General features: G+C 40.4%; 1 protein-coding gene and 2 pseudogenes across 1 annotated transcript; all 3 read right to left on the reverse strand.

Moving 5' to 3' along the window:
- Positions 1-14,002: 14,002 nt before the first annotated feature.
- Positions 14,003-26,843, reverse strand: LOC119004095 (major facilitator superfamily domain-containing protein 8-like; annotated as a pseudogene).
- LOC119004065 (peptidyl-prolyl cis-trans isomerase A-like) lies at positions 15,446-16,089 on the reverse strand (annotated as a pseudogene).
- Positions 26,844-56,177: 29,334 nt separating the features above from the next.
- FOXQ1 (forkhead box Q1) lies at positions 56,178-58,333 on the reverse strand. Its single transcript, XM_037069921.1, has one exon. It carries the CDS (start codon positions 57,563-57,565, stop codon positions 56,444-56,446), a length of 1,122 nt encoding a protein of 373 aa, XP_036925816.1. The 5' UTR covers positions 57,566-58,333; the 3' UTR covers positions 56,178-56,443.
- Between the last annotated feature and the right edge of the window lie 6,704 nt (positions 58,334-65,037).

Consider the following 65,037-nt stretch of genomic DNA (forward strand, 5'->3'; position numbering starts at 1 on the left):
ATTTTTAACAACAACAAAAAACCCTTTATAACGTGATAGAGAGTTTAACATGCCATCGAACATCCATATCACAGGATATTGTGAAATCTTTCAGAAGAATTAGTTAGAAGTGTGTCTCCTGACTTGGAGTGGTATGCACGGTATTTTAAATAGGATAAGCTGGAGACAGGATGAGTCCATGTTTATCTTGGTATGTAGGTATGCATTTATTCTAGTTTAAAAAAACATAACCACCGAAAGGCCCTATGAATGTGTCTGTATTTTCCTTTGAGTATGGGAACAAGTGTGTAAGGAAAATATTGAGATGTCAAGATTGACTGCAGTGAGATTTTGGAAATAAGTGGAGAGAGGATATGTGGTTTAGCTTATTAACTTTTTATTATTTTTGCATTATTTTAGAGACTGTGGTGAGCATGCGTTTACATTTTCTATTTCTAAATATATATTAAGAAATATTTATGAGAATAAAGATATTGACTACTATATAATCTTAAGGGGTCTTACATTTATAATTTTCTCTGCTTTTTATATTCAAATTAATAGCTTTCACAGTTACATCATGATTTGTATTATTCTTTTTCATGTATACCAATACACTTCATAGTTTAAAAAGCTAAATATTGTATTGACTCTCCATGTTTGTTAAGGCTGTTTTTTAAATTCAAGAAAGATGAGCTATTCAGTTGATTCCCAAATACCTGGCTGTATTTTCAGTAAAGTAGAGATGGTCTGAAAAATTGGTAGGGTCCCTTGCAGCTTTGCTGCTTGCCAGCTACTTGAAATCTTCAGGATATAAGGAAAGGAAAGGGTAGCTTTTCATGGAGGCTGGGCTCTGTATTGCAGAAGTCTTGTTGGATTCCTGCAGGACTTTGTGTTGTTCTGAGTACTCAACCCTCAAGTGACCACTCTGAAACCCTGTTACCCAAGACCTCAAAGAGATGCAATTTACTCTTGAAAGGAGGTTACAGGAGAAATCCAAAGGTTTCCCCTGCCCTACCCCTGTTTTGCTGCTTGGAGGCCACATCTGTCCTGTATGATTCTACAGGTTCCAAGAGAGTCAGAGAAGAAGAGCTGAGAGTACTGCCCCACCTAGTGCCCAGCTGGGGCCTGTCCTGTACCTGCCTGTGGTCTCTGGTAAGCCTTTGAGCAGCCTCTAATTTCCCCCGACACCCTAACTGGCTCATAGAGCCGTATCATGTCCCTACCACATTGTGTCTATGGATTCATTACTTAGCAGGAGTGTATGGGTCATAACAGACACTGTAGTAGTATTCACTGTCTCCCAAGACTACCGCGGCAACTGTGGTATGACACTGTTGTTTGAGAACTGTGTCCCATGCTGTTCCTCTGCAGCATTGCTTCTCCTGTCTCTTTTTTTGTATCTTTTCCCCCTTCTAAGTCACACTTCTTTTCTTTTGGTTACAGCAAATATACTATTTAAATGGTGCTACATTCAGGACACTTACACTGTTCATTATGTTGCCTGGATCTCATTTTCCATTGTAAACACTGTTGAGGTGTTGTGAGGGGCAAGGTGGAGGATGGGTTGCAGGCTGCAGTGGCTGTGGCATGGCTACCGACAGACTGTGAGTTAGGATCGTGTTCCAATTCACCACTTCCCTGGAGAAATTCACAGTGTCAGCTATGCGAAGTCTGCAATGCAGATGGAAATTTGCTAGGATATTGACTCAAGCCCATGTTGAACCTGGAAGACCACAAGCACATCAGAACTGCCAACTATCTATCTGAAGAAATTGGCAGGTCACTGGAGTCATAGCCAGGTTAGAAACCTTTGGGGGCAGAGTCTATGACATTTTCCCCTCTGAGTCCCAGCTGAGCTCTTGCCCTCTTTAGTTATTTCATGTGATGTTTTCTCTCATGACAGTGATCACTTTTCATAAAGTGTCTACAGGCAGACTCGGTTCCACATTCCTTATGAGCAGGGCTTCCCTCAGGATTTGAGGGATCCATGGGCAGCACAACTATATATTCAGCTTATGAGATCAGTGTCAATTTTAAACACTTTTCATGTTATTTCTATAAGTACACTTGCTTGTTGACATATGTCTTAATTCTGAAACTCAGAATATATGGTTAGTTTTATGGATAGGATTTTTCTGGACACTGTTCTCCCAAATATCTTAGCTTTTTAAATGTTTGGTTGTGTATATGGGTATGTATGTATGAGTAATGGAGGAGAGGGATGGGCTCTGGAAGGAGCTAGCCAGAATTTTACCATACATTTTACCTGACTTTGAGGTTAGGGTTATCTTTGTTTTCTTCTTTTTCATGTCTACCATTTCTTATTTTACTTGAAACATTTAGTATGTTTATTATTAGGTAAGGAGACAAATTTTCAATCAGTTTCTTCTAAACAAAATCATACATGGAAAAATCTATGCACTTTATATTTTTGTTTGAAGGAAACAATTATATTTTATTCTGAGAGCAGATCTGGTGTGGGAAAATGGAGAAGCCCTTCTGAGGCTCTTGAATGGATAGGGATGCAGAGTGAGACATGGGAGTTAAATTTGGGGAGCAATCAGGACTCTAATAAAAAGAGCATGGAACTCAGACAAAAACAAGAATTTACCTATAGTCCATCTTATTTATAAAAACATAAAACTTTACCCTCCATAGGATTCAAATTCAGCCAAAGCTTGTAGGCACACAGTCAAATACATACTTATTTAGCAACTTCCAGCAGTCATTATTATAAGGATGATTTTGAAAGCTCATCACAAAGCCCTTCTAACATAATGTTTTCAGTATTTTATTATTTTTATTAAGACATTGTTTTCTCTGTAGTTGAACATGGTTTGACTTTTCTTTAGTTTTCTTTTTTTTAATGTCTGGGTTCAAAATTGTTATCCATTTTTGTGGATATTGAAGTCATTCTTCTCAGGCAATGGTTTTCATAATGTGATCTTTGGACCAGCATCATCTATATCACCTTGAGCTTATTTGAAATTCAAGTTTTTGGGTCTCAAAAACCTAATGAATTATAATTTGGGGAGTGAGGCCCAGAAACATGTGTTTTCACAAGCCCTCTAAGGGCTCTGGTACAAGCCAGGGTTGAAGAACTAATGGTCTAGAAGTGGAAAGTAACAGTGTAGGTAACAGATAAATGATGTACTAACTATTCTGAATTTGTGAGATATACATACACACATATGTATATTTATCACAGAAGTCTGTCCAGAAGGCTTGCAGCCATATAACATGAAAAATAGAGACACTGGAGAAGGCACAAGATTCAAGAAGCACTGTACACAGGACAATGATGCCTCACTCCCTTTTCAAGATAGGCACCTTGGGACCTCACACAGTTCTCCCAGTTGCCATCAGTTACTCTTGTCATATTTTCCTGGATCTCATCTATGGTCTGAAATCTCCTCCCTTTCAAAGGGAATTTTAATTTAAGGAAAAGCCAGAAGTTGCAGGGTGTCACACCTGGGCTGTACAGGGGCTGAGTCATGTGGGTGATTTGATGTTTTGCCAAAAAACTTGGTACAAGACGTGAGGCATGAGTGAATGAGCTGTTGTGATGAAACTGCCAATCACCAGTTGCTCATAGCTGTAGCCTTCTCAATCATCTGAATAGTTTCTGTGGAGGAATGTTCAAGCTTAATGACAAAATTTGATGCAGATTTGTTGCTCTACTTGCTTATTCATTTTGAGTATGATGGTCACACAGTACACATGCTCACTCAATGGCATCTACCTCCCCCACTGACTAGTACAGTGAAGTCATCATTGTTCAAGCATGTGTATTCCAGTCCACTGTTTGGTTTCCAGGTTACGTCAATGTCATGCAAACTGTTTTTATTATATTATCAATGGCTGGACTTTTTCTGGACAGACCTTGTATACACACACATAGAAAAAAGAGAAATGAGGAATAGCACTGTTATTTCATAAACCTTTGGATATAATGGGTAAGCCTATCTTGGAAAAATCAGAACAGAAATGCATGAACAATAATGAGTAAATTTGTTTAGAAAAGTCACAGAATTCCAGTAGAGCTTCATCAGGGAAAAAGATCTATGACAAAAATGGATAATTGTGAAGAATAACGCAATAATAATAATATCTTTAAAAATTAATTACAAGTCTGTGGCTTTAACAAATGGGCGATTTCACATGGTGCCAATAATGTGTTTATCATGCTTAATTTCCTGCTTTGAGAATTTTATTTTAACACTTATAAAGACATCAGGGAGGCTGATGGAGTGGAGGTGCAGAAGAAAGAGAATTGGTTTGAGGAGAATAAAAGTGTGCCTATGACAGTGTGTCTACTCCTTTCTGTTTCAGAACACAAGATGAACATGCATGCTTTTCACAGCCATGGGGGGTGTTGACTGGAACTTTCATATTTCACATGAGGTTCCCATTTTGTCTGTGGGGCAGAGATGGGTCTATGCTGTCACTTACATTACATTTTCCAAACATGCTAAGTTGACAGCTTTTGCTGAAATCTCCAGCATTTCCTTTAAGGAACATCTTGGCTTCATGTCAGGGTTGGTAATTAGTAATGATTCACTCACTGGTGATAAGTACTTAAGAGAATACTTTATGAATATACAGATGATGATACAAGTCTCATCAGAGTTAGACTGTGCAGCTAGTCAGTTAGGATTAGTTAGATATTGAAAAGCAGACGTTCAGATGTGTTTTCTGGGCGGGGGTCATGTCCTAGTTATTCAGAATGTCTGAAGAATTTAGGTAGTCCCTTTCCCTGGAGCTTATCTGATTCTTGGACCTTCAGGAAACTCGCTCCTTGTTCTGGCGAGATCGGCTAATACATGAAATCACTCAAGTAATCTGTGCCAACAGCTTGCTAGGGACGCTTCATGCTGTCTAGCTGTACTAAGGTTTCACAATAGCCTGAGTCCCATGCCTGCCCTCCACTGCTATCCTAGGTAGCAGGCATGGGTTTGGGATTCAGAAAGTAAAGTTGGTTCTTGGTGCACAGGGCCTTGGAAAAATTGTTTAACTTTCCTACATACAGTTTTCTATGTGTAAAGTGGAGATAATAGCAGTACTGAGAACTACGGTTATTAAACTACAAAAAGAGATGATATATGTAAAAACTTAACACTGTGCTTAGCACATAGTAAGCTTTCAATAAATATCAGATATCATTATTTTTGGACAGAAGCCTGGGAGACAAGGTGAAGATGAATTTTCAAAAATTCAACACTATTATTAAAGGAATCAAAAGCAATATTATTGATTTTAAAAAGATTATATTTACTTATTTTAGATAGAGGGGAAGGGCGGGAGAAAGAGAGGGAAAGATACATTAATTGGTTGTCTCTTATATCTACCTGGATCTGGGACCAAACCCGCAACCCAGATATATGCTCTAACTGGGAATTGAATTGGCAGGCAACCATTTGCTTTGTGGAAAAATGTCCAAGCAACTAAGCTACACTGGTCAAATTGTGTGTTTGTTTTCTTACTGTTAAGTTTTAAGGGTTTTTTGGATTCCAGTTCCTTCTTGGATATTTGCTTTGTGTAGATTTTCCCTCAGTCTGTGGCTTTTCATTCTCTCAAGAATGTTTTTCAGAGAACAGAGTTTTTAATTTTAAATGAGTCTGACTTATCATTTATTCATGGATAATATTATTGTTGTTTGTATATAAGAAGTCATTGCTAAACCCAAGATGATTTAGATTCTCTCTTATGTTATCTTCTAGAAGTCTGAAAGTCTTGTGTTTTACATTTAGGTCTGTGATTGATTTTGAGTTAGTTATTGTGGGAAGTCTGTGTAAAGTTTTTTTTTTTTACATGTGGGTGTCCAGTTGTTCTAGTACCTTAAAAAACTTAAATTAAATCTACTGGGGTGACATTGGCTAATAACATCATATAAATTTCAGGCATACAACTTGTAATATGACATCTTTATACTCCATTGTATGCTCACCACTTGAATGAAGTCTAGTCTTCTTTCACCAACATGTGGTTGATCCCTTTAATTCTTTTTGTCCTGCCCAACACCATTTTTCCCTTCTGATAACCACCACTCTGTTGTATCTATAAGTTTGTTTTGTTTGTTTATTTGTGGCTTTTTATAGCTCAAAAATGTGTGAAATTATACTATTCTTGTACTGAACCATCTGAGTTAGTTAGCTTAGCATAATACTCTCAAGATTCATTCATGTTGTTGCAAATGGTAATATTTTGTTTTTATGGCTGTGTAGTATTCCATTGCACATATGTACTGCATCTTCTTCAATTTGCATTTCCCTTATAGCTAGTGATATTGAGCATCTTTTCATGTATCTATATGTATTTCTTTGAAAAATGTCTATTTAGCTCCTCTACCTATTTTTTTAATCTGATGGTTTGGGGGTTTTTATGTCGTTGAATTGTATGAGTTCTTTATACATTTTGGATATTAGCTCCATATCAGAGGTATCATTTGCAAATATCTTCTCCCATTTGGTTTGTTAGCCTTTTGTTTTTTTGTTTCTTGATGGTTTCTTCTGCTGTGCAGAAAGTTTGTAGTTTGACGTAGTTTCATTCATTTATTATTTGCTTTTACTTTTCTTGCCTTTGGAGTCAAATTCATAAAATTATGTCTGAGAGCAAGGTCCATAAGTTTAGTGCCTATGTGGTCATCTATTGTTTTAGGTCTTATATTTCAGTGTTTGTTCCATTTTGAGTTAATTTTTATATGTGGTGTCAAATAGCAGTCCAGTTTCATTCTTTTGCATGAGGCTTACCAATTTGCCCAGCACCCTTTATTAAAGAGACTTTCTTTCTTCCATTGTATATTTTTAGCTCCTTTGTTGAAAATTAGTTGTCCATATACATGTGGATTAATTTCTGAGCTTTCAATTTTGTTCTGTTGGTCTGTGTGTCTGTTTTCTTCCAACAACATACTGTTTTTATTATTGTAGCTTTGTAGTATAATTTGAAGTCAGGGAATGTGATACCTCTGGCTTTGTTCTTTTCCCTCAGAATTGCTTAGCTATTTGGTGTGTTTTGTGGTTCTATACAAATTTAATGACTTCTGGTTCTATTTATTTGAAAAATGTCAGTGGAATTTTGTTGCATTAAATCTGTACGCTGCTTTGGGTAATACGGCCATTTTAACTATGCTGATTTTTTCAACTCATGAACATAGAACATCTTTCTAGTTCTTTGTGTCTCCTTCAATTTTTTTCAACAGTGCTTTTCCATTTTCTTTTTTTTTCTTTTTTATTTTTAATTGTTGTTCAAGTACAGTTTTCTGTCTTTACTCCCATCCCAGCCCACACCCCCATTCCTCGCCACCTCCCTTCCATTTCCAACCCTCCCCCCCACTAGTTTTTGTCAACCTGTCCTTTATACTTGTTCCTGTAAACCCTTCCCTTTTCCTTTGAAATTCCCTCCTCTCTTTCCTCTGGTCACTGTCAGCCTGTTCTCTATTTCAGTATCTTTGGTTATATTTTGCTTGTTTGTTTGTTTTGTTGTTTAGGTCCCCGTTAAAGGTGATATCATACGGTATTTGTCTTTTAGTGCCTGGCTTATTTTGCTTAGCATAATGCTTTCCAGTTCCATCCATACTGCTGCAAAGGGTGGGAGTTCCTTCTTTCTTTCTGCTGCATAAAATTCCATTGTGTAAAAATACCATAGTTTTTTGATCCATTGATTTACTGATGGGCACCTAGGTTGCTTCCAGAACTTGACTATTATAAATTATGCTGCTATGAACATTAGGGTTGCATAGGTTCTTTTGGATTGGTGTTTCTGGGTTCTTAGGATATTACTTTGTTGTTTTCAATGTAAAGACTGTTCACATCCTTTGTCAAGTTTATTCCTAGATATTTTATCATTTTTGTTTCAGTTGTAAATGAAATTGTTTTCTTCATTTTTTCCTGATATTTTATTGTTAGTATATAGACTGTATATTGATTTTTATATACTGATGTTGTATCCTGCAACTTTACTATATTTGTTAACTATTTCTAATAGTGTTTTATGAAGTCCTTAGGGTTTTATTTTACATTATAATGATCTTTTTTACTAGAAAAATGTACATTCACAAGATAAAAAACATTAAATTACAAATAAGTCTGCAATAGTAGAAAATAGTACCCATAATATTCTCTCAAAATAACTTAATCAATTCTTGAACAGATGCTGATAAGTAATTTATCCTCTCCAAAAACACAAATTACATACAGATTTATTTTACTGTATGCAAGAGAAAAGTTTTATATGAACTAGGGTTTATTTTAAATGTAGCCGTGTTTAGCATGATAGTATGAAGGAGCGGTGTAAAGTTATAAATCCCTACATATATGATAATCATTCTTTCTTTTTAAAAAAATATTTTATTTATTTATCTTTTAGAGAGAGGAAAAGACAGGGAGAGAAACATTGACATGAGAGAGAAACATAGATTGGTTGCCTCTTGCAGACCCCCAACTGGGGACCTGGCCCATAACCCAGGCATGTGCCCTGACTGGAAATCAAACTGTCAACCTTTCAGTTTGTGGGATAACACTCAAACCACTGAGCCAAACCAGTCAGGGCAATGATCACTATATCTTAACAAGTTTGAGTTTAGGTTTTCAAAACATCTTTTCTTAAATATAAAATATAATATATATATATATATATATATATATATATATACTTTTAAGTATTTTTATTGATTATGCTATTACAGTTTTTCCAATTTTTCCCCTTTATCCCCCCTCCACCTTGCACCCCCAGTCCTCCAGCATTCCCCTCCCCCTTAGTTCATGTCCATGGGTTGTACATATGAGTTCTTTGAGTTCTCTGTTTCCTATACAATTTTTATCTCTCCCCGTCTATTTTATGCCTACTAATTATGCTTCTTTTTCCCTGTACATTTTCCCTCTATTTCTCCCTTCCCCCTTCCACTGAAATCTCTCTGTGTGATGTTTGTTTATCTGGTTCTGGTTGTTTGCTTAGTTTTTGTTTTTATTTCATTGTCTTTCTTTTCTTTTAGGTTCATTTGTTAGCAGTTGTGAGTTTATTTTCATTACTGTTCAGATTTTTAAATTCTCTTTTCCTTAGCTAAGTCCCTTTCATAGTTATATAATAAGGGCTTGGTAATGATGGACTCCTCTAACTTGACCTTATCTGGGAAGCACTTTATCTGCTCTCCCATTTTAAATGAAAGCTTTGCTGGATAGAGGAGTAATCTCGTATGGAGGTCCTCACCTTTTGTGAGTTGGAATACTTCTTTCCAGCCCCTTCTTGCCTGCAATGTTTCTTTTGAGAAATCTGCTGATAGCCTAATGGGAACACCTTTGTAGGTAACTATCTTCTTTTCTCTGGCTTCTTTTAGGATTTTCTCTTTGTCTTTAATCTTGGGTAACTTAATGATGATGTGCTTTGGTGTGTTCCTCTTTGGGTTCAACTTCTTTGGGACTCTCTGAACTTCCTGGACTTCCAGGAAGTCTATTTCCTTTGCCAAATTAGGGAAGTTTTCCTTCGTTATTTGTTCAAATAAGTTTTTGATTTCTTCCTGTTGTTCTTCTCCTTCTAGCACCCTTATAATTCTGAAATTAGGATGCTTCAGGTTGTCCCAGAGGTTTGTAAGAGTCCCTTCACTTTTTCCAATTCTTGTTCCTTCATTTTCTTCTGGATGGATTTTTTTTTCATTTTGTTCCAAATTGTTGCTTTAAGCCCTGGTTTTCTTCCTGTCACTGTTGGTTTCCTGAATATTTTGCTTTGTTCCACTTTGGGTATCCTTCATTTGTGTTTTTATTTTTTGAAATTTGGAGGAAATTTGGAGATGTTGGTTGAAGAGTAAAAATGTTCTGTTGTAAGATCAATAAGTCCTGGGAATCTAAGGTGCAGCATGGTGATTATAGCCAATAGTACTGTATTATATACTTAAAAGTTACTGGTAGAGTAGATCTTAAATGTTCTCACCACAGAAAAAAATAGTAATTATGAGATAGGATGGAGGTTCTACCTAATGCTATGGTGGTGATCATATTGCAATATATACTTGTATCAAATCAATATGTTGTAGACCTTAAACTTACACAATGTTATATGTCAATCATATCTAAATAAAGCTGGAAACAAACAATCAAAAGACACAGGGAGAAGATATCCATCTACAAGGCAAGGAAGGAGGCCTCCAAAGAAACCAACCTTGCCAACACCTTGATCTTGGACATCTAACCTCCAGAAAATATGAGAAATAAATTTCTGTTGTTCAAACACAGGAAAGTACTGCAAATTTAGTGTAAAATGCAGAATATACTGTTTAGTCCCAGATTTGAAAATATTTACCCCTTACAAAACATTTGGAAAAGTATTTTGAAATATTTTTACTTTTTAGGTAGTATTGATTACCCAAGCATAGGTATGGATGGCTTGCGTCCTCACCCAACCATATCAAAACTATACCTAAACTGTAGAACAACCTTCCCTCAGAACCATCAGAAATGGAGTTGAATGGAAGTATGACAACTATGGAATTAAAGAAACTACATCTATCCAGACTATGGGGAGACGTGGAACAGGCTGGTCCCACACCCACACATGGTGGATTAATATTTGGGAGGGATATCTTGGGATTGAGGGGTCCCATCCCCACACCAGACTCCCCAGCCCAGGGTTCCAGGGCCCAGAAGAAAAGTCCCCATAATTTCTGTTGCAAAAACCAATAGGGATTAAATCAGTGGAAGAAACTTCTAGAGTCCCAAACAATTCCTCTTAAAGAACCCACACATGGACTTATTCAGACTCACTCCCTCTGAGCTCCAGCACCAAGGTGCCAACTGAAAGGCACCAGTAGCATACAATGAAGAACTAAAGTGTTTGGCATGAAGGCAGGAGTTGGTCAACAGCTTCCTCTAAGATAGAAAGGCAGTCGAAGGCCATTGTGTCTTTTCTGATCCCTTCTCCAATAGAGCCACAGAGCTGGCACGGCATGCCATGTCTGAGTCTCCATGAAACTGGCTAACACTGTATGCCCTGCCCTGGAGATCCCCTGAGGCTATGTTCCACTTAACTTACAGCTGTTAACAGTGGCTTTTCTGTATGAATGACTGATCTTGGTTTATGCTTCACAACTTCCTAAATCTTTTTAAACAGGCAATATTTGGCCTCAGGTAGCCACCAGCCCCTGTACCTCTCGCTAAGTGGCCCCAGGCATGACACTAGTAGCAACCATCCTAGATTCACAGCTTGGCTTTGTCTGGGTATCTACAAGCCTCCCACAAGGAGCAGCCATCTCAGATTGCTTTGTAGCTCAAGCAGGGTGTCCACAGGCAAATCACAGGTGGGGGCTGACCTTGGCCTGCACCACCTGCGAAACCCCAGGGTGCACAACCAGTGGACACCTACAGACCGTGTCAAGACACGCTCCCCTGCCCCTGCACAGCTGATTCTCCATGGAGGGTGGATGTTGGTGGTCAGTGGTCACAGCCAGTGCTTGCAGCTGACAGGGCTGGCTGGATAAATACCTCCCATTGACCTGCCAGCAGCAATCAAGGCTCAACTATAAGAGGAAGGTGTACTCAGTCTACACAAAGGGCACAGCTGGAGTACCCTGCTTGGGTGATAGGGGAGGCTGTGTCCTGGACACTACCGGACACCTACTACATTGGGCCATGCTATCAGGAAAGAGAGTCACAGAAGCTCTACCTAATATATAGAAACAAACACAGGGAGCCTACCAAAATGATACAAAGAAAAGGCTCATGATCCAAATTAAAGAACAGATCAAAACTCCAGAAAAAGAACAAAACAAAATGGAGAGAAGCCATCTATCAGAGGCAGATTTCAAAACACTGGTTATAAGCATGCTCAAGGAATTTAGTGAGGACCTCAATAGCATAAAAAAGATCCAGTCAGAAATAAAGGATACACTAATTGAAATAAAGAACAATTTACAGGGAAACAACAGTAGAGTGGATGAAGCCAAGAATCAAATCAATGATTTGGGACATAAGACAGACAAAAATAAAAAATGAAAAACCAAGAAACAAACAAACAAACAAAAAACCAACGCAAAAAACAACCAGAACAACAAGAAGAAAAAAGCAATCCAAGAAGACAGGGGTAGTGTAAGGAGCCTTTGCGGTAACTTCAGGTGTTCCAATACTCACATCATAGGAGTACCAGAAGAAGATGAGAAATAGCAAGAAATTGGAAATCTATTCGAAAAAATAATGAAAGAAAACTTTCTTAATTTGGTGAAGTAAATAGATATCCAAGTTCAGGAAGCACAGAGAATCGAAAGCAAGATGGATACAAAGAGGCCCACTCTGAGACACATCATAACTAAAATGCCAACGGTTAAATATAAAGAGAGAATCTCAAAAACAGCAAGAGAAAAGCAGTTAGTTACTGCTTTTGGGGTTGACAAGAAATATTGAAAGTCATGAAAAGCAGTGATGTAAAACCAAGATCGTTTTACTCAGCAACAATATCATTTAGAATGGCAGGGCAGATAAAGAGCTTCCCAGACAAGAAAAAACTATAGGTGTATGTTAAAGGAGTATCACCAAATGATTATTATATGAAATATTAAAGGGGCTTATTTAAAAATAAGATCAAAACTATGAGCAATAAAATGGCAAAAATACATTAACTATCAACAATTGAATCCAAAAAACAAACTAAGCAAACAAGAACAGAGATAGAATCATGGATACTAAGAGCATTTGATGGTTGCCAGATGAGGGGGGCGGTGGATTTAGGGGAATGAGTGGAGAGTAAGGGGAATAAGTACAAATAGGTAGTTATAGAATAGACATGGGATATAAATTGCAGTATAAAAATGGAGTAGCCAAAGAACTTACACGTATGACCCATGAACATGAATAATGGTGTGGGGATTGCCTGAGGGAGTGGGTGTATTGGGTGGAGGCAGGCAGGGGAGAAAATTTGAGATAAATGTAATAGCATAATCAATAAGTATAGCTAAAATATTAACTATCCATATACATAGCTTTGTACTAGTTCCTTTGATCAGAATTCAACTTATGTAGATATAGAATGTATACATAGAGACGGTACACTCAAGAAAACTCAGCAAACTGATAAAGCCATTTTGCTTCAAATACATATTTACTAGTCTGTCTAGTTTAGGGGTGAATGGCCCATTCAGATGTAAAATTCTGCAGTTCTGAATAGCTATGAAGACATAGCTTGAAGACTGTTGTGTTTGCCATGCTACCACTAAGAGATGGGAAAGTAAATAAAGGGATAGGTTTTTCTCCAGAATTAAGGACGTTGAAAAATACCATCAAGTTATATATATATATAATACCACATACTTGGCTTATGTTTTTAAGGTGCATTACGTATTAGCACTTGAAAGAAAAAAGTAGTTGGTCCTACTAAAAGTAGTGAAATCCAACTTGATCTCTTAATCCTCCTTATTGCTCAGACATTACAATTATTCATACTCATCCATTAAGTAAGGGGTTACTTAGGGAGATAAGACAAAAGGTGTAGTATTAAAAATAAAGAAAGTAAGGTAGGATGGCAGGCATGGTAAGTGGAAAAATTAGGAGCCATGCTATTTATTTCATAAGGAAACTTGATAGTAATAGAAAATGCAGTTTAAATAAATAAGAAGTAGGTATTTTAAAATAAATATACCTTTGTTTAGGTAAACAATTTTCATAATTTCATTTGGTTATAGGTAATTCTTACAGAATTCTCCATATGGTTTCACTGTATATTCTCTCATTTTAAATGACTCCTCTGCAGTTTGAGTTAAAAATACAATTTCATATTTATAGACAATTCATTCATGAGCTCATGCAACTCTCCCAAAAGGTACTAAAGAAGAGTATTTTTTGAGATAAAGAAATTATAATCCAGAATGCTTTTATATTACCTTATTATTCATAATTACTCAAGGATTTCTATTATTCTATGTACATTCTTGTTATTCAGAATGTACAATATCCAAAGCCTGATTTTTGGAAAGTGACTCATAGCAATTGTTCAACTGAGCCTTAGTAAAGGAAGTCCCTTATAGCATGTACTTTCCATCTTAAGGTTAGCAAAGTTGCTTCTGAGTCCTCCCATGCCTTACAGAAAAAGCAACAAGTCTTTTGTAAACTGCTTTCCAAAGTGGGATGGTGAGCACCACTATTTCACATACAAGGCTGAGTACCCCTTGTGAGCCCAGGAATTATACACTTGACTGATGAGCACAGGTCCGAGAATCCCTCCTGCACTCCAGAAGCCCTTAACCAGCCCTTGTCCACACCCTTAGGTTTTGGTCCCAGAATTTTTAAATATAGTGTGTAGAATATAAAATTGCAGAATGGATAGCCTATTTCATTTAGCACAGCTGATGCGAAGAACTGGGCCAGGTGTTCTCTTGGAGACCTCCAAGAGTAACACTAATTTCCTCATATGTGGTATTAGGGATTCAATTAAATATGAATCTTTCCATTGTATTTAGGCAAATTGATGTCCCAAGGTAACAAGACAAAGAAGCCAATCCATACAATGATGAGTCCTCTCAGCAGAATAGCATGTTAGTATGATTGCCAATCATTTTAAAAGTGAATTAATCCCTATTAAGATAATAACTGCCTCAATTCCAAGAGCAGCAAGTGTCGGGTTGGCCAAAAAATCCATTACAGTTTTTTCATAAAATAAAAGACACATTTGTCTTGGCTGGTGTAGCTCAGTGGATTGAGTGTGGGCCTGTGAACCAAACAATCACAGTTCGATTCCCAGTCAGGGCACATGCCTGGGTTGCGGGCCAGTTCTCAGCGTGGGGGTGGGTGGGGGGGCGGTGGCATACGAGAGGCTACCATACAATGATGTTTCTCTCCTCCCCTTCCCCTCTAAAGATGAATAAATAAAGATCTTAAAAAAACCCAGAACATTAAAAAAATAAATAAAAGACACACTTTTCATTTTCACCAATAACTTTATTGATTTGGATATTTTGAGTGTGTTGGCTCTCTCCTGCTATTGGCTTCTAGTGAACAGAGGCAAGGGGTGCTGCTAAACATCTTCCAATTAAAAAAGGCCTCACAGCAAAGAATTATTTGGCCAAAATGTCAATAGTACCAAGAAACTTTGCAAACTACTTTTGACATGTTTGATCAGTCACAGCACCTTCTTTATACTCTGTATATGTTTCCTTTTGCATTTCAGTTTCATTTTAACCTTTCTTTAAGTAATAAAGCATAATACACCAAAAATGTTGCATATGTTTTTCCATCTTCAATATTAAAATGGCTGCACAAAATTCACCACTTTTGATGTTTTTAAAATTAAAATTTTTGTTGTTTAGTTTTTATTTTATAATCATAAACTTTGCAAACCAGCTAGACTTGGAAGGGGTAAGGAAGGCATGGAACCCAGTTAACTGTGTCAAGAGCATGAATTTATAGAATATTCCAAGAAGATGGGGTGAAGAGGTGCTCTCCTGAGCTACAGAAGGAATTGTCTGGTGGTTAAGATAAAACACAAGTCAAATTTATGAGAGTTGTCCACAGTCAGTAATATGATCTTCTTGCTGGTCTTACCATTCCTGGATGCATAGAGCTCCACAGCTGTCACAACATCCGTGCTGTCCTTCACCTGGCTGAAGACTACATGCTTGCCATCCAGCCACTGTCTTGGCAGTGCAGACGAAAAACTGGGAGCTGTTTGTGTTAGGTCCAGGATTTGCCATAGACAAGATGTCAGGACCAGTGTGCTTCAGGATAAAATTCTCATCATCATATTTCTACCCTTAGATGGACTTGCCACCTGTGCCATTGTGGTGTGTGAAGTCACCACACTGACACATAAATCCTGGACTAATTCTATGAAAGCATGAAACTTTATAATCAAATCCTCTCTCCCTAGTGCTCAGAGCATGAAAGTTTTCTGCTGACTTTGGAACTTTGTCTGCTAACAGCTAGAAGGAGACAGGGCCTGATGGCTCTGCCTCAGCAATGATGTCAAAGAACACCATGGGGTTGGCTGTGGCTGGGCATGGGAAGGTCTGAGGCAGCAGTGGCAAGTACAAGGCTGATAATGTTTTTAAATGTATACTGATATGACAGCTGACACAATAAAATCTAACAAAATTATTTTGAATAAAGTTAAAGACAACTAAGCACTACTAGGAGCCATCATACAAAAAAATGCAATGGGCTTTTTGGCCAACTCAATAGTATTCCATCATATAACACAGTCAAGGCATGCATATCCATTGCTAATGGAATAAGGATGGTTTCAAAGAACGGCAAAGGTAGATAGGATCATGGAAAACAAAAAATTGGTAATTGTAACAGCAACTTGATCAATATTTCCCTGGGGAACCTGAACTTCATCTGTACTTGCTTCTTCAAAATTAATATTTTTCACTATTGTCCTGAGTCATCCACATGGTATTCTGTTAGTATTAGAAGGATCAGAAAAATATTTAGAAGTCCCAGGAAAGTACTAGATAAAACTGGTGTTGTATACATGTTTATCTGCTGCTTTATAATTTCTCTGTCATGCCCTTTTTTCCAAAGAGTACAAAATAATTCTGAAAACCTGGACCTAGAAAAAAACCCAATGCTTGGCATGCATTTGTGTTTGCCAAGGAACTTGTTCTTTCCTGAAGGGAAGTAGCACCAGCAATATATAATGTTGTAATGGATTTCCTGCTCTGAACCCCACTAATTCATTAACAACCAAGAGGTAGCATTTATTTATTTTTTAAAGAAATTATGCTTTTAAAAATTATTTTATTGTTCAATTACAGTTGTCTCCATTTTCCTCTCACCACTCCCCACCCCCAGCCAAATCCACTTCCCTCCCTTGCTTCCATCCTCCCTCTTGGTTTTGTCCATGTGTCCTTTATAGTAGTTCCTCGAAACCACCCCCCACATTGTTTCCTCCCCACTCCCCTCTGGTTATTGTTACGCTGTCCTTAACATTGTCACATTGTCCCTGATTTCAATGTCTCTGTTTATATTTTGTTTGCTTTTTGTTGTTGTTGATGATATTCCAGTTAAAGGTGATATAATATGGTATGTGTCCCTCACTTGCCTGGCTTATTTCACTTAGCATAATGCTCTCCAGGTCCATCCACACTGTCCCAAAGAAAGGAAGAGCTCCTTCTTTCCTTCTGCTGCACAGTATTCCATTGTGTAAATGTAGCACAGTTTTTTGATCCACTCATTTACTGATGGACACCTAGGCTTCTTTTAGCACTTGGCTATTCTAAATTGGGCTGTTATGAACATTAGGGTACATAGGTCTTTTGGATTGGTGTTTCTGGGCTCTTAGGATATAATCCTAGCAGTGGAATTGCTGTATAAAAAGGAGTTGTGTTTTTAGTTTTCTGAGGAAATTCAATATTGTTTTCCATAGTGGCCGCACCAGTCTTCATTCCCACAAACAGTGCACTAAGGTTCCCTTTCCTCATTTTTCGATTTGTTTATGATGGCCATTCTGACCTGTGTGAAGTGGTATCTCGTTGTGGTTTTAATTTGCATCTGTCTGATGGCTAGTGATGCTGAGCATCTTTTCATGTGTCTCTGGGCTCTCTGTATGTCCTCCCTGGAGTAGTGTCTGTTCAAGTGTTTTGTCCACTTTTAAATTGGGTTGTTTGCCTCCCTTGAGTGGAGTCATATGAGTTCTTTATATATTTTTGAGATCAAACCCTTGTCCAAGGTATCATTAGCAAGTATGTTTTCCCATATGGTTGATTCTATTTTCATTTTAATGCTGTTTTCCTCAATGCCAAAGCTTTTTAATTTGATGAGATCCCATTTGTTTATTCTTTTCTTTATGTCCCTTGCTCTTGGGGACATATCAGTGAAAACATTTTTTCGTGGAATATTTGAAATTTCCTGCCTGTGTTCTCTAGAACTTTTATGTTGTCATGACTTATATTTAAATCTTTTATCCACCTTCAATTTATTTTTCCCTCAGGTTGGTGTATGGTGTAAGTTGGTGCTCAAGTTTCATTTTTTTGCAAGTAGCTAACTGTTCAAATCTCCCAACACCATTTATTGAAGAGGCTATTTTTACTCCATTTTATGCTTCTTCCCTTTTTGTTGAATATTAGTTGACCATAGAGACTTGGGTTTATTTCTGGGTTCTCTATTCTGTTCCATTGGTCTATGTGTCTGTTTTTATGCCAGTACCATACTGTTTTGATTACAGTGGCCTTGTGATGTAGTGTTATATCAGGTATTGTGATCCTTTCTTTTTCTTTCTCAAAGTTGCTATAGCTGTTCAGGGTCATTTATACTTCAATATAAATTTTTGAAATATTTGTTCCATATCTGTGAAATATGTCATTGGTATTTTTATAGGGATTGCACTGTATGTATATATTGCTTTGGGTAGTATGGACATTTTGATAATGTTAATTTTTCCAATCCATGAACACAGTATATGCTTCCATTTATTTGTCTCTTCCTTAATTTTTCTACAGTTTTGTATAGTTTTCTGAGTACAGGTCTCTCACCTCCTAGGTTATGTTTATTCCTAGGAACTTTATTATATCTGTTGCTATAGCAAATGGGATTTTCCCTGATTTCTGGTTCTGATACTTCACTCTTAGTGTATACAAATGCCTTTGATTTCTGAATATTGACTTTGAACTCTGCTGTTTTGTCAAATTCACTTATTAAATTGAGTAGTTTTTTGGTGGAGACTACAGGGTTTTCTATGTGCACTATCATGTCACGTGCAAACCATGATAGATGTAGTTCCTTCTTTCCAATTTGGATGTCTTTTATTTTATTTTTTTCTTGTCTGATCACTGTGGCTAGTACTTCTGATACTATATTGAGTAGAAGTAGTAAAAGTGGACATCCTTGTCTTGTTCCTGATCTTAATGAGAAATCTTTTAGTTTTTTTCTATTGGGTATAATGTTGGCTGTAGGTTTTTCATATATGCTCTTTATCATGTTGAGGAATGATCCTTCTATTCCTACTTTCTGCATCTATTGAAATGGCCATGTGATTTTTGTCTTTGCTTTTGTTTATATAATGTATTACGTTTACTGATTTCCAAATGCTGTACTATCTTTGCATCCCTGGGATGAATCTCACTTGATCATGGTGTATGACCTTTTTGATGTATTGCTGGGTGTGGTTTGCCAATACTTTGTTGAGGATTTTAGCATCTATGTTCATGAGTGATATTGGCCTGAAATTTTCTTTCTTTGTTGTGTCTTTATCCAGTTTTAGAATTAGGATGATGCTGGCTTCTTAAAAGGAGTTTGGGAGTCTTCCCTCTTTATGGATTTTTTGGAATAATCTGTGAGGGATAGGGGTTAGCTCATCCTCAGATGTTATGTAAAATTCTCCTGTGAAACCATTCATTCCAGGGCTTCTGTGTGACAAGAGTTTTTTTTTTTTTTATTATGGCTTTGATTTCATCAGCTGGTATTATTCTGTTCAGGCTTTCTGCTTCTTCTACATTCAGCTTTGAGATATTAGTTTTTTTCTAGAAATCTGTGCACTTTACCCTGGTTTTCAAATTTGTTGGTGTATAGTTGTTCACAGTAATTTCTTATAATGTTTTGTATTTCTGTGGTATCAGTTGTAATCTTTCTTCTTTAATTTCCGATTTTGTTTATTTGGGTCCTCTCTCTCTTTTTCTTGATGAGTCTGTTAAGGGCTTGTCAATATTGTTTATATTTTCAAAGAACCAACTCCTGGATTTATTTATCCTTTGGATTGTTGTTTTAACCTCTATGTTTTTTAATTCTGCTCTCATCTTGGTTATTTCTTTCTTTCTACTTGCTCTGGGCTTTGTTTGTTGTTGTTCCTTCTGTTCTTATAGATGTAGGATTAGGTTGTTTATTTGAAATGTTTATTTTTATTTAGGGGGACCTGCACTGCTATGAACTTCCCTCTCAGGACTGCCTTTGCTGTGTCCCATATGTATGGGCTGTTGTGAATTCATTTTCATCTGTTTCTATACAGTTTTTGCTTTCTTTTTTGATTGTGCTATTAACCCATTCTTTGTTTAATAGCATGTTATTCAATCTTCATGAATTTGAATATTTTTTAGTTTTTTTCCCTGAGGTTGGTATCTAGTTTCAGTCTCTTATGGCCCAAGAAGATCCGTGATGTGATTTCACTTTTATTGAATTTGTAAGACTGGCTTTGTGTCTTACTTTGTGGTCTACTTTTGAAATGTTCCATGTGTATTTGAAAAGAATGTAAGAATGTGTATTTTGCTTCTTTGGGACAAAAGATTATATATATATATATATATATATATATATATATATATATATATATTCCATTTGATCTAGGGCATTGTTCAGTGCCACAATATCCTTATTGACATTTTTATGGGGAATATCTATTCTTCACAGTTGGGTGTTAAAATCCCTAGTAGAGTGTATTTTGTCTATATCTTTCTTGAAGTCCTCCAAGATTTTCCTCATATATTTTGGTGCTCCTATGTTCAGTGCATATATATTTATGATGTTTATGTCTTCTTGATGTATTCTTTTCTTGGCTAGTATGAAGCGTCTTTCAGTGTCTGTTTTTATGGCTTTTGTTTTGAAGCCTATTTTGTGTGATATATGTATTTCTACTTCCCTATTTTCCATGCCCATTTTCTTGGAGTGCTTTTTTCCAACCTTTCACTTTCAGTCTGTGTAGGTCTTTTGTTCTGAGATGGACCTCTTGTAGGCAGTATATATGTTTGTCGTGTTTTTTTAATTCATTTAGTTACAGTGTCTTTTGATTGGAGCATTTAAGCCATTTTCATTTAAGGTTATTATTGATAGGTATTTAATCACGCCCCCCATACCTGTGTTCCTCTCTTTCTCACTCTTTCCTTGTTCTTCTTATTGTTATAAGAAGCATATCCCTTTATCATATCTTGCAATTCTTGTTTGGTGGAGGTGTATTTTTTCAGCCATCTTTTGTCTAGGAAACTCCTTATTTTGCCTTCCATTTTAATTGAGAGCCTCACTGGGTAGAGTAGTCTTGGTTGTAAGCCTTTGCTTTTCTTTTTTTTTTTTTTGAATACTTTTTATCATTCTCTCCTGGCCTCTGGTGTGTCTATTGAGCAATCTACTGCTAGCCTTATTGGCCCTCCATTGTTGCTTTTAAGATTCTCTTTGTCTTTAAAGCTTGGCATTTTAATTATGATGTGTTTTGGAGTAGGCCTCTTTGTGGTCCTCTTGATTGAGACCATCTGTGCTTTCTGAACTTGTGTCGTTTTTGTCTTCTCCAGGTTAGGAATGTTTTCTGTCATTATTTTTTCAAACAGGTTTTCTATTCCTTGCCCCTTTTCTTCTCCTTCTGGTACTCCCATGATTTGAATATTGTTGTGTTTCATGTTGTCTTGTATTGCTATCTTGTGTAAACTATCTTCATATTTAAAAATTTTTTTTGTGCAGTGGCTGTACCTGGGTGTTTCTACCTTGTCTTCCAGCTCACTAATTTGATCCTCTGCTTCATCCAACCTGATTGTAATTCCTTCTAGTGTTTTTTTTTCAGAAATTGTATTTTTTATTTCTCCCTGGTTCTCTCTCATAGTTTCTATTTCTTTTTTCATACTGTTGTAGTTCCCACTCAGTTCCTTGTTGTCTGTGAGTTCCTTGAGCATTCTTGTAACTACTCTTTTGAATTCAATATCTGATAGTTTGCTTGCCTCCATTTTATTTAGCTCTTTTAGTGAGGAGTCTCTCATTCCTTTTGATTGCAGGTTCTTTCTTTGTCTCCCCATTTTAAGTGACTCTTTTTGTTTGTTTCTGCATTTTCAGGTGCTCTTCTTTGCCAGCTCTCTTTGTAAGGTGAACTTCTATGATAGTAATTCTAAGAGATTCAGCGATGGGTCTCTTTGATCTCCTTGTCTGGATGTTCTAGTGTTCTCATTTCTTCTATTTGTGTGGGTTCTCTTGTTATACTTGTGTTTTACCTGTTGGTGGTTCCTTTCTTAGTGGGTTTTCTCTCCTGGCGGGTTTACTCATGTTCACAACTCCCACCTTATCTTGTAGGTGATCAGTGGCAGGGTGAAGGCAAAATAGATTAAGACAGTGGGAGAGTATTCTGTGGGATTGAAAGTACCAACATGTAGAGGATAGGAGATCCTTTGGAGAAGTACAGTGATAACCATGATATTTCACCCAACTAACCACTTTTTATAAAAGGTGAAAAAAAATAAGACTCTTATTACAGGGGAGAAAGAATGTGAGCTGAATCTAGAAAACACAGTGCTTTTGTGAGGTTAGATGTTGCAGTATACTGAGAGTATAGAATAGAAACTAGGTATATAGCATGCGAGAGAATAGAGTTAACAACAACCCTAATAAAGCTGAGGAAGATAGTTAAATGGGCCAAGACCAGGGAGGGATGCTGTGTAGTATTTGCAATAATATGGAACAGCAATTATTTACAACAATACTGGAATAACAATAATATGACAAGAAATATATGATCTGGATAAAAAGAATAGAAAGCAAAAGACCAAGAGTAGTGTGTTAATGGAATACCAGTGAAGTGAAAGAAGAAAAATTGAAGTGCAATATGAGAGAGAGAATAAGGAAAGCCAGTCAAACAATGCAATTGAGCAAACGAATAAAACAAAATAGAAAGAAGAAAACTAAACAGAAAGAAAATAAATAATACATAAATAAATATAATGATAAATAACAATAAAAGTAAAAAATAAAGTGCAAGTTCTATAGGATAGCAAAGTGAAATTTGTCGCAGTTTCTCAGTTGTTGGCATTAGCCTCGTGATCCCTCTCTGGATCTGTCTTTGGTCCTTCCAAAGCTGCAGGTCTTATTGTCTCACATTTGGGAAAACAAAAGCAAAAACAAAAAAACTAAATTACAAAACAAAACAAAAAGGCCCCCTGCTTAAAACCCACTAAGTGAGTTCTGCTGGTCTTCCTGAATTCTGCAGGCATATGGAGGCTAGGCTTTGCTATTTTCCTTTCCTGTGGTTTTTCAGGGATGGAGGCTAGGTCTAGTCTGCAATATTCACAGGTGCCCATCCTCTAGCACAGAGCCTTTTTTTGTGTGTAAATTCCTCTTGTTTGTGCCTGCTGTTCTTAACAAATGCCTGGCTTTTTGTACAGCCTAACTCTCTGACCAATCTGGAGACTATCGGAGTCAGGGTCTGTCATGGCCCAATACTTACCCTTTTCCTATGTGTCATCAGGCTCCCCAGTTTCTCTGTGCATCTCCCACTAAGTCTTTATCTTTCCCAGCAACTTTAAGCATCCAGGTCTGTGCGGGACTGCCTTCCCTGCTCTGGTAGTGGACGGAGCTGAGAAATTGCAATCGGAATGGCTGATCCAGCTCTCTTCCAAAGCTTCTATGGCAGCTGCTGGCCCCAACCAGGCTGGGGACTGCAGTAGCCTTGGTCCCGGTGCAGGTCCCCTTACTGTCTCAATGTAATTTCCGTACTGTCTGTTTTTCAACGTCCTTTACAATTTTGACTTCCAAACTTCATATAAGCTGGGATTCCATTGGTGGTTCACTCTGTTCTTCAGAAGATTGGCTAGGTGTCCCAGTTGGGTGCACGAGCCAGTGGGTTCAGCTCACACCTACCCCACCACCATTTTCAGTCTCTCATCTTTGTGTATCTTTTGATCTCTCCTTTGATTTCTTCCTTGACCCAATAGTTGTTCAGCATCATGTTGAACATATTTGTGGTTCTTCTTGCTTTCTTGCAGTTAATTTCAGTTCATACTATTGTGGTGGAAAATAGATTGGTATGATTTCAATCCACTGAAATTTACTGAGATGAGTTTTGTGCCCTGAAATAAGGTATATACTTGAGAATGTCCCATGTGCATCTGAAAAAAAATGTATATTTCCATCATTTGGGGATGGAACATTCTATAAATATTGATTATGTATGATTTAAGGTCAGTACTTGCCTATCAACTTTCTGACCTTTCCCTTGCCCTCAATGGAGTATTCATGTTCCTTACTATCGTTTGTATTTTTGTCAGTTTCTCCCTTTCGGTATGTTATTGATTTATATTTTTGGTGCTTCCAGGTTGGGTCCATATATATATATTGATGTGTTATGTCTTCTTGATGAATTTTTCTTTTATCATTATAAAATGTCCAACTTTGTCTCACTTTTTTCCCCCTGAAATTTATTTTCTCTAACATAAGTATGACTACACCCACTTTTCTCTTGATGCCATTTGCTTCAAGAGAAAGTGTCAGCTTCTACCCCTTCACTATGAGCCTCTGTTTGGTTTTGTAGCTGAGATGGGTCTCCTGAAAGCAACATATAGTAGGGTCTTTGTTTCAATCCATCCTGCTACTCTGTGCCTTTTGGTTGGTGAGTTAAGTCCATTTACACTTAAGGTAATTACTGATATATAAAGGCTTACCACAGTCATTTTATCTTTTGTTTTCTGGTTTCTTTGAATCTCCATTGTTCCTTTTCCCATGTGTTTCTCTATGCTATTCTAGTTGGGTGATTTTCTTTGATTTTTCTTTTTTATGTTATGTGTCTCAGCTGTAAATTTTTTTATGATCATCCTAGTTTTATATAAAAAATGTTTCATACATATAATAGTCAGTTTTCTTCTGATTGTATCTTATCCTTACTCACCTGCGCAAGTTCAGTCTTTTTCCTCCTCTGTGGGGGCGACTTTTCCCACAAGTCCCCGCATCCGCCATGGATGAAAGTAAACACTACCAAGACATGATCTGCTTGGGGAAGAGAGGTGGCCGATCCCTCAGAAGGGAAGCGATGAGCAGTGGCCAGTTTCTCAGGGGAAAAAGGCCTCAAGCCCCTTCCTCCAAGGGCTTTTATTGGGTTGTAATACACAGGAATACAGGGTGGCAAGTATCAAACAGTAGATAATATTTCAAAGAAATCTGAGGGCTTAGTCTGAGTCGGAGTCTGTCAGGAAGGGAGTTTTGCAGAAACTTTTAGGGTTTCCTGCTCGAACCCTTAACATATGAATGAAAGCATTCTTAGCAGGGCAGGTTTCACAGTTTTTGAGGAATTCTTTGTGATGCCAGATTTTTCCCCCAGGGTCCACTCTTGCAAGGCAAGGAGCTGCACCCCTCCCCATCAGGTATTCAGACTTAAGGGGATTAGAGCCAGGAAGCACTTCTCCCAGAGGACATGGGGACTTGGGCTATGTCACATAGCAGGGGTGGGACACGGGTCTATTGCTTGCTCTTTGTTGCAGCCCCCTGATTCCTTCCATGATGGCCTCCCAGTGATCATGTCTAGCTTAGGTTGCTCCCCGTTGTGAGGAGACTTACCTGTCAACTAAATAGACCATACTTTGGGGGCAGGGAGGGGAAACTGAGGCAGCATTTGCTAGCAAAGACAAGCCTTGTCTCCTGTGGCTCGCATTCTGGAGGCCACTCACTCATCCTTAGCCATGGGAGGTAGTTACAATTCCTGAAACTAGGCAGAGTGGTCCACAACACTCCTCCTGTTTTATGTAAAAAAATATCCATTTTTATGCTGTGTAGTCATTGCCCAATTGTAGAAGTTAGTCTTTTAAAATGCTTTCCCCCTTTAACCTTTTTATGTTGGCATTATTTAATATCATATTCTGAAATAGAGTTGCAATTTTCTGCTCCTATATTCTTCTGCTTCCTTGTGTCATCTTACTCAAAGTTTTGTATATGTGTGTCTTGTAGTTATAGGTAGCAGATCTCATTTTTACACTTCTTGTAATGCAGATGGTAAATTTCCTCAGTTTTTGTTGGTGTGGGAAAGCCTGTATTACTCCTTCATATCTAAAGATAACTTTCCTGGATATATTTTTTGTGCCTGGTGATTTTAGTCTTCCAATACTTTAAATATTTTATTCCACTTTCTCCTGACTTGTAAGACTTCTCCTGAAAAGTCTGATGACCCATTGGAGTTTCCTTTGTAGGTTACAGTCTTTTTTCCTCTGGCTAGAATTCATTCTTTGCCATTAATTTTTGACAGTTTTAATATGTGTTCTTGAAAACACCTTTTAGCATTAAGATAATTTGGCATTCTGCTAGCTTCTCGAACTTGAGAGTCCAGCTCTTTCCATAGGTTTGAGAAGTTATCATTAATTATTTGTTTGAATAAATTCTTTCCTGGTATAGCCATTATTTTTATGTTGCTCTTTCGAATGGATTTCAGGAAGTTCTCACAGAGTTCTATTATTTTTTAACTCTCAGTTCTTTCTCTTCTTCCATTTAAGTGATTTCTAGATTTTGATTTTTGAGCTTGCTAATCCTCCCTTCCATCTAGCCTGCTTTATTACCAATGCTCTCTAAGGCATTCTTCATCTTGTTTTTTTTATTTCTCAGCTTCCAAAATTTATTTTTTGCTCCTTTTTTATACTTTCAATCTCTTTGGTAAAGTACTCCTTTTGTTCAGTGGTTTTTTTTGAGTCTATTGAACAGCCTTTTTGAGTTTTTTTGCCTCTTGAGTTTTTTCAGAAGTGCTGTTGTGTGTTGTTTGTCACTTAAAATTATAGTTTTCCATGCATTGGGGTTTGGTTTCTGAAGACTTTATTCTCTTTATGAAATATCTTGTTACCTTGTTTATTCATGATACTTGATGAATTGTTTCTCTGCCTGGGAATTTGAGGTTGCAAACTCATTTTTTCAAAGCACTGTTTGTTCTTAACAACTCAGCAGGTTGGTAAATAGAGGGCCTTTCTTCTGTTTTCCAGTAGATGGTGCTATGGTGCAAGTTTTTGTTTACTTTTACCAACATTACTGGTACCTCTGGGATCTCAGTAGGACAGTGTCACCTTGGCCGTGAAGTATGCCCTGTGTCTCTCAAGGTGGTGGACATCCTCTCTGTGTCTATGTTGCCTTGGTCTCAGGTCCTACTCCTATGGTGAAATGTGGTATGTGATGGGGCATACACAGATCTTCAAATGTCCTGCCTTACCTCTTTGTAACCAGATACTGAAGGCTGCTCTGAGACATCTCCACTGCCTCTACCAGGTTCTGCCTTGAAGGTTAGGCAACAAGGGTGTGTGTGGGTGGGTGGGGAGGCTGGTTCTTGAGTCTGTGGCTTTTCCTTCTTGTCAACAATGCCTGCTGCTGGTTCATGGCAGCCATACCACTGTGCTGTATGTTGTCTGTCACCAGTTTTACCTGCAATGGCCTTCATCTATTCAGGCCAGAATGTTTGTCCTGCTTTTCCTACCCTCAGTTGCCATGTGAGGGCTGCAGCCCAACTCCTACACTGCTACTATGTCAGCTCGGGCAGCTGTGGGCACTGGACTGTGTTTGCGGACTTCACATTTGTTTTTTCCATCCTGCCTCTTCTACTCATTCTGATATGCTGAGTTGCACATGTCTGGATGCATGATCTCTCTGATGTGTCTGTGTGTTGATCAGGGGATCCTTGTGGAATTATACTTGTCTGAGTTGTGATTTGAAGGGCAGAAATGAAGTGGTCTTCTCACTCTGCCAAAATGCTGATTTCACCCCCCCCCCCACCATTTGTTAAAAGGACGCTACTCTCTTCATTTGATTTTCTTTGTGTCTTTTTCAAACTTGACTATATTTGTAGTGGTCTATTTCTGGACTCTCTATTATGGTCCATTGTTCTATCTGTCTATTCTTTCACCAATACTATACTGTCTTGATTACTAGTGTAGCTTAATAATAAGTCTTTAAGTTGAGTACTGTCAGTCCTCTTACTTTGTTCTTTTCTTTCAACATTGTGTTGGTTATTTGGGGTCTTAAGCTTTTTCAAATAAACTTTAAAATCAATTTGTTGAGCCCTGGCTGGTGTAGCTCAGTGGATTGAGCACAGGCCTGCGAACCAGTGGATCGCAGTTCAATTCCCAGTCAGGGCACATACCTGGGTTGTAGGCCGGTTCCCTGCAGGCCAACTCCCAGCAGGGGACGCACGAAAGGCAACCATACATTGATGTTTCTCTCCCTCTCTCCTTCCCCTCTAAAGAGATATAAATAAATAAAATCTTTTTAAAAAAGAAATAAAAAAATAAAATCAATTTGTTGATACCTCAAAATAACTTGTTCTGATATTGATTGAGATTGCATTGACTCTATAGATCAAGTTGAGAAGAACTGATATTTTAATAATATTGAGTATTCCTATCACTACACATGGAATTTCTCTTCATTTAGATCTTCTTTGATTTCTTTCTCAGAGTTTTGTAGTTTTCCTCATAGAAAATTTGGATATATTTGTTGGATTTGTAACTATTTTATTCTTTTTTGCACTGATATAACTGATGTTTTAATATGAAGTTCCAATCATTTGTCATTGGTGTGTAGGAAATAAGTTGACAATTTTGTGCATTAACCATGTATTCTATAACCTTATAAACTGTTTATTAGTTGTAGGATTTTTTTGGTTGATTCTTTGGGATTTTCTACACAGACACTTATATCACCTTAAAAATAGGTCTCTTCCCTATGAGTATACTTTTAATTTCCTTCTCTTGTTTTATTGCATAGCTAAGACACTGCAATATTCAAAAGAAGTCATAAGAGTACATCTTGCTTGTTACTGAATTTAGGAGGAAAACACAGTTTCTCATCATTAAGTGTATGGTTACCAGTAGGTCTATGTAGATGGTTTTTACCAAGTTGTAGTTTTAGTCAAGAGTGATGTTGGATTTCATCAAATGTTTTTTCTGTATGTGTTGAATGATAATGTGACCCTAGGCCTCCCACTGTCTTTCCATTACTGATTTTCAGTTTAATTCCATTGTGGTTGGAGAGTATACTTGGTATGATTTCTATTCTTTTAATGTCTTGTGATATACTATAGCTCATAATGTGAGCTATCTTAGTATATGGTCTATGTTAGCTTGTCAGTATGCCTGCTGCTAGTTCATGGCAGCCACAACACTGATATTGAGCTTGAGAAGAATATGTATCCTGCCACTGTTAGCATAGTCTGTAGGTGCCAATTAGACCCTGTATAACTGATGGTGTGGTTCAGTCGGACTATGCTTTTCTGCCTTTCTACCTGAAGGATTTGTCAATTAGTGATAGAGAGCTATTCAAGCTTCCAGCTATGATAGTGGGTTTGTCTAACTCTCCTCACAGTTTTATTTTTGCCTCATATATTTGACACTCTGTTTCTAGGTACATATACAGTAGTTATATGTTCTTATAGAATTAACCCTTAATCATTCTGTAATGCCCCTCTACCTCTTATAATTTTTCTTGCTCTGAAATCTGCTTTCTTGGAAAATAATATAGCCACTCCAAGTTTTAAAAAACTATTATTAGTTATTACCATTGTATATCTTTCCCCATACCTTCACTCTCAATCTGTCTGTATCTTTATATTTAAAGTGGTCTTCTTGTATACAATATATAGCTCAGCCTTGTATTTTTGGCAACTCTGACAATCTCTCTCTCTTTTGATTGGTATAATTAGAACATTCACATTTACAATGATTAGTGATATAAATGGATTGGTGTTTATTATGTTTATTACTGTTTTTTATTCTTGACCTTGCTTTTTCTGTTGTTCTTTCATTGTTTTTCTGCCTTCCTTTGTTTTAATTGACCATTTGATATGGTTCATGTTTTTTTCTCTTTCAGCATATTAGTTGTATTTAAAAATTTTTTCATGGTGGTACTTCAGGTTGCAACATACATGTACTACTACTCAAATTCCTTTTTAAATAGCACTGTACTACTTTCTATGTAGTACAAGTACTTTATAACAGCATGGTCCCCTTATCCCTCCCATCTTATGTAACATTGCTGTCATTCATTTCAATTGCCCAATAGCTATAGTCAATAAACACTTTTTTGATGTTATTATTTTAAACAAACTGTTATTTGTTAAATGAATTAAGAATAAGAAAAATGAAACTTTTATTTTACCTTCATTGATTCCATCTTTAATGTTCGTTCTTTCTTCATATAAATCTGAATTTCTAACCTATATCCTTTTCCTTTACTTTGAAAATTTTCTTTTAACATTTCTTTCAGGACAGTGCTACTGGAGACAAATTCCTTAAATTTTAATTTGTCAGGGGAAGGCTTTATATCCCCTGCACTTTTGAAGAACAATTTTGCTGCATACACAATGCTAGTTTGGTGAGGGAATTTTTCTATTAACACTTTAAATATTTCACTTCACTCTCTTGACTAGATGATTTTTGAAATTCTGATCTAATTCTTCCTCCTTTGTAGGTAAGATATTTTCTTCCCCTTTGGCTTTTACCAAGATTTTTCTCTTTGCTTTTGATTTTCTGCAGTTTGAATATGAAATGCGGAATTGTGAAGCTATTTGTCGTGCTTGGTGTTCTCTAGGCTTCCTTGCTTTGTGGATTGGTGTATGGCATTAATTTAGGATTCTTTTTCTATCATTATTGCTTCAAGTATTTCTTTCTTACTCCTTTCTCCCTTTCTTTCCCTTCCCCCCTCTCTCTTCCTTCTGTTATTTACATCATGTGTATGTTACAATCTTTTGTAATTGTACCCTATTCTAAGATATTCTGTTCTATCATTTTCATGATTTTCATCTTTGCATTTCAGTTTTGGAACTTTCTATTGACATTTCTTTAAGCTTAGTGAATTCTTTTCCTTCGCTGTGTCTAGTTTACTTATGAGCTCTTCAAAGGCATTTTTCATTGAAGTTACAGTATCTTTTATAATATTTTTATTGTTTTTTAGTCTTAAAGTTTCCTTCTTTTTGCTTGCATTGCCCATCTTTTTTTCTTTTATAATTGTTTTTTCAAGTACAGTTTTCTGCCTTTTCCCCTCACCTCTCCCCACCACCCAGCACTCCCCTCCTCCCTCCCCTGCCCTGCCTTGTTGTCCATGTGTGCTTTATAATTGTTCCTGTAAACACTTCCCCCTTTTCCCCCTTTATCACCTCCACTCTCCTTTCTGATTGCCATCAGCCTGTTTTCAATTTCAATGTCTTTGGCTATACTTTGCTTGCTTGTTCATTTTGTTGATCTTTTTTTGAGGTTGCCCACATTTTCCATATAAATCATAGGTTTTTTAAATGTTTTACACAATTTAAAATTATTTTATTTATTTATTTTTAGAGAGGAGAAGGGATGGATAAAGAGAAGGACAGAAACACAGTGTGTAGTTGATTCCCACACCCTCCTACTGGGGACCTGGCCTGCAACCTGGGCATGTGACCCAGACTGGGAATCGAATGGCAATGCTTTGGTTCACAGGCGGCACTCAATCCACTAAGACACACCAGCCAGGGCAAATCATAGTTGTTTTAAATTCCCAGGCCAGTAATTTCAACATCTCTAACAAATCTGAGCCTGGTTGTGGTACTTTCTCTACCTTTTTGAACTGTGCTTTCTATTTTTCTTATGTGCCTTGTCATTTTTTTGGTCAAAATCTGACATGGTGTACTGGGAAAAAGAGAAACTGGTGTTAGCTTTAGTGCTCTGTTTTTGCTCTTGATTTCTGCTCCGGTGAGCTGTGAGTGTCTGTATCTGCTTGTCTGTCTCTCCAATTTCAGGGTCAGTGGTTTTTCTTGTGATTGGAATTGTCTTCTAGGTCTAGGACAAGTTATTCATTTTCATTTCAGTTCTTTTTTCTGCTTTGTTTTGTTTTGAGGACAAGAGTAATGGCTTCCAAACTCCATGCCAGACCAGAAACTGGAAGTCCCTCACCTATTGCTGAGATTTTAACAGGATGAATAAACAAAACTTGTCAAAAGACACCTTTTTGTATCTGAATTGGTACTTGGAACATTCTCTTGAATTCTTCTATCATTTCCTGGTACAAGGTCTTCTCACTGGAACAGAAGAAAGTGGCAGGGAGAGACAATGCATAGAAATGTGTCGTTTACAGACAACAATGGCTTGAGATGTATTAAGAGATTTCAAAGTAAAGATTACTCCCTTTAAAATGGAGCATTTGATCCCAGAGACTACAGCTTCCTTGACCTTCTTTTGATTTTGAGGAAGACAGGGAGTATCTTTATTACTTAAACAGCAAATATAATTTTTGAATGTATGGAATTTAGATTGAACCTGTAGAAACAGATGAAGAAGCTTTCGCTACTACAAGAAGTGAAGGATAATCACTTCTTTAGTATTGGCATTGAATATTGTTTAAATAAGGTATAAAATTATGTTTTAAATAAGGTAGAAAAGTATTTCATTTTAATTGTAGTTTAAATTTAAGTTTTGACTAGATGATGCCTAATATGGTGTCAAATTCAAAAAGAACAAAAGCACTGATGAATGTCTCTTTGCCACCTCTGTTCCCCATCATTGGGTCCCTGTAGTCATCCTCACACACCTATGTGTATAACGGATTTATGCTTCATTGTTATGAAAATGGTAGAATACAGACACTCTTCAACATCTTGCTTTTCCACTTAAGAATAAATGTTGGAGGTAAGTATAGCTCCTCAGAAAGAAAGGAAACACTGCACAATAACTATCTACATGACAATCTCAGATTAAAATTTTATAGAAAGAAGTGTTTGATGAGGGCATGCCTTATATAACAAAGATGGATTGAAAACCCTCAGTTGGGTTTTATACTAAAGCTATGCATATCCACAGGTCCAAAAAATTCCTGATCGAACATGTTTGTACCTTCTGATATTTTATAAACTCGTGATTTGACAACTCCTTTGTTCTATTTCATAGAATGAATATTAATCTTTTCATAGTTAAGTGTAACAGATCTTGATTATTTATGAAGTGAGGCAGAAAGATTTTTACAATTTTTTTCTTGGGATGGTCTGTTTTCCAGAGTGGGGACTTTTTGATTACTGGGCTACTGATCTTGTAGGACACTGCCAAATTAATGAGACCACTCAGATCCATGGCAACCCCTGAGCAATGTGGCCCTCATTCCTCTGGCCAGTGACTATAAGGCATGAATAAAATCTCACGTAAACTCCACATTGCACAATGCTGGTGTATGTGTTTTGCTTATGGCTCTTAAATGCTGATAAGGTAAAAGTCACAAGCTGCAGTCTTTGCTGACATTGGGCATGTAGTGGAGAAGGAAGACGTGGTGAGAATGACCAGGTGACTGAAGGAGAAGAAAGTCAACTTAGATATTTTGTATTATTAATTCTGGGAAGAGGAGATGAGCAGCATAAGCTGATAGCTCCTTGATGGGTGGGTTCCCACTCTAACATCTTTGCTGCTTGGTGCCTTCATCAGTTTCCTAATTCTGGCAGGTGAAGGGAGTGCCATGCTGAGGCTCAGTAACCTTTTCTTTGGATAGAATACTTGGGTTAGTTTGAGATTAACCTTGCCTGTTGTGTATCCTTGGAGAAGAATGTGCAGCTGAAGCTGGGCGTGTGTCAATTGGGCTGGACATTTAGACAGTGGCAACTGAAAATTAACCACCAGCCAACATGGCTTGGCAGGAGCAGACATCTTGACCTGAGCAGTCTGACTGAACGTAAGCAAATTATCAGTATTTGCACCCACATATATCTCTGTGGTAGGCAGAGCTTGGCAAAACAAAATCAGTTGACATTTGTGTCAGTTTAGCCTTGGACACTTTTGAGCTAATCAAGGAAGAGGATATTATAAAATCCAGTGTTTCTGCCTAGGTCAGTGTGGTTCAATTGGTTGTAGTGTCATTCTGTAGGCCAAAAGGTCCTAGGTTCAGTTTCTGGTCAGGACACATGCCTGGGTTGTAGGTTTGGTTCCAGTTGGAGTACTTTTAAGAAGCAGCCAATAGATATTTTTCACACCAGTGTTTCTCTCCCTCTCTTCCCCTCTCTTTAAAAATCAATGAGCATGTCCTCAGATGAGGATTGAAAAAAATTCAGTGTCTGTGACAGTATCCTAGAGAGTCTTTTTGTTATAGACGCAGGGCCATTGGAGTGCTAAGGGCTCCTTGGCCACTAGAACAAGAAGGTGGACAGACTATAAGAAGGGAGGTTGCAAGGTTAGGGTGACCAGGTCCTCCTCGGGGTGTGGATACATTCAGGCAGGCTGGGTAACATGTACTCCCTAAAATAGCACTTCTTGAAAGTAAATGTGCATAGAAATCATCTGGAAACCTTAAAAAATGCAGATTCTGTTTCAGTATGTCTGGGATTGGACCTGCTACTCTGTATTTGTAACAAGCTGTCAGATGCTGCTTAAGTTAATGGTCAAAGATTACGCTTAATAGTAAGGCTCTAAATTAAATCTAAACAAAAATTGACATTTATTTCCTTTTTTCTTAAATCATTTTCTCTGTTTCCCCTACTTATGTTCCTGCTTTAGAGCCTGCTCCAGGTTGGTATATTAAAAGTGTCTCCATTTTTATTTGAAGACTATTTTGTGTTCTATGACTAGAGTTTCATTTATTTAGCCAGTTTTCTGTTGATGGACATTGAGGTGGTTTCTCATCTTTGCCTTTATTAACCAGGCTGTGAATATTGTTCACATAGGTGTTGCAGGTATGTGTGAAAAGATGAAGAAATTACATGGGCACACTTGTATACTGAAAAGTATAATTATTTTAATTAGTGATGTCACAGAAGGTCACACTTTTTTGACAGGCTATTTTTATTTTTGACTCAGATTGAGTTGGCAGTCACCCGAAACCCTGTCAGTTTTGCATGTGCTATTATTTAACCACATTATCTTTCCCATCTTGTTCTTGTGCAATTGTTTTTCTGAAATCTAAGTGTGGGATTGATTTACACAGCCTGTTAAATTCCATTTGCAAGCTCCAGACTATTATTCCCACCTGTCAAGATAATTTCGGTTGTTGACTTTGTCATCTAATATTTTCCACAACTCTCCTGGGTTTATGTTATCTTCATATTAGATAATCATCCCATATCCATCCATCCATCCATCCACCCATCCAACCATTCATCAACTATATATTGAATATCCTACAATAGGCTAGGCACTTTTCTAAGCTTTGGGGATACAGTAGAGAATAAAACAGAAAAAAATCTCCATTCTTCTGGAGCTTTCATTTAAGTAGGGAAGACAGACACTAGCAAAGATAAATAAGTTACATGTATGGTAATGATAATGACAAGTACCAAGGAGAATAATTAAAAAGGGAAGAGAGATAGGAAGAGAGGTAGGGATGTTTTGCAGTTTAGATAGGGTAGCCAAAGAAAGAGATTTTCCTATAACTTGACATTAATCCATTAACTGGCTTCTTTGGGGTACAATGAACTAATCCATTGAAACTCTCTGTCACTTAGGTGTCTAGCCTGCATTTCTCTATACCATGCTCAAAGATACTTTGAGATGTACTAAAACCTGGGTGTTCGGTATCTGTGCCCTTTCCCTAGGCTAGTTCCTAGGTTAGTCAAACTCTTACATAAATGAAAAAAGCTTGATGTGAAAGATTATTTTCCCTTGTTAACTTGAAATAGCTCTTAGTGATTAGCAAGTACCATGTCTGAGTAGTGATGGCTGCTATGGGCTGTGGTCATGGGCCACCGTGTACACTTATGGACCTTGGCCTCATCTGTAAAGCACAGGTGAAAAGGCTAAATTCTCTTGACGATATTGTGGGAAATTAAACTTTTTTCCTCAGTAAGCTTTGGCAAATATAATTCTCAAGAGCAAGCCATGCCCTTGGCTCTATCATTTCAGTCTAAACCCAAAGTTTGCCTCTTAGATGTCATCTCTCTCTCCACCCCATTTCTTTAGGCACACCTTTATTTTTGCAGGGGTTGAGGCTGTGAGGAGATGGAGGCCCTTGTGCTCTCAGGTAGCTCTATACAGGTGTACTGCTGTTATATTCAAATTTACCTGCAGGCTGCAGTGTTGCTATGATTATCTCCTAGTCATACACAAGGCTGTTTTCCAGGTGTACAAACAGGTTGGGTGAAAGTTTCAAGTCGACACTGAATTCATACAGGAGACAAAGAAAGTATGTGAGGTTAGCTATGTGCTCCATGAATAAAGGTAAACTCAAGTGCCTTCATTAGGGCCCCACAATGTGGGGCTCTCTCCTTCTCTGGTCTCAGTTTCTATGTTTGTACATCAGTTGACTAGACTACATTATTTCTAAATCTAGTTCTCTAGCCCTAAAATCCAAGTTCTGTGTATTTATTTAATTAAGTGACCAGGGCAATAATAACTTAGAACCCTGATTTCTTAAATATTCAGTCTGATGAAAAATAAAATGTGTGGCATATGAGGACAGCTATTTTGCTAAGAAGGAGAAGTGTGGGATAGGACTAGAAACCAAGGAAGCTTAAAGGGAGGTACAATCCCAATTGGTGAGCTGAAGCCAATGTGGCCAAATGGCATGCCTGTGACTCAGTGGGAGATTAAACACAGCGGCAACAAGAAGAAATGCAGCAGCAGGAATAGAAAATCCCCACAAAATTTGTGTTGTGCAGCAAACTCTTTTCTCCCCACAACTGCAACTTTCCTTCCTAACCCCATTTACACTCTTACAGGAGAGAATGTGCAAGAACTGTGTCCTTTCTGGAAAACAAATACAGACAATATTAGAGTGCCTCTGTGGTCAGAATGTCCCTTTGTTCTGCTTCTTAATGACTAATTATCATGCTATGAAAGGAGTTATGCAACCCTGGTAGAGCTGAGCCCTCATGCCAGAGTGGCTGGAAGTGTGTAATTTTCAGAACGCTATGACTGCGGCCTTGGAGTTGCGTAAGAAGTCATTACTGAATCCAGCCGAGGCTTGCTCTTTATTACAGGCTCCAGGCTTTTACCCCCAGTAGCTTTACATGCTCGTTAATATTTAAACTGTTGAGTAGTAGTAGAATATTTTGTAAGCTTCAGTCATGTTTGCAGAGTTCAATGTGGGGCTAAGAGCAGAACAGGCAGGGCAGGAGCAGGGCATAAGGGAGGAGGTCTTATTTGTTTATCTTAGAGGATTTTGTCCTTCTGCTGGCCCTTGGGTAGGTGTAAAATTTTCTCCTTTTTCATAAGAAAGTTAAAAAAGACCTCTTCAAGTCAATTTAAAAAAACAGTTCTTGAAAAAAAATCCCTGCAGAACTACTGTAAAGGACACATAGACAAAACCAAGGGGATGGTGGAAGCAAGGGAGGAAGGTGGGTTTGGCTGGGGTGGGGGGAATGGTGGGGAGAAAATGCAGACAACTGTAATTAAACAACAAAGAAGTAATTTATGAAAAAATCTCTGCAATAACCTATTATTTTTTAAAAATAGACCTCAAATACAACTTTAATTTTTAAAAATAATTGAAAAAAAAAGTGTAGCCTCTGGTTAGCTACCAGAATCTTAAGGGTAAGAACAAAGGTCTTTTATCTGGTAGAACCTCATTCATACTAGTGACAAAAACTGACAGGCTAATGTGCCCCAGACTCAGTCTAGAGAAGCTCTTCCTGAAAACCCTGATGGGCTCCTTCCCTTTAGAAAAAATGCTTCTTGACCTCTACATATCTGTCTCCTCTCTGCAAAATCGGGGCAAGTTCTCTGTCTGCCTATGTATGTCTGTGGCGCTTATCACTGTGGTATCCAGGCACAGAGACAAAAACATCAGGCAAAATACAAACTTGTGTATTATGGGAGGAAATGCTGTCTGACTTCCTGGAGTCCCACTTGGCTTACACTGCCCAAGGACTTGATCTCAAGGTGGTTTGCAAAGACTCAAAAAAAGTGTAGACAAATCCAGCAGTATGGTACTTCCTTGTTTTCATTTATGAGAGAAGTAACAAGGTGGTGTTTGTGAAAGTACAGTAAAATTACTAAAGTTTTAAAATGTGCTAATATGTCTCCTCTCCATTAAAACAGCTAAAGGGGCTCCTATGCTTAAAGGAATGAGAAAGTGATTTTTCTTTCTTCCTTCCCCGCCCCACCCATCCTCATTACCTTATGCCTTCTCTCTCTGCTGTTTCTATTTCTTTTTATCTTTTATTTTCTCTTCCTTTTAGTAAAATATTCTTGTTTAAATGGTAAGGTAATGCACATTAATGGTAAAAATATTTCTTCCAAATAAAATAAAAATATGTAAGGCTAAAGAATAAAATATTTTCTCTAGACTCCTGATCTTTTTAGTCCTATCAGTTACCTACGAGGTAACTCTGCAATTTAAGCATTTCTTAAAATCTTTCTGAAAGTTCCCTCCACATGAACTAGCATTCATACATAAAGATATTTAGGGACTTCTGGCCAAGATGGAGGTGTAGGTGGAAACACTGTGCCTCCTCGCACAACTAAGTTTAAAGACAACAAAGTTTTAATAACAAAAACACAGCCAAAACACAGAAAATTGAACTTTATGAAAGTCCGACAACAGTGAATCATTCAGGCAGACTGGTAAGAGGGGTGGAGTCAGGAGCAGGGTCAGCAGGAAAGATTGGCCAGACCCACCCAGGAACGCAAGTAGTGGTTGGCAGATCCCAGGTGTGGGGTGGGAAAGGGTGGACCCAATGAGGGTACAGGGCAGCTGGCTGACCACAGTCACACATTTGAGTGCAGATAAAGCAAGCGAAGGAGCGAACAGTGAGACAGACCACTCAGGCTAGTGCCCCAGCGATGGTACTTAGAGCCTGAAAGCACCAATTGGAAATACTTTCTGGGTCAAGGTGCTGGGAGAGTTCATTGGAGAGATCCAAAGGGTCCTGGACGGAACACAAGCCCACACACCTCGGAACCAGTACCAGAAGGGCCCAATTTGCTTGTGGGAAGTGGCAGAGGGGACTGAAATCCGAGAGAGATTGGAACAAACGCCATTGCCCCTTTCTGACCCCGCCCCCACATACAGCACCACAACCCAGCAACGAGGTCTGCCTGCACTGGTGAACACATAAGGCTGTGCCCCTCATACATAACAGGTGCAAACAGACCAAAACATTATGGCACAAGAACAGCTCAAAGCCCCAGAGCCTATAATTCTAAGCAACCAAGAGATAGCCAAACTTTCAGATGCACAGTTCAAAATACTGGTGATCAGGATGTTCACAGAACTGGTTGATTTTAGTCACAAATTAGAGGACCAAATGAAGGCTAAATTAATTTAAATGAAGGGAAATGCACAGGAAACCAATAGTGATGGAAAATAAACTGGGATTCAAATCAATGGAGTAGACCAGAAGGAAGAAAAAAATGACCAAACAGAAAACAATGAAGAAACAAGAATTCAAAAAAATGAGGAGAGGCTTAGGAACCTTCAGGACATCTTTAAACATTCCAACATCCGAATTATAGGGGTACCAGAAGGGGGAAAGAAACAGCCATGAGTGGAAAACGTATTTGAACAAATAATAAAGGAGAACTTCCCCAGTCTGGCAAAGGAAATAGACTTCCAGGAAATCCAGGAAGCTCAGAGAGTCCCAAAGAAGTTGGACCCAAGAAGGAACACACCCAGGCACATCATAATTACATTAACCAAGATTAAAATGAAGGAGAGAATCCTAGAAGCAGCAAGAGATAAGGGGACAGTCACCTACAAAGGAGTTTCCATCAGACTGTCAGCTGATTTCTCAAAAGAGACCTTACAGGCATGAAGGGGCTGGAAAGAAGTATTCCAAGTCATGAAATCTAAAGACCTACATCCAAGATTGTTCTATCCAGCAAAGCTCTCATTTAGAATGGAAGGGGCAGATAAAGTGCTTCTCAGATAAGGTCAAATTCAAGGAGTTCATCTTCACCAAGCCCTTATTATATGAAATGTTAAAGGAACTCATCTAATAAAAAGAAGATAAAAATATGAACAGTGAATGGACAGCAAACTCACAGTTATTAACAACCACACCTAAAACAAAAGCAAACTAAAAGGGCAGCTAGAACAGGAGCAGAACCATAGAAATGGAGATCACATGGAGGGTTAGCAACAGGGGAGTTGGAGAAGGAGAAGGGGGGAGAAGGTACAGAGAATAAGTAGCATAGATGGTAGTAGGTAGAAAATAGGTGGAGGGCAAGAATAGTATGGGAAATATAGACTCTAAAGAACTTGTGACAGATGGACATAAAGGAAAGGGGGGAATGGTGGGGGAGGGGTGTACAGGATGGAGAGGAATGAAGGAGGGGGATAGGACAACTGTAATGGCATAATCAATAAAATATATTTAAAAAATAAAATAAAGTAAAATAAAACAAAAAAAGATATTTAATGTGAATGGGGCCCATAGTCTGTGCACTGTTCTGCAGCTCGTTCCCTCCTCTGCCTCCCAACATAACAGATAGCTTCCTATTATAGGAGAGACCCACCTATTCACTTTATAACTGCTTAGTAGTCCATTATGTGGTTGTAGTCTAATCAATTTCACCAATGCTTTAAATTGGTACTAAGTTTATTCCAGTTTGGGGGATTACAAACAGCAATGCTGTTACACACATTCTAGTACACAAGCACATTTTGCATAGTTGAAAGAGCATACCATTAGGATAAATTCTTAGCAATAGAATTGCTGGGTCAAAGGATATGTGCATTTTACACTTTAATAAATATTGCCAAATTGCCCTGTAAAATGGTTGCACTCATTTACAACTCCATTAACAGAGTATGAAGAGCCTGTTTCTTCAAAACTTCATAAACTTCATGTTCTATCAAACTTAAATTTTTGCCAATAGGCAACAAATGACAAGTCATTATTGTTTTTATTGATATTTTAATTATGAAAGATTGAATATTTTTATTTGTTTATGAGCTATATGTATTTCTTTTTGTGGAAACTGTCTGGTCTTGACTGCTATTCATTTCTACTTCATTTTTAGTAATTAAAAATAGATTCATAAAAGGTGTGTTTTTTGCTATTAGCTTTTATTTTTCAAATAGATAGGTCACAAATACATTCCATGTTTGTCCATTTTTTAAACAGAAGTTTACAATATTTATGGAGTCATATTTACTTGCCTGTTCTTGGATAGAATATAGGTTTTGCACCATGTTTAGATGAACCCTGAATATGCAAAGACTAAAGCTATTGCATGCTTTCTGCTAGCACTCACATAGTTTGCTTTATGCAAGTAAATCTTTGCTATTTCATACAATTATTTTGGTGTATGGAGTGAGGTAGGAATTCCATCTGAGACAATTCTATGGGTTCTATGTAGTTTTGCAAATCAGCCTCTCAGTATAGTGACATGTTGCCAAGTGAAAGTTTTGTGCTCCCTTGGAAACAAGAAAATTCAGTCAGGCTTTTTGTAGAGTCCACACAAGAACTTGGCAAAGTACTCGGCTATACTCTGAAGGAGGCCTTAGTGCAAAAGAGAAGATGGCAAGAAGATCGAGAGAAAAGTGGAAAACTGATGGATTCTGGTGGTAAGAGAAAAACACAATCTTAAAATGAGAATAATCATCCATGTGCATCAACCATGGGGCTAATAAGGCCTGTTTCTACTTGAACAGTATGAGCAACGAAGAGAGAGAATTACTGAGCTGTAGAAACAATGGAGCAAATGAATTTTGTTTACCTTTCTTCCATTTAGCTCTGCTCAAGAAGAAAAGAAGGAATACACAATGTTTTTGTTACTCTCATTTTAACAATATTTCTGGAGTTTTCTTGGTTTAACAGATAAAATAATCTTATTTGAAGGTCAAAAGATCTCATTCACTATATCCGCTAGGTTTTCAATGTTCCTCCTATGTGTGGAGATATTTTTCTTTCAAAGACCGAGTAAGTTAATTGCACAATGAGTAACATTAGGGGTTTGTATTTCTTGGCATGAGTGATATGATATGCATATTGGCAAAGATCTACGTGACTTCTATTTGCAACATAAATAGTATCCTATAGTTCAAATTTTGGCTAATTTTGTTAAAAGGTACTGAAGAACTCTTTACTGCCCCCTGCCCCCCCAGGTGACTACCACAAGTTAAATTGTGTAATTTGTATAATAATTGTAAGTCAATTGATAAAGATTTGATTTCATCATTAAAGGCTAAGGTGTGCTACCACTACTATTAATACTGATTAACATTGGTGTCATATACTATATACATATGGTATGCAACAAGTAGATGTGTGTGTGTTCTAATTTAATCCTAATGCCCCCTAGGAGGCCTACAATACCAATTCCATTATGTCTACTCTACAAATGAAGAAACAGAGGCTCAAGTAGACTAAGAACCTAGTGTAAGATCACAAAACCAGTGAGTACAGAGTTGAGACCTAACCCAGGGTTTCACAATATCCCTCACCTCAAGGAGAGGTGCAGATACAGTGAGAGGTAGGGCAATTTCCAGTGGAACTTTAATTCCACATGAGCTTAAAAAAATCAAAATTGATCATGCACTTTCTTTTCCCCGCTCTCCCCCTACCCCATCAGATAACCATCTCCTTGTTGCTGCGGAATCCTTACTTCTAAGTCCAAAGAGCCTCCATCTGAGTCTCCACTGATATTCCTACTGATATTCCATCTGATATTTCAACTATCCCAAGATAGACCACATGAAGACTTGGGCAGGGCAGGGAGCCTCTCCCAGCCTGACCACATTTAGCTTCAGCAGACTTGCACAAGGATAAGGGGATGGGGTGGAAGGGGTCTGGTAGTGACTCTTAGATCTCTACCCACTGGCCAGGCATCCATGATTAGCCCCTGTCTTGATTATAAGTGTCCCTCAATCTAGCCCTTGCTACTACTTTTTGACCATCTGTAACCTCTTCTCTAACCTGATTCTTCCCTAGTAACACTAGGAATGTTCAGTATTTGTTTTTCTTAAAAAGGAAGAGTAAGCTTCTCTAGACAGTCTTTTTCTTCCAGTGTTTCTCTAATCTGTCAGTGCTCCTGAGATGAATTGTCACAGTCACTGGTCCCATCCCTAGCCCATCCCCATCTGGCTCCCAGCCCCACCCAATTTGTCTGCAGTAAGTCTTTCTAAGGTCACTGTTGGTCTTGTAGGGAAGTTAAACCCAATTATCATATTAGATACATCCTCTTTTCATAAAATGTAATTTTTCCTAGTTTTTATGATTCCATTCTCATGTGGTTCCCTCCTTTTCAGTTTCCTTTACTGGTGTATTTAATATGAATATTGACCTTGACTTTTTTGCCTTCTCCCTTTGCTCCAGGACACTTTACTATTAGCTTCAGGGACTGCATTATTTCCCTTGTTCTTCCTTCACTCCCTGACCCTTCCACTTATGTATATAAGAAATATATATATGTATTCTTATGTAAGCTCAGTGTGAGATTATTATATATTTTTTCAACTGATTTCCCAAAAAGCATATTATACCCCCAATTAAGCTCAGCTCACACTTCCCTGTCTTCATGGTTGTAAAAACTATATACTGATGTTTCCCAATCTACATCTTCAGCCCAGATCTTTCCTGAACTTGAGATGTGTATATTTAAATGCTTACCTGATTGCTCCACTTAAATATTCTATAGGTAACTCAACTTAGTGTCTTCAAAGTGAAACTCCAAACTGCATTCAAGGCTATGGTTAGCCTTTGAAAAAATTAGAAAAATATGCATTTCTCAAAACATTTTACTTTCATTTGGTAAATATTGTGGTAATTTATATGCAGAAGTATGACTGTGGCATGAATGTAGCCCCCTTTCTTCTTGCAGTGTATTAAGGACTGAACAACTGTCACGCTTACACTCCCCAATGTGTAAGCACAATTGGCTCCTTCTTGACACTTTTGCTGCATGGATGGCCTCACACCCACCCAGGGTGCTTTTCCTGTTCCCCCACATCTAGTCACTCTCCAAGTCCTGGCTGACCACCTCAAAGGACTTGGGAACCTGCCTATCCTTCATCCCCATTGTGGGCAGATTGACCACAGCATTTCCCCTGCACTGTTGCATCAGCCTCTTGCTTCCCTCTGGTTTCCTCCCCATTCTGTTCTTCACAGGGCAGCCAGACTTACCTTTACAGGGGACAAAGCAGTGTTTTGCTAAAAGCACTCCAATGACTCCTCATTGTCTTCAGAATGATGACCAAGGTCCTTCATGATCTGCCTTATATTTACCTCTCTTCTTTCTTCTCTTTTCTTTCTCCTCTTTTCTTCTCTTCTTTCCCACACACAGGTTCTGCAGTTCATGTATGCAGACAGTTTGCTCTTCCCCAGTTGTGTTGTGCTCTCTCTTGCTGTTTCTTTGATTTTGAAAGCTTCCCTTTCACCCCTAGCCCTTTGCCTCAGGTTTATTCATAGTTCAGGATTCAGTGGAAATACCACAGCTCACAGGAAGGCTTTTCTCAATCCCTGGTGCCTGGGGGATGATGCGCCTCTTATATGGCCATATGGCATCCAAGACTTACTTCTGGTGCAGCACTTCCACAAGCGCACAGTGGGACCTGGAGGGCAGGGGCAGTATTTGCCCCTTGTTTCATCAGTGCTAGTGACCTGGCATATAGGAAAATGCTCACAAAGTTTTGGAATTGAACAAAATCCATGGAAGAACTTCATTGTAAGCTTAGATTTCCTATTTGTATTATTTAACTGGAACCTTCTTGATTTATTGAAAGTGCTTGACAGACCAAAAAGTATAAAAGAAAAGTAAGGCATTTACTATTTAAAAATAACTTCAGCAAGAGACTGGTGCTGTGTATCCCTACCCCACAACCTCATCCAAATAGGTCTGCTTTCTAAGACTAGGGTTAAAAGGTCTGCTCCATTGCTTGTGGCATTAAATGTTTCTCTAATCAAGAGGAGCCCCTGACTCTTTTTCTCTTTCTCAGGATTAGGGTATAATTCCATCTGATGGAAATGTAGCATCTTCAAGAGGAAGAATACAGTTTCACTATGCTCTTAGGATCCTGGCTTATCAATTGCTCATTCCCATTTCTAAATAATAATAACTCTAAGTAGTGCTCACAAACTCTAACTATGTGTCAGACACTATTCTAAGCACTGTGCATATAATAACTCACTTAATCTGTACAAGAACTTTGTGAGGTAATTACTATTGTCATTATTATTCTCATTCTGTGAATGAGGAAACAGGCACAAAGATAAGTAATTTGCCTAAGGTTACAACACATAATACAAGGTACAGCTGAGAATCAGACCTGGGCAGTCTGGCTTCAGACTTCATGCTCTTAACTATTATAGAATTTTGATCTTGAAATTAAAAAATTAGTTCTAGACACAGGAGATGCCACTGGGTTGAGGATCCCATCATAGGGGTCATTGTGACCAAGAAATTCTGTGATGTGGACACTGGCCCGCAGTGTCCGAATCGTTATGGATGAAATGAGACATTCACATGGATTACCAAGTCCTGTGGAGGAAAAGGGCAGGCATGACTTTTCTCTCAAGGGGAGCAAAAGCCACAGCCCTTGCCGAGATGGCCTTTATTGGATTTCTTGGCACATTACAAGATGGTCCTCATTCACTATGCGCACGTTCACTTTAGGTGGTTCAAGGAGCCAAAGCCGCTAATCACATCACACAAGAGGGATATTTGCAAATGAAAAGGGCAAAAGTGGTTGAACCAGTTACACTGGTCCTAGCATGGTTTTTAGGAAGTTACTTTGTTACAGCAAAGTAGTGTTTGCCACAAATCCAGGTGAGGGAGTTTTTAGCAAAAAGCAGGACTCAGAGCAACCTACATACATAGCAGGCCTGATCCCCCATGGGAGAACCTATCCATGGGTGTGAGTCCTCTGCCTCTCCCAGTGGGAGCTGGGCCCACGCCATGCAGAACGGTCTTCTACAATTCTGTCCCTGGATGAGAGCAAATGATGAGGGTAAGCCCAGTGGCTCAACACCTGAGCACCAAGGCTTTGGGATACCCACTTCACTCTGTGGTGTGCTAGAATAGACTCCTACAACCTTAGGATACAACAGCCAGTTGCTAACTAGTCATGAAAGTTGTGTCCAGTGTTAGACTACTGACGGCTTGAAATCAGCCATGATAGGAGCATTTACACCATGAAAATTGGCAGACACTACAAATCAAGGGCTGCATTATCCCTGATAGGAGATCCTAGTCTTGACTAAAAGAGCCTGGTGTGGGCCCAAAGAATAATTTTTATTTTCCCAGGGTCTGGCTAAATTGAACTAGATTAATTTTTTTAACCCTGTGAGACATTTTCAGTTGCAGCATGAAGCTCTTTTTGATGGCATAAAATGTCACTCAGGCTAATAATGTCCTACAGTTCAGAAATGCCAGTGAATCAACATTTCCCTGCCTCCTCCAACCTCCAAACATCATCACCAATGACTCCCTTGTCCCTTTGGTCACTAGTGGCATCTTTTTGGGGTAGGCATTTTATGCCATTCTCAGAACTTCCACATGGTCTTAAGCTCTAGTTACTCACAGTCATAGTTGGCTTGATAACTCATCCTTTACTTGTTGCCTTCAATTTATGGGCTCAATTCCTTGTGCCCGTCCTGGTATTTCTTGCGCTTACCAAAAAAACTTGTAGCCCAGTTCATTTCTGAGAGTACTCCTGGGGGCACCCCCACTAAGAGGGGCTGAGTAGATGGGCCCTGGTTCTGGCATTCAAAGGCAGGGAGTCCTGGCCTATGAACTGTGAGGCCTAAGCCCTCCCTCCCATGCTAGGCCTGCCTCTGGGCCTCTTGTATTTCAGAGATTCAGTTCTGTGGTTTGCTGGCTCTGCTGCCCTGCTTCATTGTGTGGGCCCTGTCTGCTGGTCGTGCTACTGTGGGTGACGGTGAACTGCTGACTGCCCAGTCTGCTCCCCAAGCAAATGCCCATTTCTCCAGGGCACCTTGTAGCAACTAAAAGAGTTTTTCTCAGTGAAAGAGTGACATGAGCTCATTTTCATCCTCTGATACTACATGAGAATTGTTTCCCCCTGATTCCAAGTAGATATTGCCTGTGTCTCACTCCAGGAGGGCAGTGTGAATTTTTCTTGAGGAAGTACCAGCTCACCTGGGTGTGGTCATAGCAAACATCCCCAGCATGATGTTTGAGGAAGCAGTCTGTTTGAACTGGTCTGTTCCCTGGTCTGGCAGGGAATCGAGATTTTGAACTGATGTGTTTGATTACACTGATCCCGTTTATTCTTTAGATTGTTTTTGACTTAGAAATAAAGCCTGCCTTTGGCTACTGGAGGTGCTCAGTGCTAACAACATGTTTTCATTTGGTCGAAGGGCAAATAGGGGAAATAAGGAGTAATTGAGGAGCCAGGGACTCAGAGCTACAGCTGGCCCAGAAGCCAAGCTGGAGGGTCAAGCAGGGGTACGGCTCATTCCCAGGTCGCTGGAGTCTGATTTCTAAATGTGGGTTGTGATGTTAAGTCCTGCATTTTCTTCCTAACTTTAGTAAAAAGCAAGGATTAAAATAATCTGTGGAGGGAATTTAAAAGTAAATGTATTCAAGTACAAAATGTATTATTTCACATCCTGAGACAAAGGAAATGTGACCATCAAAAGGGAAAACTGATTGTGGCCTATGGGCAGCAGAACTTAACATCACATTGACCGCATGAATTGAAGTCACTGCTGGTTACCAGAAGTGTTTTATTTATACCTAATACCTCTGCTAATTAAGTATCAAAGATAAAAGCGTAACACTGGCACCAGGAATTTTTTTGTGTGCTATGTTTGTCGGTGGAAGTGTGTGTTTTGTGTATAAACCTTACGTACTTTAAAGCTGGCAAGTGGGTCCACTTGGACCCTGAAATTTGAATTAGCAAAGTGTGGGGAAGGGAAGTTGTGTTTGTAATGAAACAATGGTTACTTCTGTCTCCCCACCCCTTTTTCTCTTTTTCCCTTTTAGTGGAATTTAAAGCCCATCATCATTATTATTATTGTTATTATTATTTACAATGTCTTTTTTTAAAAAATATTTTATTTATTCATTTTTAGAGAGAGGGGAAGGGAGGGAGAAAGAGAGGGAGAGAAACATCAGTATGTGGTTGCCTCTTGCATGCCCCCCACTGGGGACCTGGCCCACAACCCAGGCATGTGCCCTGACTGGGAATCAAACTGGTGACCCTTTGGTCCAAAGGCCAGTGCTCAATCCACTGAGCCGTACCAGCCAGGGTACCAGACATCTCTTCTTAATAACAAATCATTCTGGGGTTACATATTGGAAAATATGGGCACAGATTTATCTGTACTAGTTCTAAATTGGCTGACATCTCTTACTGACTTCACACCCCTGTGTAAGTTTGACAAGTATTTATGAAGCAAATGCTGGAGTTTGTGTGCATGAGTGGAGAAGATTTCAGTCACAACTTTTCCCCTTCTAGAGTATAGGCAGAAGCACTGTGTGGGCTGGAGTCTGCTTCAGCCAAAATCCAAAATGATTCACATCATTTTGCACTAAACAATGGTATGGTCTTTTATTGCATTTATAAATGTCCCCAGAGGCAATTCTCAAATGGGTTCAGCTAATAAATATGAGAATTAATAATTGTCTTGTTTCAGATTGCTGACTTGTGTATCTGCTGTGAGGAGTAAAGAGTGTCCAGTTTGCTTGACATTTCTCCAGTATTCTGACACTTATGATTACAGAATGGAGGTGTAGGTAGTGGTCAGGAACCAAGGGGAATGAATTGTGTTTGCACGATCTCTTTCATTTTGGGGCAGCTTTATGAAATTTGGTGTTGTTAGGTGAGTCTGTTTGATAGGGTTGGGTAATGTCATGTAATGCTGGTAGTTTCATCTTGGGTCCCTCTTTCAGTGGCCTTTCCTTGCAGGGGTGCTGGGCATTGATCTAGGTTTTAGAGTTTGTAGTATCCCCAGGAGTTGCTTGCTCAACTAATCCAGGCTTCAGGCAGCCAGTGTGACTGTAGTAATCCTGTTTTTTCCTCCACTTGGGCTGTCAGCTCTTAGGCCTTTGTCCTTTCTCAAATATCCAGCCAGATGAAGAAAACAGCATGTCTGAATGTGGGAGGAACACTCAAAGGGTAAGTCTGGGCATGGTGTCCGTTCTGGGTGGTTGTCTCTGACACAATTCCCCTGTTGAAGTGGAGGGGCATCCATAGGCTGCATTGCACAGAGTGGGAAGGGCCAGCTGTGTGCTATGCGTGATTTAAGATACACCAGGAAATTTATTCTTCTGAAAATATTCCGCTTAACTAACACATTAGGTGAAATTCCATAAATAAAGCTTAATTTCCTTTAACTTGGGCTGTTATTGGCAAATAGCCCTGGTTGGGCAATACAGTAAGTCTTACCATTCATTCTTTATACAAAAGAGTTTATTTGTTGGGTTATGTTATATTGACATATAATCTACAAGCAACACATACTTTTTAGGTATACAGTACTGAGTTTTGATCAATGTACACAGTCATGAAAGCACTTTTATGATCAAGATGTAGATTATTTCCATCACCCTCAAAGTTGATGTGTGCCCCATAGAGTCCCCATCCCAGTCCCTGGCAGCCACTGATCTGATTTCTGTCCCGTTTGCCTTTTTCAGAGTTTTATACACATGGGTTATATGTATGTAACCTATCAGGACTGGCTCCTTTCAGTCAGTAGTTTGGGGTTTTTTAGAGTGTCCCTGTGTCACTGAGATCAGTGGTCCATGCTTTTGTTTTGCTAAGTAGCCATTCATTATGTGGGGTCCCCTTTACTTGTTGTTTGTCCCTGTAAAAGGGGAAAGAGCTAGCTGTGCTGTACTGACTGCCTGATCTCCCACTTCACATGCCCTCTATCGTCTGTGAACCCAACACCCTCTTACTGGGGGTCTGTGGGTATCCAAGGAAGGCCAACGAGAGGAAAGAGTTCACAAAGGAAAGGGAGCAAGAGCAAGAAAGCCACCTTGGCTGACTCACACTGTGCTATGGGGTGACCATACAGGATGGTAAGGAGGTCACTCAAACAAATGTGAGGCAAATGGGACTGGATTGGAGGAATTTCCTTGAAAATGAGAGGAGACAGGGGGGTTCGCTAGCAGAACCTAATGGACTATTTTATTGGGGAACCAAGAACCAGTCAACTCAACTCATGCTTGGTCCTTGAATCTGTGTGCTCCAGGTTCAGAGTCCTGGGGAGGAGAAGGCCTGCTTGGCTTGCCTTAGGCTAGGAGATGAACCTGCAGAATGACATAGTATAGGGAGAGGTGGCTCTTCCTCAGGAAGTCAAGGTGCTGGGACCAGGACAAGGGGCAGATGCTGGGCTAGCAGATAAAAATATTGACTCCCCCAGAAAAAAATAGCAGCTCCACCAAAGGAAGGTGGGTCTATCTGCAGGGATCAGGTAACCCTTATAATTTATGCCTTATTTATACTTGAGAATGTATCTGGAATATACTTCACTATTTTCAGGGCTTTTCTCTAGCTTCCAGATTTGCCCTCATTTAGTGTTCCCACATTTATTTTAATTTAGTATTTAACGTTAGTATTTTTATGTTATATTTGTATACACATATGTATACATTGTTTTCCATGCCTTGAGTCCCTTGGTACTAGCTGCATTTTTAGGTTGTATTGACTCTGCTACCCTGAAAATGGCCTTTAGCATCTTTCTATTTTGTTTTTAAATAAACAAATGAAGGGCTGATTTGATCCTGTCATTCCAGGATTTGAGGCCTGGCCGGGGGCTGTTGCTGGAGCCAGGAAAGTTCCCCGGATGCCTTGCTTATGATGAAACCTACTGAAAATAGCACAACCTCTCTCAGCCTTAACTTTCTATCTATGAAATAAGCATATGTTTTACACCTAATTCTGAAAGCTAGGATTCTGCAAAATTTAAGTTGTTGGGAGAAAATGTTATTGGAAATTCATGGTATGATCCATTAGAATGACAAGTTGCACATGTCCATTGTGCCCTAATGGTCTTAAATATATTTTATGGTGTATATGAGTATTTTATTTATGTTGAATAATTCTCTAATGAAAGTTGTTTCTGAAATACACATTTGATCCCATTTGATTGAGTGTAAGGGAAAAAATAGCATCCATTTGTCTGACATCTTGGACACTCTATGCAAGTTTCATGGCTGTGAACTCTGAGTGGAGTTGTGTGCCCACGTTCTATGTCAAAAACCTTATTCATACTGAGGCTTAGAGGGGTGACCCTCTCCCCTAGTCACCCAGCTGTGAAAGCCAGAGCCATAATTTGGACTTGGGACTCCTTGGAGTTTTCATTTGGCATTCTTTCTTGAATGGACCACTTCTGTGACTTTGAGTGTTACTAGACATTTAACTATAATAAGCATAGTCGACCAAAGGTGGCAAAGCTTTTCTGCCTTTTCCCTTAATGGTTAGCAATTGGTGATCAGAAAAAACAAATATGTGTCAGTGATGTTGAATGCATGTATTATTTTGAGCTTCAGATTTGATAAAAATGATTAGTTATGGCAAGAGTTCTAAATTAAACTTTTCCTGGGAAGAGCAGCAAAGAGGGCCCCAGAGTGGTAAGGGAAATGATGTATTCTATTAATGTTTATATTTGGCTGTAGCTCACCAAAAATCAAGGTTAATACAGACAGTTTTCTCTTCCAGTCTGTGTGTAGTTGGCAAATGACAGGAACAACATTTGTTTCTAATCACCCATCCATCTTAATAATGCCAAACAGATACAGTACAGAAACTATTGCATGACAACCAGCATTTCATGACATCAAAATCTTTGCCAGTTTGAAAGAGTACCTCGAATCTGGGAAAAGTTACATTTTTATGCTTTTGGGCATGATCTTAGAAGACACTTATTAGGTCCATTGGCTGACAAGATTAGGCATTAAAATGATATATTTTTAAAATATTTATTTATTTATTTATTTTTAGAGAGAGGGGACGGGAAGGAGAAAGAGTGGGAGAGAAACACCAATGTGTGGTTGCCTCTCATGTGTCCCCTACTGGGGACCTGGCCTGCAACCCAGGCATGTGCCTGACTGTGAATTGAACCAGCAACCCTTTGCTTCACAGGCCCGTACTCAATCCACTGAGCTATACCAGCCAGGGCTAAAATTATATTGTTAAACTGTAAACATTTAATGGTTTCACTAGAGAACTATACTGTAATGTTTGAAAGCAGAGAATATCTACTGAAGGACTTTTTGGGATCATATTTCTAGAACCAAGGCAAAGTTCAGCTATTTTGGTCTAAAGAATTAGAAAAAATATTGCAACAAAGGAGCAATATCTTTGTATGCATGGTACCAATGAAGTTCCTTAATATGTAAGACATTTGGCAGTCATGTGAAGGCTTTGAGTTGGCTTTTTTTTTTTTTTAAGCTAGGGGAAGGCAAATTATCATAAGAAGTTTTAGTCTCTTTCCAATGTGGAAAAGGGGCCATTTTTGTTTTGGGCTTGGCGTGGGAGAATAGGAGAGGTGGGTGTCAGGGAATGCCCTTTGCTTAGTGCTTGTCACCAGAGAGCAGGGACTGCTGAGTCACACCCAGTCCTCTAGCAGGCTCTCCTTTCTCAGCACAGACTTCTTGCTGCCCTTGGCAGGGCATGTATTTGGTGCTCTGCAGAAATGAAAGAAAGCAGTACTAAATTCCACTGTGGTAGCATGAGCACTCCCTAATACCCTGAGGCTAAAAGGTGTGAGACACCCCACATGCAGATCTCTCAGAAGAGGGTGGGCAGTGGCCTCTTCTAGAAAAGGACAATTAAGGGGGTGGGGAGAACAGTTCTTACCAGCTTGAAAGATCTGCCTACCATTGTAATACAAGTGAATTGAGACTGTTATCTGAACAAGTCAACTAAGTTCTCACAAAATATGATTTGGTCTGAATTATCCATATAATTGTGTTACAGCAGAAAAAATTGTGAACTGTTAGTTGGATCTTGGTTTCCACCTGGGTCTGCCACAAAGATATGTTTGCGCCACTCTATGGGCCTCTGTTTTTCATCTATAAGGTTACGGTCTATCCAAGACAGTGAATTTGACTTTGTATTTTGTGTGTGAACGCACATTTCCTGATGCAGCAAAAATGTCAGTTTTGTGAAATTGTGCACTTACGAAACCAGAGTGGTCATAGGTAATTTTCTTTAGGCATGCTTTCAGCACAACAAGGTGAACCCTGGAAAGCCCCTCCAGTAAGCCATCTTTACCTGCTGGGAATGAACCTTTCTCTGATATCTCTCTTCCCCCTCCTCTCTTCCTTCCTCCTCTTTTTCTCTTCTTCCTCTTCTCTTCTTTCCTACTTCCCTCTCTTCTTTAGAATCTGATTCATAATCTAAAAGGAACCTTAGTTAGGTTGATTATCCATAAGCTAAGGAACTTGAAGTCAGCCAGCCAGAATGGTGGTTGAAGTTGTTCACTGCCCTTGCTTACACACAGGCGCCAGAGGTGGGGCCCGGAATCAGGGCACATCTACAAACCAACCATATGCTACCATATTTACCGAAATTGTCTTCTACATAGAAAAGGGAGGTTGAGACTGATCAGAGTGTTGGGTGTCGATAACCAGAGAAGTTTTCAGCGCCCCACTTCTCCCCCTGAAGACAGCAGCCTTGATTCCTGGTCGTGGGAAGGGTCTGACAGGGAGACTGGAGTAGGTCCTTAACACGGAGGCGGGGTTCACCTCGGGCAGGCATCCGCAGACGTGCATTTCTCTCTTCCACTTGCCCAACCTGGCCTGGAAGGGTCTTCCCGGGTGAGGAAAAACGGAACCGTAAAGAGCCCACGCGACAGTCAGAAGAGAGTTCTCAACCCTTATCCTTGGCTCCAGGCAAGGCTTACCAAAGGTCATTTGCCAAAGTAAACAGACCCCCCACCCCCACTCCGCAGTTCCTTGATTCTTGCTGAAGCCTTGCGGAGGTTCAGCTCCGGCGCGATTTCCAGCCTGGGAGGCGCGGTCTGTGGGAGGGGCGGGCTGTGTTAGGGGGTTGGGCTGTGCTAGAAGGGTAGGCTGGGGGTTGGGGGAGGGACAGGCCCTGCCCTTGGCCCACCCGCCGACGCGCGGGGGAGCCCGGGGCGTTCTCTGGCGCCACCGAGGAATCCAGTTTCCTGGGTGGATGCCAGAAAGAACAGTCTTGGCGGGGACGCATCGTTGTGGCTTCCGCCCGAAGCCCCAGTCCTGGGAGCACCACCGATCCTCATCGCTGAAGGCCCCACCGAGTCTTTTTCTCGAGGCGCGGTTCTGCGGAATTGGAACCTCTCTGGAACTTAAGCATTCCTTTAACTTTCCGTGTTTCTCGTAGAAAACCCGAGCTTGTGCGTTTTCCCCTGTCTGGGCCTCCTCCACCCAGCAGGTAGAGGCTGAAACTGCTGGAGCTGGGGGGCGCGAAGGAGTGCCGGGGAGGCGTCGACAGAGCCCCCAACCCTCTTTCTTCCGTACCCTTCACCTCCCAATGTGATTGTCATTTCAGTCGTGGAAGTAGGGTTTGGTCATGGAACACCGACCTCGAGCACTCGAGAAAACCTTACAATAGTACCTGGGGAGACAGTGCAGGGGATCCGAAGCTGAGGAGGGGACGCCAGTTAACCGGACTCGAGACTCTGGAGTGTTCTTTAGGAAGGAAGGATTTTTTGAAGGGAGAACAGCTATGATTTTAAAATCACCTTTGCCTTCTTCTTCTTCTATTTTTATTTCACTTGTCTGTGCCTTTTAACATAAATCAGTGGCGATTTAAAATCCCCATTAGCAGAACTGTCGTCATGTGCCAGTAGAAATGAAAATAGTGCTTTACAAAACTTATGTAAGAGGTAGTGCCCTCCGGGAGGCAAGGCACATAGTTGGAGAGAAATGGCTACTTCAGTCAGAGATGGGAAGCATCTGAAGTTGCTGACGTCTGGCTCACCATCAATCTTAAGATTGTGTTTTCAAGAGAAAAGCAAAGAATTGATCATGGGTCCTGCTCATTTCAGCTCAGTGAACTCATTGCCTCCGTTCCCCCGCCTCCCGCACGTTCCCGTCTTTCAGTTTTATTTTCTGGTCTAATTATTTGTCTTGCAGGCACAAATCTCCACTTAAATGCCTACCTTTTGTCATAATTCAACCCTGTTTTTATCACTGTTCATGATAATAAGTAGAGAGAATGAAAATCAGTCAAACTTGTTACTTGTTAACTAGACATAGAGATGGGCATTTTTTTTTCTCTCTCCCATTTTTCTCTCTCTCTCCCATTCTTGCCAAAAGAACATCCTGAAACAAATTTCACTTTCTTTCTCCACCTCACAATCTGTTGGTCCAAATCATCCACTTGGGTGAGCTGAGATCTATCCGAGAATGGCAAGGACAATGGGGCCTACATTTCCACTCTCTGAATTTCTCATTGTTTGTATTACTCTTTAGAATATTGCAATCCATAAATTGTTAGAATCCCACTGCCTTTGAATTTATTGGGAAACAGGTGTTCACACTTTTCTGGCACTTCCTCTGATCACAACCTCCCATTTTAATAAGGGAAGTTGTCTCCGGCCCGTCTGAGTTAGCATTGTCTCTTCAGATCACAAGTGAAATGGGCCTGGCAGCTGCACATCTCTAAATGCTCTCTTCATACCAAAGAGGAGAGTGAAACAAAAATATTACTAATAGGACTTCTTACATTCCTAAAATAGGTTTTCTTTTGAAAAACACATTGAAATTTGAGTTGCTCTTAAACTTGCCCTGAGAAAATCTCTGGTGTTTAAGATAATCATATGCCAAGATTGTTTCCCAGCTTTTTGAGCTTCAAATCGACCAATTTGCCTGAAAAAGTCTACTTGACTAAAACTTGTTAATAATGTTGGCCAGAGGATTCTTGAGCACACATCTTACCACTTGTTCTGGTAAGTTGTAGGAGAATTCTTACAGAAGTCATTGGTTTGAAGTTTTAAGAATTCTCATTGTTGGAAGTCCCAGCCTGAATATTTGTACAGCAATTTGTCAGGTAAGGAAACTTGCAGAATGCCTCTACCATTAATGAGTCATTCAGGAAAATATTCTGACCCATATGGAAGTTTCTAGAGAATCAAACCTGAACAGATTCTGGGGGAGTGGTGGTTAAAAACTCACCACCTCCTGTTACTACAAAGCATTAAAAGTCAGTTACAAGTTTTATTTAAAAATAAGCATTATACCTGGGTTTCATAAAATTTATACATGACTATGTACATAGATACAAATAAAATAATATTAAAAATAAAAATCACACTTGCTTTCACGTGGCAGTGGCCCTGGCACCCCACATACATAATGTTACCTTTTCCTTTAAAGGAATTGCTTGGCCCAAGGAGGCCAGAGTTAGAGATCCCCAAGCCATTAATAAAGCTGTAGCCCGTTGCCTGCAACATTTTCAATTCAGGTTTCAAAAAATATAAATAATTTAACTACAAAACATATATATATATATATATATATATATATATATATATATATAGTCTTTTGGCACAGTGAAGCATTGGTCAATAGCAGAGAAATAAGATTCCGTGACACCTCTCTCACATTCAGTCATACCTGTAAATTACACATACGTACTCATGGAACAGGGGCCCAGTAAACCCCAAACAGTAGTCATATCATTTATCATATGGAATAGTTCCCTGATGTGCTTCTTTCCCGTTTTTTGTTAGTAACAAATCAATTGAAAGTGCGACAAAAATAGTAGAGGTGAAGGGGTCCCTGGGAAGTAAGAATAGAGGAAAAGTCAGTGAAGGGAGGGAGGGAGATAGGGTACAGCCTTGGTAAAGAAATGCTAACAGTTATGAAAAATTGCTTTGGTCTTCTGTCAAGTTACAAAAGAGGAAGGAAATATTCTGGACTAAGTTAAAGCACTTATGTCAAAAATCTTTAGCTTTAAGGCATGTTTGATGGAGAATTTTCTTTTAAAGTTTATTTTTCTCTGGACAGAAAGTGCAAAGCCCTGAACCTGCAATAACATCCTCGATGGCGCGAACCCAGCGGGGCTCAGCGCGCTGCTCAGGCCAGGAGCGTCTCCACGGGGTACGGCGGGTTCAGGCCCCGGCCCCCGGCCGAGGCTGCCTGCAGGGCTGCGGGCAGCCTCAGGGGGCAGTACAGGTGCGCGCCGCCGCCGGCGGTCGCCGGGAAAGGCTTGGCATGGGTCGAGGCGAAGGGCGCAAGCGGGAGATGCGACGCTGGCTCCGCCGCACCACAGGCACAGAGAGGCAGTACTGCCCCGCCTGACGCGCGGGGGTGGAATACGGGATATGCGGGCATCGGAGGGCAGAGCGTGGCGACCCACGGCAGCCGCACTCCGGGGGCAGAGTCTCCGTCTCGACGGCTGCGGAAAGGCTTGCTGAGGATGCTATCTATGGCAAAGGAGCTGGAGAATTTGCCCACGGGGCTGATGCGCCCCTCCTGAAGGCTGGGGGACCTGGCTTGGGGCGAGCCCAGGGCTGCGGGAGCCGGAGGCGAGGCAGCAGCCTCCTCCCGCCGTAGACCCGGTGCCAGGGCCGCCGCCCGGTGGCTGAGGCGCTTGCGGCGGCGGCGAAAGACCCCGTCGGCGAAGGTATACTCGCTGTTGGGGTTGAGCATCCAGTAGTTGTCCTTGCCCCAAGGCCGCGAGGGGTCGCGCAGCACCTTGACGAAGCAGTCGTTGAGCGACAGATTGTGGCGCACGGAGTTGCGCCAGCCTGTGTAGCTGCCGCGGAAGAAGGGGAACTTGCCCATGAGGTACTCGTTTATCTCGGCCAGCGTCAGGCGCCCGCCCGCGGAGTCACGGATGGCCATGGCGATGAGCGCGATGTAGGAGTATGGGGGCTTGGGCCGCCGGGTGTACGGCTTGCTGCGCCCGCCCTCACCGACCGTCGCGCTCTCTGTCACGGGCCCCGCTGCTCCCGCCTCCGCGACCCTAGCCGTCGCTGCCGCCGGGCCCTCCTCTTCGGCCGCAGGTTCACTTCTCGACTTCCGCTTGTTGCCGCCTGAAGCTGGGCTGTTGGCCACACAGTCCCCGTCCGAACCCAGCGAGTCGTCGCCGGCTGCTGACAGCGGAGAGGGTGCGTCGCTACCGCCTGCGCCCTCCAGGTCACTACCCGGCTTGTCCCCGTGGGCCGCGCGGGGGCCGAACACCTCCAGCTTCATGCCCGCGCACCCTGTCCCTGCCCGGCGCCCTACCCTTTTCCTCTGAGCGGTCTCGGGAAGCTGGTGAGAAAGGCAGTGGTGGTGATTCCGGCGCCAGGAGTCCTCGACTTCCTCTAACGAGAGCGCTCCCCCCTCTTGGCGAGAGACAGTCACTTTTCCATAGAAGAGTCCTCTTCCGCTGGAACTTTTCCTTGGAGGGGTTGTGCTTATTGGGTGCACTAAGAGCGGCAGAGATGGAGGAGTTGGGTGGGCGCTGTCTTCAGTTCCAGGATAAGAGACTTCGGGGTGAATGTGTGCTGGGGTGCGGTTTCAACCTCTCGTTTCCAGGCACAAGGGCCTTGGGATTTCCTGCTGGAAGAAACGTACGCATCTGCTCTCGTTCCAAGAGATCGGGAGGATTTCTTCACTGGACTTTCCAGGTCCTTTGCAGGAGACTTCGAGCACGGAAATAGTGCAGGCTGTTTTGCGCGACACCCTTGGGGTAAAGTCCGGTGTCTTCAGCCTTGAGCGCTCGCGGAGCCGAGTCCCTGAGGCCGTGGCTCACGCAGCCGCCTTCCAGTCCTCGGCCTCTCATGCAGCATCCCCACACCAGCCGGCTGCCGCTAAGTCTGGCCTCCACCTTCCTCCCGGCCCAATATTACCCTGGGGCAACTCCGCAGAGGCGGGGCCTGGGCGCGGACACCAGAGGGATGGGGGAGCTAGGTGGTTTAGGTAGCTTAGGCTCTCTGGCGGGAGCTTACCAGGTTAAGGCCTAAGAGACTGCGCCGCCTCCAAATAAAAACGCGCAGGTTGTTTGTTTTGGGTCTGACCAGGCCCGCCCTCTGCCTCTAGCCAATGGGGTGCGTGCGCGCGGCTGGGGTGTGCGAGTGATTGTGAGTTTGCCTGCGTCTGTGTGTCCTAGCCGGGCCCGCCCGCTCCTGGGCTCCTGTGGAAGCACCCCGCCGTCCCAGGCGGGTCTCTGTGCCCTGGAGCGATTTGAGAGCGAGGGCAAGGCTTGGAGCGGGGGCGGGGAGGGGGGGNGGGGGGGGGGGGGGGGGGGGGGGGGGGGGCATACCTGGAAGGGTTGGGCCAAGTTAGCAGGGACTAAGCTCAGGCCTGTGGCCTTCCTAGGTGCGCGCGGTGTGCGTTTGTTTCTCTGGTGGTGAAAAGGGTGCGTTTTCCGAAAGTGAATGCCTCTCATCCCTGACCAGGTGCTGAGACGCACAGACCAAACTGGACACGCTTTGCAGTGACCTCTTACTGAGCCACGTGCTGTACCCTTTCTTGTGATTCCCTTTTAAGGACGATTTTTGTCTTCTTTCCTTTTATAAAGAATAAAATACTGGGCTTCAAATTGTATACACCTTTTCGTATGAACTTGATTCTTGCTTGCTAAACGATCTCCAACTTTCACTTTTCTTTTGCCTTTACCCTTTTCTGTCCCTGGCTGGTGGCTCTTGGGAAAGAGAAGCGGTGTCCCCTCTTCCCCTGGGTAGCTGTGCCTAGAATCTAGAGCGGGATGCCAGGCTCTGCTTTCCCGCCTGCCCCTCTAGACTCGGAACCTTTTTGTTCGTGGGTTCGCATTGTCAACAGGAATGACCGGGAGGGCGTGTGCCCAGGGGCTGGTGCTCAGAACACGACATGTTTGCAGCCATTTCTTTTCAATCCTTCTGGTGAGGAGTTTTTCTGTGGTTTCAGTGGCACCGGTGTCTGACAGCCAGGAAAAGGGGATACCTTTCCTTGCCCCAGGAAGTTGAGGACCTGACGTTTGGTGGTATCAATTCTTAAGAGAGGGGATCACTGACCCCCAGAAGAGTACATTTCTTACCCTCTGCCCTTCCGCACTGAGGTTTCCTCCTTTTTCCTGTCTTTGTTGCAAATAGAAAAGATTACAAGTACATGGGAGCTCACCTTTGATGTTTATTTTATTATTTTCCACCATTTGTGTGATGTACACAATTCTCTCTTATCTTTACTCAGGAAGTTTTAAAGGCATTTAGTCTGGGGTTGGTGGCAGAATGACAGACCCATGGAAGGCTCTGTTATTTTTGTGTTTGGGGAAACGACACGTTTAAAGATTAAACTGACACTTATTGTGTGTTCCAGTGGGGAGTGGGTGGGAAGTGGCTTCTTTTGGGAGGATGTGCTGCTCTAAAGAGCAAAGAGCATAGCTAACCCTTGGAAGGACTCATCACTAGCCCTTGGAGTTCATTCACCCTTGGACCTGGAGAGGGGGAGTGGGTTTGGGCAAGAGAGCAGTCAGGTAGAAGTATCAATTTGACTAGGGATAATAGGCACTCAAAATGAGTGTTATCCTATTGTGAACTCTGGAAGTGGGCAGAGCACTTGGATGAAGGCCTATTTTTATGGAGGCGATAAGCCCCTCCCGTTGAGGTGTGGACCCAAGTTAGCTAGAGTCTAAGGAGGCCATTGAAAGACTGCAAGGCTAAGGTTTTGTGTCTACCCCCAGTTCCATCTGGAGACCGCACAGGGGCGCTGTCCTGCAGGCGTGAAGCCACTCGTCTACCACAGCGCCCCTGACCCCAGGTTATAGAACAGACCCAGGGGTATGTGAATGGCATACTGTGACAGGAAGGACCCAACCCTTTTTTCCTCTGGGGTCCCCCCTACCTACTAGGTTTGCCTTGCCTGCACCAAGGAGAAAGACATCTCTCAATACCAGAGACTGGTGAAAAGGAAAGTAATTATTCATTTTAAAGTTATACAGACTTAAGAGTAATGACTTGATGTCTTCATTAAAAATACTAAAGTCTTTTAGAATACCCACAGATGCACACAATCCTTCCTTCTCCCTCTGCCCTAGTCTGGGGTACCGTGTCTCAGGAAAAGAAGTAGAAGTCCGTGATTCAGGCTCCCAGCACCATCAGCTATGTCAATGCCATGATCTCCAGTTAATCCAAAATCATGTCGCACCTTTTCATGGCCCACCGGCAAGAATCCTTTCATCTCTTTTCTTCCTGGTGAAGTCTCTCCTGCTTCCTAAGCCACGTGGCAAAAGGGAGCACCCCAAAGCCTCGTGGTCCCAACCTGGCATGGCTGCTGCACCTGGGTTTAAATCCTGGTGCCAATCTTCCTCTGCAGCCCCATTTCTGACTCCTCCCACAATCAGTTACACCTGCCAGTATTCCCACATTTGTCCAGCTCTACTGGGCTGCCATAGCAAGTAGGGGCAGGCATGACCCCATGGCATGGAGCCAGTCAACTCCAAGCTCTCACACAGGTGCTGTAACCAGGGGAAGTTGCTTTTCAGTTACATCTTGGGTGGAAGTCACTCCCATCCCCCTGGCTCAAAGCATGGCCACAGCCATTTAACATATCCATGAAACCAGTTAAAGGTTATAGATACATTAAATGACCATGCCAGAGGTTATCTGAAAAACTATTGCTATTCAAAACAACATTCAATGGCCCTGCTCCATGTGACCCATCCCCAGCTCAGACTGGTGGGGCTGAGGACAACATTTATGTATTTTTTCCTAATATTTCCTGGACACCCTGAGTTCTAGATCCCATTACAAATCCCTATTTGGGCCCCCCCTTGGCTGCACCCTGTTATACCCATGCAACCAAAACACCCCCAGGTTTGGGGCATCACTTCATTCTGTGTTTACAGCAACCTTGATCCTAAACCCACCCACTGAGTGGCTTCCTTAACCCCATGAAGCACCCTCTTATCTCCATTACCCTTCCCTCCCCAGATTGCCCAGCCCAGCTGCTCCAGGGTCCTCAGGTTAGTCTGGGGGGTTCCAGCAAGCTTCTGCCTGTTGATAGGTATATTGTTCAGAGAGGAAAGGTAACTGCAGCACAATATGTCCTGCTGACACTCACACATGACTGCATGGCCTTGGGGCTGCTGTTCATGGGCCCTTCCTCACCTGGAAAAAGATGCCAATTAGAATGGATTCAAAGTTTTCTTCCAGATTGTTTTTAGGCACTAGTCTTTTGGGGGGATTGAATATATAGCAGGTGCATTTCTCCATCATTGGTGACTTCTCTGGGCTATCTGATGTGAACTCCAGCTAACCAGACTAGAGCAGCCCAGGATGCAGGCCTGGGGAGAGGGGCAATGGGGTTATAATTCTTTCAAGCAGGCAACCTGGGGTTGGGCTTATATCCCCAAACCTCTTCCCTCTTGCAGACAAAAGGAGTATTGGTCACTGAGAAGGAAGGTATAATCCCCCATTTCACTTTTTCCGTTTCTTTCTTTTTAATGTAATTTTCTTTCTTTTTTTGAAGATTTTATTTATTTATCTTTAGAGAGGAAGGGAAGGAGAGAAGGAGAGAAATATCAATGTATGGTTGCCTCTCATGAGTCCCCTGCTGGGAACTGGCCTGCAACTCAGGCATGTGCCCTGACTGGGATTCAAACCATGATCCTCTGGTTCTCAGGCCCACACTCAATCCACTGAGCTACACCAGCCAGGGATACTTTTCCCTTTTCTTATCCAGAGACCTCCCCATTACACAGCAACAGCCTCTCTTTACTCTTTTTTTCAGGTAGAGAAAGGATCTTCCAATCACTCCTGTGGGATAGGCCTTCACTTTGCCTCAGGGCTGAGCCCCTGGTGGGCTGCTATCTGTAGGCTTGAAGCCTGTAAAAATTTCGGGGGAAGGAAGTGGAATAAGGTAGGAGAATTCTCAGCAGAAAAACCTTTTCTATTTTCAGAATGACTCAGAGGATTGAGAGATAGGCAGTGTAGTTTTGGAAAGGAAGGCCCGTGTTAGAATGACTGGCAGGGCGACCCCAAAAGGGATTAAAAGATCCCCAGGAACTAGAATGTAAGCTCCACGAGGATAGTAGTTTTGTCTTTTTCCTTCAATACTGTACCCCCAGTCCTTGCCTTGAGAATGACTGTCACATTGTGCCACATACTGGAAATATGCTGCATTTATAATCAGTTAAGATCAGAAATAAAACTACTCTTTCTCTTTGTAGTTAATTCTGTTGTTATTATCTTTAACTATTGTTTTATAGCTGGGAAGCCATTCATCTTTTGCAGATATAAGAAAAATGGGAATGGAGGGGAAATACATTCATTTACTGTACCTCTGTCCATAGCATCCTCAAAACTATGAACCATTTAAGAGCTCAGATACTGAAAAAAATTCACATCATATTTTGTTAGTTCATAAGTTCCCCAGAAATGTTCGGAGATTTCTGTCCCCTAATTCTCAGTCCTTTTTAATGGGGGGTCTACTATGGATGGGTTATAATAAATGCCTGTAGGTAGAGCCTGACTGAACTATTTACAGCTACAAAAGATCCACTAACTAATTTTGACCGTTGCCCCTTAATTTCCATGGGAATAAGTGAATAAACTATGGCAAAGGATAAGTTCACATTTCCATGATTTCCTGGCCTCCCTGAAGTGGTTTTAGGCAAAAGAAGTTAATGCATTTATCTCCAGATACCAAGAACTAGTTTAATTAACTATGGGAACTATCTGCCATTTTAAGACTTTCTGTAATTTGGTAACACTGAACCAGTTCCTAAACACCGATGTGGGAAGGCCACCTGGTACACTGGAGGCGGAGTCCTAGTGGCAATATTGATGACTTGCTATCCATTAGAAGAGCACACAGGCTGCCAGCACAAAGAGAACTATGGAATCAACTTGATAACATGCCCCTGGGCAACCTGGAAACAGCTTTGAGTTTCTTGCCAGTAAGAAACTGCCATGGTAACCCTTGCCAGTAGAGCCACACTTGTGCCATCCGTGTCTGAAGGGAAGGTGAACTTAAAACTGCCTTCCTGTGAGGACCAGCGCCTCTGGAGAAGTCTGCTATCACGTTAAGAACCGAGGAGACCCAGGCGTAGAGAACGTGCTAGTGTTGACAGCTCTAGGACAAAACCCAGGGCTCTGAATCTATGCAAATCTCTGGTACAGCAGAGAGCGTTGAACGTCAGGCTGCAGTGCAGGTCCTCTTCAAAGATAAAGCTGGGCTCCCTCTCTATCCCCCCTTTTTTTCAGTGAAAACATATGGGAAGAAATGGAGTATTTTGTACTCTGTTCTAATTCCCATTTCCGTAATCTGGCTGGTTCCTTGGAGATGGTGAACACTTGTGAAGAATCCTGCAGAGATGGAGGGTGGGTGTGGTAGTAGACATAGAAAAATGAGGTCATTTACACATCTATGGAAGAGAATCAGGCTTGTTTGTTTGCACATTTGCTCCACTTGTTCAAGTAGCCAGAGGTCAAAGCGTTATCAAAGAATCCCAGCATATGTCTGGGCATTGTCGACCAGGTGCATATACAAGGACTGTACCTAAAGTTTCTTTTCCAAGGGTTGTGGAAAATTTGAAAAGAATTTTTTGAGCACTCCTAAAAACATCAGTATTCTTCATTGCCCAATTGCCCATTGTAATTTGTATATTCTTCTCCTTTAATATAGTATCACCAGCACTAGTCTTCTATTTATTAACCATGACTAGAATTACTTTCTCATTTATAGGTATAGAGCTTAAGTGAGAAGAAAGATGGAAGAGAAATAACCCAAATTCTCTGAGGGGGGATTGAAAATGATAAAATTATTGATTCCTCGAAATCTTTCCCTTATCTGGTACTATTAGTTCACTAGAAAATGGCTACATTATAGTCTGGTCTGACAACAAAGCTGGCCTCATAGACTTTAAGTCGAGAGGCCATGTGCAGAAACAGCTGACATGTACAGGGCTTTGAAAGTTAAGAACATAAACTTGAAGTAACAATAGTAATATGGACAGATGTCTCCACTGCTATAACTTGGGAAGAACTTGGAACAGAAGTTATAAATGTGGTGAAGGGATTAAGAAGTACAAATGGGCAGTTATAAAAATAGTCACAGGGATGTAAAATACAGCACTGGGCTTATAATCAATAATATTGTAACAACTGTATGGTATCAGATGGATACTTAGATTTATGGGGGTGATCATTTCATAAGTTATATAAGTGCCTAATCACTATGTTGTACACTTGAAATTAATATAAAATTGTCTGTCAGCTGTAATTGAAAATGATTTATTATTATTTATTTTTATTTTTATTTTTTTCCAATTTTTTTAATTTAATTATTTTTCAAGTACAGATTTCTGTCTATTACTCCCATCCCATCCCACCCCCCATCCTCCCCCTCCCTCCGATTTCCACCCTTATCAGTTGTTGTCCATGTATCCTTTATATAGGTTCCTCTAAATCCCTCCCTTATTTCCCCTGAAATTCCCTCCCCTCTCCCCTCTGGTCACTGTCAGCCTATTCTCTATTTCAGTGTCTTTGGTTATATTTTGCTTGCTTGTTTGTTTTGTTGTTTAGCTTCCTGTTAGAGGTGAGATCATATGGTATTTGTCCTTCAACACCTGGCTTATTTCACTCAGCATAATGCTTTCCAGTTCCATCCATGTTGTTGCAAAAGGTAGGAGCTCCTTCTTTCTTTCTGCAGCATAAAATTCCATTGTGTATATGTACCATAGTTTTTTGATCCATTCATTTACT

This window comes from Sturnira hondurensis, unplaced genomic scaffold, assembly GCF_014824575.4.
Source record: "Sturnira hondurensis isolate 20B ecotype Veracruz unplaced genomic scaffold, ASM1482457v3 Scaffold0001304, whole genome shotgun sequence".
In the NCBI taxonomy this organism is placed as follows: domain Eukaryota; kingdom Metazoa; phylum Chordata; class Mammalia; order Chiroptera; family Phyllostomidae; genus Sturnira; species Sturnira hondurensis.

What these genes read in the sequence shown, in the direction of transcription:
- FOXQ1 (XM_037069921.1), bottom strand. Translation starts at nt 57,565, where the DNA reads ATGAAGCTGGAGGTGTTCGGCCCCCGCGCGGCCCACGGGGACAAGCCG.